The sequence below is a fragment of the Mustela erminea genome, chromosome 19 (assembly GCF_009829155.1).
Source record: "Mustela erminea isolate mMusErm1 chromosome 19, mMusErm1.Pri, whole genome shotgun sequence".
Taxonomy (NCBI): domain Eukaryota; kingdom Metazoa; phylum Chordata; class Mammalia; order Carnivora; family Mustelidae; genus Mustela; species Mustela erminea.
In genome coordinates, this window is record NC_045632.1 from 59,044,820 (window position 1) to 59,105,767 (window position 60,948).

The 60,948-nt window shown below is 62.7% G+C and overlaps 1 protein-coding gene across 2 annotated transcripts; it reads right to left on the reverse strand.

Annotated features, from left to right (window-relative positions):
• Nucleotides 1-17,862: 17,862 nt before the first annotated feature.
• On the reverse strand, nucleotides 17,863-56,220 carry SLC7A5 (solute carrier family 7 member 5). 2 transcript variants are annotated; one of them, XR_004281294.1, is made up of 12 exons: nucleotides 55,677-56,220; nucleotides 42,620-42,745; nucleotides 34,853-34,958; nucleotides 33,908-33,952; nucleotides 33,470-33,593; nucleotides 32,558-32,661; nucleotides 32,093-32,189; nucleotides 31,566-31,715; nucleotides 29,797-29,974; nucleotides 27,850-28,726; nucleotides 18,939-18,944; nucleotides 17,863-17,875 (listed from the first exon to the last, which is right to left on the reverse strand). XR_004281294.1 is itself a non-coding variant. In XM_032324965.1 (10 exons), exons 1-10 carry the CDS (start codon nucleotides 56,218-56,220, stop codon nucleotides 28,671-28,673), a joined length of 1,530 nt encoding a protein of 509 aa, XP_032180856.1. In that variant the 3' UTR covers nucleotides 27,837-28,670. The 2 variants fall into 2 exon arrangements, 1 of the variants encoding a protein (XP_032180856.1); XM_032324965.1 differs by lacking the exons at nucleotides 17,863-17,875; nucleotides 18,939-18,944 and having other exon boundaries at nucleotides 27,837-28,726.
• Nucleotides 56,221-60,948: the final 4,728 nt, after the last annotated feature.

A 60,948-nucleotide genomic window follows, 5' to 3' on the forward strand; every position in this document is an offset into this window, starting at 1 on the left:
CGGTGGCACTCACGCCAGTGGTCCTCAGTGCGCCCGGGGACCTCACCTGCAGGCCGCCGGGAGGGGTCCCCGCCGGGGACAGCCAGGAAAAGTGGCTTTTCCCAGTGTCCGAGTCGGACCTCCGCGATGAACCGTGTGTTGGAAGCCGCATCTCGGTTTCCCTTTGTGCTTTGAGAGGGGCTTGGGGCAGACTTCGCCCGCGTTTCCGGGGTTAATTGAGGGAGGAAGTAGAGGCTGCCGGTGGTGGATGGGGGAGGGGGTGCTTGGCCGCAGCCCTGGGCCCCGGGGAGAGTCAGGGGGAAAGGGCAGCAACCAGCTCCCAGGATGTTTGCCGTCCCTGCCGTCACCACCGCCCGGTGGCTATGCCAGCCCGTGGATTACTGTTTGCGCGACTGTTCTGAAGCCAAGCGGTGCAGAAAGGCTCCCGACAGGGGAGGAAAGCGCAGGCCGAGGGCTCCCGGAGGCTGTCGGCCTGGGGATCCTGACCATCCTCATTAGCGTCTCCGTCATCACGGAGCTCCCCTCTGCGGGGAGGAGGGAGCTCCCCGCGGCGGCCACACGCCCTTCTCCGCCCACCTCCGGGGGCTTTCTGGCGCCTTCCGCCCTCTGCTCGCCCCCGGCCCCCTCCCCTTGCCCCATCCCTCCGGCACTTCCACCTGCGGCTCCGCGCGCTTTTGTTGCTGCTGTCTGCGTTCGTTTTCCATCAGATGCACGTGTTTTCGTTTGCAGTCAGTTTAGACTTCCCGAAAAGTTGCCGGGACCTTCCGAGAGCCCTTGTGGGCTCACCTGCCCCGACCACAGCGACCACAGCGAGTGGGTCAGAAGGAGAAACACCCACTGGGGCCTGACTGTCCGCGCACCCCAGACCTCATCTGGATGCTGCTGGCCCATCCTCAAACGTCCTTGGTCTGGTCTCCTTGGCGACCCCACGCCGGAGACGGCACTGCGTTCAGGTTCAGCTCGCTCCTCCGAGAGCAGCCCCTCACCCGTCCCACCCCGCGTGGGTCCTGGGCCTGGGGGCTCCAACTGCCGATCTTGGGCGACAACGTCCCCGTGCGTGGGAATTCCCAGCATCCCTTGGGTGCCGTTGGGCTATGGGTGAAGGTGGCTGTGGGCATTCACTTGCCATTCTGCCTACCCTCTCCCCTACAAGAACTTTTCCTCCATCCTTTTAGGGAGCCACTGGCGTCCTTATCATGCCAGTTGCCCTGCTCTCAAGATTCGAAGTATCAGTCTTTCACTCCTTAGTATAAACCACAGGCTGCCAAGTGTCACCTCGCTGAGATGGGCAGATGCAGAGTCCTCTGGGGGTGAGACTCCCCTAGAATCCGGCGTAGAAGTAGGGATTAAAGCCTCTTTGAGACTCTCCTTACTTAGAGTCCCCTCTGTCCTTCTGTGACTATCCTTTTCTGCCCCCACAGGATGCCCAAAGTAACATTCCAAAGCACCTCCCTACAGAACTTTTGGCTAGCAGCTGCCTACCCACCGGATGCTTCCCCAGACCTCACAGTCAACGCACCGATGCAGGATGTCATCGCAGACTCCCTTCCAAGCCCCACATAGCGGCTGGCAGGAGGAGCTCTTCGCTCCAGAAGACAAAGGACAATCTCTTCTTCCCGGGTCAGGGCCCTCCTAAGGACCTGTATCCTGGCAACACCATGTCTTTGTCCAACTACCCCTAAATCATTGGGTTCAGCTCAAAACATCCAAAGGAACTCAGGGGTAAGATGCAGAAACCCGAATGTCTACCAGCCGTGCACCCAGGACTCCCAGCACTGGTTTCTGCCCCCAGGGGCCCCCGAGCACACGGGTACCAGAAGGTCCGTGATTGCGTTCACAAGGTCACTGTACTTCACCATAACAGCGCAATGGGGCCAAAACGTTTGGGGCTCCGAGCTGTGCCTGTCACCCGAGGAGACTGCTGTCCGAATCAGGGACAACAGTAGAGCCGATAGCCTGTGGGGCCATCTGTGGGCCGGGCAGAACTGTATACCCTATGTTGCATTGCCCTGCCGGCCCCAAGTCTAAAAAACGGGACATCCTCCTGACCCCCAGGGTCACAGGGTCGCTGGAGAGCCTGAGAGAGGTCTGAGAGCAGAGCCTGCGGTGAGTGACAAGGGGGCAGCGCTGCCCGGAGAGCCCGGTACAGGGAACCCACGACCAGTGTGAGCTCTCATGGCCCTGATGGGGCACCAGGGCGATGGGGCTGGCCTCCCCGTCCCTGTCCCTGGCCTAGGCTAGGCCGGTTCCCTGCTCCCCCGCTCCAACCCTGCAGAGACACAGTTAATTCTAGACTGAGCGCCTCCGGTCTCCCTCCCCCGACCCCCAGGCCCCGAGCAGGCTGGGCTTGCAGAAAACCCCTGCTTTATTTTGCAAATCAGGGGACTGAGCACAAAGAAAGGAAGCGCGGGTTTCGGAGGCTGCCGGGGCAGCGGGCAGCGAGGAAGCGGTGGGGAGGGTCCTGTACCCGCCTCCCAGCCCCCAGGCCGGACAGGCCGCGTGTGCTCAGGGGGCTGTGTCCCCTCCGCCCAGGAACATTCCCTGCCCGCACTCACGGTCCCCTCGGGCTCCCCCCACGGCTAACCCTCTCCAACCATTACCGCTCCCTGTTCTGCACCGGGAGAGCAGAACAAACGCGTTCTGGCCCCAGCAGTGGTGTGAGAAGTCCGCCACCCAGGGAGAGTAAACCCGTTCCCGGAGCACCGAGGGGGCTGGGCGACGGCGACGCGTCCCTGTAGGCTCTGACGGTAGCCCGTTACTGCTCCAAAAAAGTAAAGCAGCGGGTGGGCGGCGCGGTTTCTTTAAGGGCATGGCACCACGTGCAGGCAGGGCCCATGCAGGCCTCTGGGCCTGAGGGTCCCCCCACGCCCACCCCACAGTCTTCTGCTCAGGTCGCCAGGGCCACGCGCCACAGCAGGGACGGACCGGCTCTCCCAGGGCTGAAGGCAGGGAGGCTGAGGCCGAGCTGTGGGCGGGTCCTCTGGCGGGTCCCTCCTTGGCCTGCCCAGTCCCCGGGTCATTGCTCTGTGCCACCGTGAGATTTCAGGTTAAGGGATCAGCTAAGGACATGTTAACCAACCCCTCTTGGGGGGCCCTATCTCCGATGGAGGGGACTTGCGGAGGAGATGGGGCTTGGCTCTTCCACGTGTGAATTTTGCGGAGATACAATTCTTGCCTTCAGAGCCACGTGACTCTGTGCTCGAGCGCTCGCTCTCTCTCTCTCTCTCTCTCTCTCTCTCGGTGACGCAGGGCCCGGGACGCTCGGGGCCTTCCTGCTCTCTTCACGAATGCCATCACACCGTTCTCCAGGAGGCTGGAAGCCCAGCGAGCCGGCCCTCTCTGGAAGGCCTGGTCTACTGCTCACTTATGGGGGTACATTTCTTTGAGGACAGCGGGGACATAGTCTCGGTGCTTTGCTTAATTGGCCTGGTGCGCGAGATCATGGGTTCTCGTCATCCTCAGAGCGTGACTGATGAGCGCGCCCGTTTGCCTTTATGCCCTCACGAATGCTCGGATTCAGATGGATCCGGGGGGTGTCGGCGTCAGTGCAAGTCTTCACGTTAAGGGAGGACGGATCACCCCATCTTCAGCCAGCAGGAGCCCCCCCCAGGGCCGCCACCCCCCCTCCTGCGATCTCTGACGCCCCAGTTGCTGGTGTGTCAAGATGTTTCAGATTTGCCTGTGCCCAGACCTGGAACCCACAACTTCCCCGAGCCCTGCCTTTTTGGTTTATGGGGAGGGAGTGAGAGTGGGAGTGGGCCGCGAGCAAACACGGTACCTTGAGACCACGGTCCAGGCTGTCGAGGCACCCGGGGCGCGGGGGAAGGTCTCCCTTGACTTCCTGCCGATCCCATCTTCGTCCCTGGGGGTGGTGCGGCGCAGGGACTCTTGGGATGACAGAGCTGGACTCTCCCTGGCCACCCATCGGCTTTGTCCACACCCTGCATGAAGGGCTCCCAGAACAGCCAAGTCCACGCTGCCAACATCCGCGTGGTGTGTGTCCACGCTGTGTGGGGCACATGAAACCCCATCTAGCAGGCTTCCCCGGAGGCTCCTGCGAGCCTGCGTTCTTACACGGCACAAGCCCTGTCTGTGCTCTGCGTGGGAAGACCCATTCTGCTGGGTATAAAAATCTCGGGCTCTGGTTTCTAGTACCTTCCAGGCGGGACTCCCCTGTCCCGGCATCAGGGGCTGCTGTGGAAAAGTTGTGTGAGAATCTCAATTTCTGTCTCTTCTAAGCCAGTGATCTCTTTTTACCTAGAGGCCGCAAGGATTTTTTGTTTTTCTTCAAATACCAGTCATTTTGCTAAAATATGTCTTGGCATTGGTCATTCTGGGCTGGATTTCAGGCAACTTTCCTTGAATACGGGCCTCAGAATTTGTTCTGCTGTCTTGCGTTGGTGCCTTCCTCGAAGAGCCCTGTTATCTGTCTGTTGGAATTCTTTTGCCAATTTTCACAATTTCAAAGTTTCTTTGACATCCTTCGAATCGTGGTTTTTTTCTTCTTTTGACTTTTAAACTATTTCTCCTTTTCACCTCCTCATCCCCTGAAGGCATCACATCCTCGTGCTGCCTTCAACTCTTAAGCTTCTCTCTATCTCATCTACATTTATGAAATAATCCTTCTTTTGTTTTTCATTCCTTGCTGAGTGTCTCGCCTTACTTCTGAGTTGGTTTTTTTTTTTTAAGATTTTATTTATTTATTTGACAGAGAGAGATCACAAGCAGGCAGAGAGGCAGGCAGAGAGAGAGGAGGAAGCAGGCTCCTTGCTGAGCAGAGAGCCCGATGCGGGGCTCGATCCCAGGACCCTGAGACCATGACTTGAGCTGAAGGCAGAGGCTTTAACCCACTGAGCCACCCAGGCGCCCCGGATATTCCTTATTTTAAACAATTTATTTATTAATTCATTTAAAACAGCAATAATCATCATCCTATTACACGTTAACATAAACTACCTACTTTTCATGAAAAGCAACTACATTTCTTTTTTCTTTTTTTTTTTTTTTAAGATTTTATTTATTTAGGGGTGCCCGGGTGGCTCAGTGGGTTAGGCGGCTGCCTTTGGCGCAGGTCATGATCTCAGGGTCCTGGGATCAAGCCCCACATCAGGCTTTCTGTCAGCGGGGAGCCTGCTTCCCTCTCTCTCTGCCTGCCTCTCTGCCTACTTGTGATCTCTGTCTGTCAAATAAATAAATAAAATCTTAAAAAAAAAAAGATTTTATTTCTTTATTTGAGAAGGTGAGTGTGAGAGAGAGTACATGAGAGGGAGGAGGGTCAGAGGGAGAAACAGACTCCCACCAAGCAGGGAGCCTGACGTGGGGCTCAATCCCAGGACCCTGGGATCACGACCTGAGCTGAAGGCAGACACTCAACCGACAGCCACCCAGTTGCCCATATTTCTTTTTAATCAAAAGTGACCACATTCCGTGAAAGGGTGAGCATGACTTAGTGTCTGTTCAGAGGTCTCGGTGTCTGGCTTCGCAGACAACGGATGAACTCCTCATTCCTGCCTGTGCGTTTCGTTTGTTGGGCATAGCATGTCCCTGGCCTCTGGAAAACTCCACGGCACACTCATGAGAGTTCTTGGAAATTTTACTTTTCTTTTCAGTGGTACTATGTTTTACGTAGGGCTTTGGAATAGCCACAGACCAGGCCGCCATGGCCATCTCTTCAGAGTCCTCCGTAGGCTCCTTGATGAAGGAGGAGGTCGGACGGAGGGAAGCTCCGGCGTCCCCTCACCACGGCGACCTAACACGGCGGAGGCAGGCCGGCCACGCAAGCAGGCAGCAGGAAACAAACCGAAGGCACAAGGTTTGAGAAAGGGCAGGCTAAACTGTCCTATTCACACAGAGCACAGTATAAAAAAAAGCCCAAGGCATCTACCCATGATCTATTCAAATTAAGAGGTAAACTTAACTAGGTTGCTGGATACAAGATCAACATACAAAAACGGGTGGTTTTTTCTTTTCTTTTTTTTTTTTTTTTCCCAGACCAACCATGAATAAATATAAAATAAAAAATCTTTAGAAGTTACCATTGCTTAGAGCACCAGAAGCCACCGAATACCTAGGAGCAGAGGAGGCGGGAGATGGGTTCGACCTTGCACTGGAGACTGCAGGGCACCACTGAGGAGGGAACTTAGCAGACCCGCTACGGAGACGGAGGTCCGAGAGGCGAGGCGAGACTCGCCGCTGGAAAGGGTTCAACCTCCCCGCCGTGACCTACAGATTCAGCATCATTTCCTCAAAATCCCAGGGGCTCTCTGCGTACCCAGACGTGTGCGCTCACAAACCCAGAAGCCGAGGCTAACACGGAAACGGAAATGCCAAGGACCAAGAAGGACAAGGCAAAGTGCAAAGCAGAACGAGCTCTTGTTTGCCGTCTCCCTTTGAAAAAACAAATGACTAATGAGTCTTCGGACCACAGAGCCAGGTCGGGAGCTGCTGGTGCTCTCCCCTCGGGGAGGCGTTACGGAAATGGCCCACACGTCGGCATTTGGCAGTTCCCCTTCTTTCTGAACCGAGATGCTTGCACCCCCGGAAAGCTTTGGCCGGCTGTCAAAAAATGACAGGATGACTGAAAGGCCGGGACGAAAGTCAGTTTGGTTGGGAAGCAGCTCCCAGACGTGTTGGGTCGTGTTAGGGAACCCATTAATCTGGTGGAGTAGGAGCCCAGCAATTCTTGGGTCGCTCCGGCGGCTTCATTCCTTGGGAATTAACATACAGGATCCTGCAGGTTTCGACGGGATGTGCTCTGAGCGTCCGGGGCCCGGTCCCGGGGTTGGGACAAGGGCGTGCTGCTCTGCACACGCAAGGCTCGAGCTGCCGTGCCGGGTCCCTCCACCCCCAGGATGGTCAGCAGTTGGTCTGACTGTACGTCGCCCGATACAAACACCGGCTTCACAAGGTGCAGAAATTTGCCGGAAAATTGTTGTGGGTGGGGAGGCTCCTGAGGGCCCACGCCCCACCGCAGCCCCCATCCCGTGGCTGTGGTTGCAGAAGTTCTGTGTGACCCTGTGGACGCTCTGGACCCTTTCCCATAGAGTGGGCTGCTGCCCCCGCCTCGAGTGTTTGCTTTTGGCTCTTTGCTTTGGTCTTTGGGGGTCTCTGGGGTCTTCAGAGGGCTCCTCCCTGGGGGAGCAAATGGAAACGAACACACATCAGGCTCACCTTTTTTTTTTTTTTTCATCCGGAAAAGCCTCTTGCTCCATTGGCCTTCTTTCTACTTGGCGAGTGGACGCATCTTTCCAGCCCCGGGCGAAATCATGCAATGCTCTCATTCTCCGGAGATAATTGCGGATCTCTGTAATTAACACCGAGCAGAGGACCCCGCTGCGTGGGCCAGGCCGGCAAATGGGCCAAGATGCCGCTGCGCTTCTTGCCCCCCACCCCCCACCCCCGGGCTCGGCTGTGCCGGTCTCGGTCTCGGTGTGAGCACCTTCCTCGTTCCCTGAGGCTCTCCAGCCCAGAAGGAACAATCCATGCCCTCCTGCCAAGATTCAGGGCATCATTTATCTTGTGGTCCCACAGCTCAGCCAGGCGGAGGCTTCCTGCCAACGAATACTGTTCCCCGCGGCCGAAAGCCAAGGTCAGACTGGGATTTGGAAGTGGCGGGGGGCAGAAGCAGGGCTCCTGGATCACGGGTGGGGAAGGGCCCGCAGAGGAGCCCAGCTCCCTGATCCGCGGCCGCTTCCTCATAGTCGCGGGAAGTTCATCTGCTCAAGGGACACAATGAGGGCCCAGAGCCCAGGGACTCGGGCGTCTCTGCCACAACACTGTGCTCTCTGTTTCCCCCAGCCCAGGCCAAGAGCGCTTTGTGTGTCTGAATCCCTGGCCGGGAACTGGACGACGAGCCCGTGCCAAGAAACAGACGACAGGGCTGGCTTTAACTCCTTGGCGTCTCCTGAAACTCCTCTGCATTTAACAAATATCCTTGAGGTGCCCACCGTGCGCTAGGCCTGCTCAGGGGTCCCCGGACCCTCGGCCGGGGAACTCTGTTTCTGGAGGTGCCACAGACGGGAGAGAAGTGAACGGAATCCCAGATGGGTTTGGACAATGACAAGTGTGTGAATGAACTAAGCAGGACAGCGCGGTAAGCAGGAAAGCCTCCTGCATAGGAGAGCAGGAACACTCTGGAGGAGGGGCAGCGTGCTGAGGGTATTAGGGCTGCCGTGGGGTGGGGGAGGGAGGGTGTAGAGACAGCGCCCCCTCCTCTGGAGCACCAGGAGGCGTCTGGATTTTGTTCTAAGCACCGCAGGAGCTGCTGGTGGGTAGTAAGCAGGGCAGTGACTGGAAGAAACCCACCCTTTAGAGAAACAGCACTGTAGCCCCTGTGAGCTGAGGGACAGATGGTGAGGGCAGCAGGGTCACCCGGTCTGATTCCCAGGAGGACTCTGTGGTTATGTGACCCTATTGGGGCGACAGAGGAGACTTTGCAGCTACTTTCCTAGTAGCCTGATTTCATGATAAATCAAGACAGAAACCAATGGCAAGGAAAATGTAGAACATACAGGTGGGTGCCTTGCTTCAGTGTATTAGAGGTAGGAACCAACAGGGTGTGCAAGGGTCCTGGGGCCATGATAACAAACTGCCACAAAGTGTGTGTGGAGGGCAAGGGGGCAAAACACAGAAATCTATTGTCTCACAGCTCTGGGAGCCAATCGTCGAAAATCAAGGTGCTGGTGGGGCTGTGCTCCCTCCAAAGGCTCTGGGAGGCTCCTCTCAACCCTGTGGTGGCCGGCAGTCCCTGGTGTTCCTTGGCCTGTGCCAGCTTCATGCGGGGCTCTGCTTGCCTTCGCATGGGCTTCTCTCTGTGTCTTCACATGTCTTCAGACAAAGACAGCAGTGGAGGGGCACCTGGGGGGCTCAGGGGGTTAAACCTCTGCCTTCGGTTCAGGCCCTGATCCCAGGGTCCTGGGATCGAGTCCCACATCGGGCTCTCTGCTCAGCGGGGGGCCTGCTCCGCCCCCTCTCTGCCTGCCTCTCTGCCTCTTGCGATCTCTGTCTGTCAAATAAATAAATAAATAAATAAATAAATAAATCTTAAAAAAAAAAGACAGCCATGGTTGGCATTAGGGCCATGTTCATCCAGTGTGAAGCGGCGAGTTGAAAAGCGACCCCCCAGAAAGATATGTCTAAGTCCTAACGCCTGCGCCCTATGGATATGACCTTATTTGGAAATAAGATCTTTGCAGATGTGATTAGTTTACAAAAATCAATGTTGAATCTCCTTGAAGGAGACAGGAGAGGGACATCTGGGACATAGGGACACAAGGAGAGGTCACGGGAGAGCAGAGGCAGAGAGTGGAGGGGGTGACCACAGGCCTGGGGGGCCCGGAGCCACCAGACCCTAGAAGACATACAAGGTGTGTGAGGTATTTTATGGGTCAGCATGGCTGCGTCACAGGGCGCCCTGACAGGTGGTCGGACGTTATTCTGAGCGTTTCTGGGAAGCAAGTTTTGGGTGAGATTAATGTTAAAATCGGTAGACTGGGGCACCTGGGTGGCTCAGTGGGTTAAAGTCTCTGCCTTCGGCTCAGGTCATGATCCCAGGGTCCTGGGATCGAGTCCCGCATCGGGCTCTCTGCTCAGCGGGGAGTCTGCTTCCTCCTCTCTCTCTGCCTGCCTCTGCCTACTTGTGGTCTCTCTCTGTCAAATAAATAAATAAAATCTTAAAAAAAAAATCGGTAGACTGAGCAATGCAAACTGTGCTCTGTAATGATGGTGGGCCTCATCTAATCAGGTGAAAGCCTGAAGAGAACCGAAGGCCGACCCTCCGAGTGGCTCCCCAAGGCTCTGGCCTTGTCTGCTGCAAAGCCTCCACTACAATCTGCACACGGGAGGCAGCTCCTGAGCCGTGCCCTTGACACATGGGAAGGTGTGAGGTTCAGCCCCTCCCAACTGACCACGCAGATGTGGAAAGCCTAGAGATAGGACCTACGCTTCACTTTCCTTGGGGTCCCCTTCATGGGTCACCAAGCCCTGCCTATGGTGTGCTTCACTCAGCTGCCCAATAAGGCTGTGGGGGCTGGGGGAGCTCCCAGAAAGCACGAGTGGGGTTTTACTCATATGGGGAGTCCCTCCAGCTCCAAGTCTGAGGTCCTGCCTTGGGCTGCTGCCGTGGACTGAAAATGGCTGGACAGAGGCTTTGGGGCTCTTCGTATCCAGGGGTGTGGCCCACAACTCCGATGCTCTGCCAGCTCCGGGCCAGGCCTCGGGAGGCTGGCAGCTTCCCCTTCTGGTCTCTCGGAACCGTCATTCCCAGCGCCTAGAATTCCCACCGAAGAACCACGGAGAAACTGGCAGGCTGAGGGTCTCCCCACATCAGTCCCATGGGGAGGCCGCATGGGCAGAGACGTGCCTGACCGGCCTTCGCAGCTCCAGCTGTTCCAGCCCAGGGGCCAGACGTGGGGACCAAGAGTCCCCGACCGGAACTCTAGACCTAGCTGTCCTCTGACCCCAGCTGCCTGTGAGACCTCTTCAGGAACCGTCCAGTTGAATCCAACTCCCCAGAGCCATGGACCTCGTAATGAATTGTCTTAAGACACTAACTTTTGGCTGACTTGTTACCTGGCAACTGGTGGAGCAGGTGGTTTGGCGAGAATGGAAACCTTCCCCTCTTGGCGGGGGACACACTGTTCAAAAGTATTCCCTCTGGGTGGGCACAGTGGATGTCTTGGCTATTGGATGGGATTCTGTGCAAAGAAGCAGATGCCCCGTCTTCAAGCTAGAGGAGGCCTAGGCGAGTACACAGGGTGCACATGGAGCATGGGCCAGTGCCAGGTGCCTTTGTGCAGTGTACAAACTGTGCAACTGTACGTGGCAGCCCTGTGCAGAGTCCTCACTACCAACAGGAGGAGGTAGAAAGTGTCTGTTTCAGACGCGTGATCCACCACTGTTCCTCCTTACAGCAACCTTGTGTTCATCGCTCAGTCGCAGTGGTCCCCCTCCTCGAGCCGGCCAATTTTGGCTACTGGGGACCTCAGCCAAGCAGGGACCCGGAGGAATGCTCTGATACAAGCAGGTTCAGGTGCCAGGAGAGCTCAGATGAGGTGCCAGGTAGGTGCCAGCAAGGCTCTAGGATCGGGTCTTGACACCACCTCCCAGGTTCCTTCTCTAGTCGTAGCTTGTCTAGCCCGGAGCAACTTGACAAGAGTTCACCTGACAAGAGCTCCTTTGAAGTCTGCTGCTGGGGATGATCACAGGGCCCTGATCCGGAACAGAGCACCCACCCCCGCCCCTCTAATCCTTGGCTGGCTCTGCTGGAAGCGGATGGACCTCTCCCACCTCTTCCGCCGTGACCCCAGCCTGCCCGGAGCCACCTGCATCGTAATCCAGCCTGCTCTGCCCGGGCCTGAAAGCACCCATGCTGCCGCCCGGGGCCCCTCCAGGCCCTCCCTCTGCCGTGCCCCACCCACGTGTCCCCCGTCCTGCACCCCAAGGCTGCTCTGGATGGCCAGCTCCCCGCTCTGTTGCCCTCTGGCTGCCGGCTGGATTCGACCAACGGGGACGCTACTGCGGGAGCCCGGAGGCTGATGCTGGAGGGACAGGGAGGCCGGAGAAAGACATGTAGGGACCCTTCCTGCGGGGTGGGGCCGCAAGTCCCTGGGAGCACTACCAGGCAGCCCCTCCCACAGCCGCGGGAATCTCGGGGCGACCCTAACCTGGGCGGTCCCGGCTCCCGGCTTTGCCAGCGCCACAGCCTCCATCTTGGTGACTCGTTCCTCGGCACCCGGTTGGGGGCTGCCTGTCCCCCGAGACCCTGTTGGCGTGGAATGAAAGGGAAAACAAGCTGGCTTGAACAATACACGAGAAGGTTTCCATCCTTCCTCTGACTCAAAAATCCCCCAAAAGTAGGGACCTCAGAAAGGCACTGCCCCAGAGACAATTGTCCCCTTTACCCCATGTCTTCGGGGTCCGATGGGGGCAGCACGTGCTGCAGAAAAGGGGAACGCGTGCCTCACTCTCCCTCACCAGACTCCCACATGTCAGGGTCATCGTCTGGGCCCCATGTGGCCGTGCTGGTCTCTGACGCCTGCCCGACCCTGCACTGGGGACTTGGCAAGCGACCGGGCCTCTCCACACCCCAGTCCCCCCTGGAGGATAATAAGAAATTACCAACATAATGTCCCAGTCTGTGAGGAAGGCTCCATGACCCGGGTCTCGTAGGCTCCACTGCACCCTTTCCCAACCAGGCCACCACAGAGGCCCATCCCCAGGAGCCTGGAGTTAGCATGAGCCCGGCCACGTCGGTCTGGCCAGAACTGCCATGTTGACTCTCCGGTCCTCTGTTTAGCTGGAACCTCCCTCCCCGCCATGGTCATCTTCACCACTCGCAGCTCCTGACCCCAGGGCCCCTGCCATCCTGGAGCGCACAGCTCTCTCCCCCCGGGCGGAGCCCCATTGCCCTGGCCCTACGTCCTGTTCAAACCTGCCTCCGCCTCCCCCGCTATGACAAGGGTGATGCATGGCTCGGACCCCAAGCCTCCCACCAGAGCCGCGGCTTGGCACCTGCTGCTGCGACACCACCCTCTCCTCCGTGGACAAGCACCTCCAGATGCCCAAGCAAGAGCTTCTCCCCTCATCAGATGGCCTCCCGGCAGACCTCTGAAGGGACCAGGTGACACCTGCCACTTGGAGAGTCTGTCTTCACGTCTGACGAGGCTTCCCTGCTCCTGTGGACATGTTGGCGGGGGTCCTTCCCGGGAACCCAACCCAGCAGAGGGCACCAGAAGCGGGGGCAGGGGTTGGCCAGCCTCCAAAGAGCCCAGGGCCAAGAGGGTCAAGGGACTGGGAGAGGCCGGAGTGGCAGGCGGGGTCGGAGCTGGGACAGGAGGGACTCTCAGCTGGGCAGAGGACAGAAGGACTGTTTCTGCGGATTTGCTCCACTCAGGGCCCTGGGGCTGGCACTCACTCAGGGTCGAAGGTGCCTCCCAGGGGACACCTGGGGATGTTTGGTGACGTCTGTCAATATGGGGAGAAGTGCCCTGGCACCTGCTGGGTGGGCGCTCCAGGGAAGCTGCTCGGCAGCCTATGATGCAAGGGACAGCCCCACCACGGAGGACCTCCGGCCCCAAGTGTGGAGACTCCGAGAAGAAGGGCACGGCTGCCTGACTCCTGTGCGTCACTGTCGCCTCCTCCTGCAGGCGGGGACCACAGGGAGGCCATTTCCTGTGCTCCGGCCCCCAGGTCCCCACTCAGCGGAGAGCTAGGAGGCGGGTGCTGAGCATACAGCTCCCAGGCCACCCTCCCCGACACGCCGGCCCCTGTGGCAGCAGCTGGAGCGCCGCCCGCACCTCTCCCGACGGCTCTGGGGCCTCAGAGCCTCCCTTGGGTTCTGGGGCAGGAACCCTATTGCTGGGTCCCGCTGAAGACTGGCCGTGCTATTTCGGGCCTTCTCAGCTGGGGCCCCTCCCCCTCCTCCCGGGCCCGCCCCCCCGACCTGGGAGTGCACAGGCTCTGGCTGGGGAGGCCGTGCGTGGTGTTCCTTTTCCTTCCTGCCATCCGTGCCCACCGGGTCGGTCCCTCGTCGGCAGAGCCCCAGCACGGCCCCTCTGTCTCTAACTGTCGGCCACATGTTGGCAGCTGCCTCCCGCCTTCTGAGCTAGCGACTGGTCGACTTGTCTACTTGTTGACTTGTCGTTTGAGTTCCGCTCCCCCAAGTCGGAGCAGCCCTTCGGGGGAACAGGCCACTCCGGGGGCCTCTTGCATCAGCAACGCTTTTGCACGAGGTGTGTGGGGGACGACGCGGGCTGCTGGAGCCTCCACCCGGCTGCCGGCTCACGGACACACGGGAAGGAACATGCCCCGGGGGGGTTTCTTTCCCAACACAGCGCGCTGCCTTCTCTGCCCAGATGGGCAGTGCGTCACCAAAGGCTGCTGTTGTGGTCAGGCCAGATGCTCCTCGCCGCCGTTGCTCTGACACTTGCCGGCCCTCACCTGGGTCTGGGAGTCACACACCCCACCCCACCCCACCCCGCCCTGGAGGAAGCACAGGCAGGGCCCAGGGCAGGGGCAGCGGGAGTGAAGTGCGGCATCTGCACGTCCACAGGAGGCAGCAGGGTTCTGGAAAGGGTCACGGTGCTAGAGAGAGAATTCACAGAATTCACACACGGGGACCTGGCAGGGAGGGCAGAGGGGCTCCCCTGGGGCTGACCCTGGGGGGCTGGGGCCCTGAGCGGCATGGGGCCTTAGTTCCAAGCAGGGATGCTCCGCTGCCTCTGGGGACAGCTTGGGGAGGGGCACCCTCAGCGGGGCAGGGCCAGAGGCTGCTCATGCGCTTCAAGGCACGCACGGCCCCCAGCACGCACGGCCCCCAGCACGCACGGCCCCCAGCACGCACGGCCACAAAGCATGATCTGGCCCCACACGTCCACAGCCCCGGGATCGGAGAGAAAAGGAACAGGCTCTTCTGTGGCTTCTGTGTGCCCTTGGCACCGGGAGGGGTGCAGTGAGGCTCTGCTGTTCCAACCTGATCCCAGACCCACCTGGCAAAGTGTCCTGCACGGAGGCAGCTAATCTGTTCCGTCTCCGCCGCTTCTCTCCGGGCCTTTTGCTCCCACAGCCTCTGTGCTGCTCGCCCCGGGCATGGACAGACGCTCACTGGACCCTGCTCAAGCCAGGGTTTCCGTGGCCTGGTGGCCTTCTGCGAGCAGCTTTCCCTCGGGAAGGTGGTTAGACGGGCAAGAGTTGCCGTCTCAAAGGGTTCCAGGGGCCAGACCTAGAGGAGGGGGAGTGGAAGGGGCAGGGGGAGGCCGTGGTTCAGCGCCCAGGTCCTCCAAGAACCTGAGCCACTGCCGGGCTGCTCCAGGGGACCAGGAGCCCAACACTGCCGGACTGCTGAGTTTTCTTTTAAAGAGAGAAGTCAGAAATTTGTTGTCATTTTTAATGCGAAATCCCCCACTTCTAAATGCTAACTGGAAATACTGTGGGGTGGGGAACAGAGTTGGCGGGAGCACGGCAGCCCGAGCTGTCCCTGCCGCAGCCGCTGTGCCTTGTCAGAGGAGGGCCCCGCTCCTAGGGCAGGTGCACCCGCTCAAGAAACAGCACCTCACGGGCTCCGGTCCCACAGACTGTGACATCATAGTCCCCACCTGTCCAAGGACCCACACTCGAGGGGCTTGGGCAGAAGATAACACGGCGTGGGATGGGGGAGGGACAGGACCCAGGAACGAGTCCCTGCTCGGGAGTTCAGACCCCAACCCCAAACCAGAACCTCCCAACCGGCTTCCCCACGGCACCCTTCTGGGAACCCCTTCAACTGTGGCCCCGGGACTCTGCCCAAGCCTTGTGAGACCAGAATCCTGCAGGGGTGACCAGGAATTTGTTTTCCAAAAAACCTTTTTTTAAAAGATGTATTTATTGACCCAAAGGGTTGTGGGGAGGAGCCGAGGGAGAGGGAGACCCTGCAAGGCGCGTAGCCCCACGCGGGGCTCGAGCTCACAGCCCCGAGATCATGACCTGAGCAGAAAGCAAGAGTCAGACGCTCAACTGACGGAGCCCCCCAGGGGCCCCCCAAAACTCTGTAGTAACGCTTTCTATCACATGGGGTGTGAGGTCCCCACGGGCACGTGTTCCGTTCGCCCGGAGTCATCAAGTCTGGGCTCCGCCGAGAGTCATTTCCAAGGAAGAAGGAGAGGGAGACGGGACCGAGGCGCTGCGTGGTTGGAAGTAGGGCCCACGTGTCCACCTCCTGGCCCTGCAGGTGTCTCAGACCTCGGCCACCCCGTGGGCTCCCCATCACTGTCCTCTTACCGCTTTTCCTAAAATGGACTCACTTAATGGGAAAACCAGCCATAAACACAAGGAGAACCGCCACGTTAGGGGGTCGCGGGCCTGACTGTGCGCCGAAGGAAGGGACCGCGGGCCGCGGAGACTGAGGACACGGCCGGAGGGTCAGGAGGTGATGGAAACCGACTGGCGGGGAAGTGGGACTCACGGGGGTAGGAGGGTCTGGAAAGACCCCTCCGCGCCGGTCCACACACGGTCTGTGGACCCTGATGCACCTCAGGGGATCGCCTCCGAGGCCCCGATCCGTGTGTCAGGGACACCCTGCCCCCGCGGCCTGGCCGTGTGTGAGAGATGTCCCCTCCCTGACGCGGGGTCTCGAGGGAGCCGCCGGGGACCTGGCCCCACAAGCCAGACCATCAGTCAGACCACGGGGAACGCCGGAGACTCGGCGCAAGCCCTGAGGTGAGGAACCTTCGTGTTCAAACCGGCCCCCGAGTGCCCGTGGCGCACATGTCCACGCGGCGCCTCCGCGCAGTGGGTTGGGGCACAGCCGGGGGGCAGGAGGGGCGGGGAGCCCCGCTACCACCCGGCGCGTGGACCCGCTCAGACCACGTGTCGCTCAGTCATGGAAGCCGGTCGCAGAAGGCCGCTGAGGACGTGAGTCCAGGCGGAGGACGTGTCTGGAACAGGCGAGTCGGCGGAGACAGATGCTCCATCGCTGGGGGAGGGGAGGCCGCGACCATCCCGGCTCCGGGCTGGCGGGGCAGGAGGGACCCGCTCGGGCAGCGGGTAGAGTGGGGGGGCTCACGGGGGTGAGTCTCCTAAGTACCGCGGAGCCGGATGCTTTAAAATGCTGTGTCACTTCTATTTCAGTTAAAAGGAACCTTTAAAAATGTATACGTATATTTGTAAGAGAAACGGGGTTAGAAGGGACAGGGACGGCTCCGCGCGTGAGGCTGAGCCCAGGGCATGGGTCGTGAGGCCGAGACTCTGGGCAGCAGATGCCCGACCCCTTCCTCAGACAAGAACGGTGGGAGCCGGGGGAAGGAGGACATGGCGGTGCCCCCACCAGGGGAGGGGGAGTCCCCGACGCCCAGGGTTCTGTCGTGCAGAAAACCCTCCCGCCTCCCACCTGCCCCGGCCCCGAGTCGTGGGGGAGAGCCCCGGGCCCAGGCCGTCTTCGCCACCTCCCAGGCTCTGCTGTGTGCAGCGGCGGGTACGGAAGAGCCCCGGGCGGGAGTCAGCGCATCTCGGGCCAGAGGGGGAAGTGTCTGGAATCAGCCGCTGCCTACAGACTCATGGGCGCCTACAACACTCTCTGGTTTCGGTGGAGCCGCCGCTATCTGCTGCCTCCTGCGGATCACAGGCGCTCCCTTAATCCTCCCGCCGGACAGAAGCATTATCCCCGCTGGAAAGAGGCAGCCACGTGGAAAGGAGGAGAGGGCCGGGCCCCACGAGGTCAGCGGAGGCTGCCCCACACCCACGCGGGCTTGAAGGGCTCACGCCTGACAGCGCGCTCCCCAGCGAACAGTCGAGACCACCGACCCAGCGTCCTGAGGGGCCGTGGCCGTCCTGGGGATGCCTCGACCTCAGACCTGTCTTGCGGGACCCAGGCAAGGACGGGTCTGGGCGGAGTGCCGCGTGCGTGGTCCCTTGTTCCAGCAGGACCGGGTGTGGAGACCCACGGGGCCTCTACGCTTCCCCACAGAGAGCAAACAAAGCTTCTTCCGCGGTCCTTGTGACGGGCCTGACCGCGTAGGACAATCCTGGACGCAGCTCCTGGCAGGACGGTCTCTCTTGTGGTCGAGGCTGCCCTGCAGGGCCGGGTCATGTGGGGAAACCCTGTGTAACTTCCTCAGCCTCCCCGTCCAAGCAGAGTCCGCTCCTACCGGATTCACTGGCCGACGTTTTCAAGCAGGTCACCTTCACCCACCACTGTGCCGAGGGACAGGCCAGACATCCTGGGTCAGGATGAGTCCAAGTTCCTGTTCCACTAAAGGGAGCTGTTGACAAGCAGAACACACTGAATGTTCCTGCCGTCACCTCAAACCTGGCCTATCTGCCCATCTTCTCCGAGGGAGAGTTTCAACACTTCGTCGTGGCTTGAATCCAAGCTTGCGGCGTCGTCCGTGCCCGTCTCGGGGGGCTGACACTGCCCCTGAGTGTCCCTCTGCCCCATCTGGGGAGCCCCGGCGGGGGCCAGCTGAGGACTGACGGTGCCGCCCACGGAAGGCCGGCCACGGAGGGCCGTGGCGCAGGACACTGACAGCCCAGCGGTCACGTCCCGTTTCCCTGGCGCCTGAAGAGAAGAAGTGGCAGGGACCCAGCGCCCACCCTCCCAACCTTGACCAGCACCCACCCTCCCTGCCCTGCACGGTCCAGACACCTCCCAGAGCTCCCGGCCGCGACAACGTTTGCATCGGTTCCGTAACAAGCCATCCGGAGCCATCCGCCTCCCGCTCTTAGAGCCGCTGGGGGCCCCGCCCCTTCAGTCTCCCCTGGGGTGACACAGCCTCACCCCTCAGACCCAGCCAGGGGCGGCTCAGGCACGGCTCGTCTGTCCAGACTCCCCCACTCTCTCAGAGGCCCCAAGGAAGGGGAAAGTTTGGCAGAATAATTGGCCCAAGACAGCCGGGCCCTAGTCCCCGGGGCCTGGGGTAGGGCACAGAGCAAAGCGGACATTACGGGTGTGATTAAGGTCAGGACCCTGAGATGGGGAGACGGTCCTGGGGTGTCCACGTGGACCCAGTGTCCGCACAGGTCCTTCTAGGAGGGAAGCAGGACGTCACACAGGAGCCACGGGGCCAAGCCGCCCGCTCTGCGTTTGGAAGACCAGCCGCAAGGCAGGGAACGCCGGAGGCTTCTATAAGCTGGGAGGCAAAGAAACGGACCACACCCAGGGCTTCCAGAAGGAGCCCACCCTGCGTGAGCCCTGATGTTGTTAGTCCTGTCAGCCCCGTGTCAGATGTCCGGCCACCGGGACCGCAAGACAGGAAATTTCTGTCTAAGCCACGAGTTTTGGGCTCCCTTGTTACAGCAGCCCTGCAGCAGAGAGGTCGGGGTGCCGCTCTGTGGAGTGAGGTGTCCGGCCACCCTCTCCACTGTGGATGTGCCGCTGGAGCGTAGCGCACGCTCTGTTCCCTCCGAGCCCCCTCGGCACGCACAGCCGGCCGATCCGCAAGGTCGCAGCTGTGGAACCAGAGCCAGACCGGCACCTGCTGTCGGGAGCCCCCCGGGAGCTCCCCTGTCCTAGCCGCCCTCCGCACAGGGGTCGGGCAGAAGGGCAGCCCCCAGCTGCAACCCCAGAACGTGGCCTTATTTGGAAACGGGTCTTCACAGACGTGACTAAGATACACTGAGGTCCTTCTGGGGTTGGGTGGGCTGTAGATCCAACGACTGATGCCCCCCAAGGCCAGGGAGGTTTGAACAGAGGAGAGGCCTCGGGAAGACAGAGGCAGAGATGGAGGGACGCGGCCACCGCCTGGGGATGCCTGGAACCCCCGGGAGCTGGAAGAGGTGGGAAGGTCCCCTCCCTGGGGCCTTGTTGGGGAGCCCGGCCCTGCAGATGCTCCCGTCCCCAGGACAGCGAGGGGATAACTATCTGTTGCTGAAGCCCCTCCCTGGGCTGACGTGCTGTAGCGGCCCCAGGACCTTGACACCTGACGCCACTACCACCTGCCACCCAGACGCCCTGATTCTGCCCCAAGTTTCAGACTTCCAGGGAATAGGATAGTGCAGTGGGCAGCTCTCGCTGAAGGTTTCTCTCCCGGGTCGTGGGTTCGTGGCACTCCATGTGGCTGTGCTTAGCTACCGCCCATCAACCCTCACCAACGCTCATTGTCCCAGTGCGTGACCACAATGTCTCCTTTCTGGGATTCATGGTCTTGTGGGCAGTTCCCACTTTGGGCCGCTGGGACCGGAATGGCTGCAAACAGTCTCGCACACGCCCTGGGGTCCACGCACACCCAGAAACGGGACTGCTGATTCACAGGTGCGAGCCAACACTGCCTAAACATGTCTGGAGGCTTGAACTCATCTCCACGCCCTCCCAAAGCACGGTACGGAAACCAGGGCCGCTGCGCATACCTGACACCGCTCGTCCTCTTGGCCGAAAGCAAGGACAGAAAGCACAGTGGGACAGGGCAGGGGTCAGGAAACTCAGGGACCCAGGGGACATTCATCCGAATGGGGTTTTGTCACCGGCAGAGCTCTAAAAATACGTACAGAGCTGGGTTAAGGCTGTCCAGGTTGTTGGGCTGGAGCGCTTACACCTGCTGAGAAGTTACGACGCCGACCGTGGCCTGGGCCGCAGGCCGTGCAGGAGGGCTGTCGGGATGTCCACAGGAACGGGCTCTGTCCTCTGCGGGGTCCCAGGGATGGGCCTGAGCTCCTGTGTTGGGTGAGCGAGGCCGGGTTTCCTCTGGAGCCCAAGAGAGGAAGCAGGAGGCAGCAGGCCGTAACGGGGCAAGGAAGCCGGACGCCGGCTCTGGTGTCGGAGAGGCCAGGAGTCTCGGTGCCCTTGCTATGCCCGGGGTGGTATCCGGCTCCCCCTTTCATCCCACTTCCCTGGCTTTGTCCGGCTGCTCCTGCGCACAGAGCGTACCGGTGCTCTAGCGAAGCAGAGAACAGTACTGGGACGGACCGCACCGACTCCCCCTTCTCTCGCGATGGTCCTGGCCCGCGCGGCCCCTCGTGCGTGGGTTCCCAGGAGGCAGCCTCTGACGCAGGGACGTGAGGGGAGGGCTTGCTGGGGGTGGGGGCGCTCCGCTGGGCGGAGGAGGATGCAGCGCACACGGTCATGATAGGGTCCGCAGCCCCCCACCCCAGGAAGGGGAGACCCAGTCCCCACAGGACATCTGGGCCACGCCAGGCGGCGTCCACTCCAGCAGGCCGAGCCCAGCCAGGCACCAGCCCTGTCATCCCCACGCAGCTCCCGGACACACGGCGGCTTCCACAGCCGCGCTGAAGGCTCCTAGCACAGCATCCTGGGCCGGACTCTCGTGCTCGAAGCCACACGGGGAGCCCCGGCTTCAGGGTCCTGCGGCGTCCGGCAGCTCAGCCGGGCTCCACTGTCCCCCACATCCAGAGGGAGGGGTGCCCCTGCTGACCGCCCTCCGCACCCCTCCTGCCCCTCTGGGCCCTGCCCTGCGTGTGGATCGGCCTCTTGCTCCTGCCATGCTCAGACACGTGCCCGGGCAGGGAGGCTCCCCCGCGGCTGCTGCGTCTGTCCCTCGGAGTTCTCCCCACACCACGTGCTCTCGGCTCCTGAAGCAGGCCTGGGAAGTGGCCACCCTGTCAGGGGCCCTCAGAGTGTCCTAGAGGGGAAGGGGCAGGAAGGATGAATCAGAGACCACTTGTCTTATCCCTCACCACCTAACAGATCACGGCTGGGGAAACGGAGCCTCGGAGAGGGGGCCACGTGCTCAAAGCTGCGTAGCAGGACAGCGGTGGGCCAGGACCCTCACAGATCCCGGGAGGACTGCCTACCCCATTCTATAGCTTTCATCTAAGCGTCTCCAGGAATCTCCAGGATCCAACATGTTCTTACACGTGAGCAATGAAAAGAAGCCAGAAGCCAATTCCCAACAACCCAGGAAAGCTGGGGGGGAGGAGAGAAGGCTCTGTGTCTGGGGAGCAGCTGCAGTGAGCCTTGGAGGCGCACAGACGGGAAGAGAGCAGGACTCAGCAGGCAGGAGGCAGGGAAGGGCAGCTCAGTGTGGAAACGGTGCGTGCAAAGGCCCTGAGGTGCGTCCCAGGCTCAGAACAATGTAGCAATGAGAGAAGGCCATCATGGCCGGAATGCAGAGGGAGGGGGAGGTCGTCTGGCAACATTTAGATAAGTGGGCAGGTGGCCAATGTGCGAGGCCCTGGGAGCATTTGAGGATGCGGGTCTCCGTGTCAGAGGCAATAAAGTGCTTTATCCCGCACCTCTCAGGTTTGCTTCCGGCATCTTCCCGGTGTTCACGGAGGCAAGGGTAGAAGCGAGGAGCAAACAGGGCACAGGACAGAAACTGTGGCCTCCTCAGAGGATCCCACACCCCGCAGATGGACTGACAGTAACGCACCAGCCCCTCCAGGGCCGGCCGGCCGGCCTGAGAAGTCTAGCCGCTGGTCTTTCTGACTTTCGGGAACCAGGACTCGGGAAACCAGCGACCTGAACACCTCCGCCCTACCTAACCCTACCTCTCCGCCGATCTAGCAATTCCCGCCCCAGACCCGCCCCGCCCCCACAGAAAACCCCGGTCTGGCCCTAGAGGTCAGATGGCCTCCTTTCGTAAGAGCTCACACACTTGTCCTCCGTGAGTCCGGTCTGGACGTATCCTCCGGTGGTTGGTGTGGCCCCCCCTTCCCTTCCCAAGAGCATCCGCGGGGGGCAGCGTGGGGGGCGGCTCCCCTCCTTCCGGCCTTCCACAGGCGAGTCCACTTCCTAGCTCTTTCTCTCTGGACCCTGGGCGGCGCCCGTCAGAGCCCGCCGCTGACGCTATCACTGTCCCTAGTCGGTGGCCCCCGGTGTGCTCTGCCTCCTTCCGCAGAGCCCGTAAGGACCCCAGAATCCTGGGAAGAGAGCCGGGGAGAGGGCTGCGAACCTGCTTTCCATCCACACCTGAGGACCCCCGAGTGGCTCACATGTGCATCCCGCAGCTGTTCCGGAAGATGCCGTGAGCGGAAGCGGTGGGAGGTCACGCTGGGCGGAGAGGACTGAGTCCCAGCCGGGCTCACACGCTCACCAGACTGAGGGCCTCCCGCTGTCACACGCTCTCTGGCCGGCTGCCTCAGCGTCTGCATCCGTGAGACAGTCTGGGTGCAGCTCTCTGGCTTTCTGAGTTTGTGCTTCTGACCCATGGGAGCCCGGGGAGGCAGCCAGTTCCTGGAGCCATCTTTGTCCTCCGCCGACGGGTGTCAAGTCCGGATGAGTCAGGCCACCAGAAGCAAGTCCACTCAGGGCTGACAGCCGCTCGGGGAGAAGGCGGAGGTGTCGGCCTGGGGTGACCTCCCGGGACGGCAAGCTGGGGCCCACAGGTGTGAAGCCTGGAGGTCATCCCAGCCGGGGCTCCATGACCTTCTCCTGGGCTGTAGCAAGGTCCCCAAGAGGTCATGACCCTCCCCACCCTGCCAAGGAGGCCTCATCAGGTTGGAAGCAGAGGTGCAGCCTCGACGAGAGTGGGTTTGCGGGGGGAGGAGCCCAGCCTCGGAAAGCGGGTGACTCCCAGGAACTGCGAAGGGCTGAATCCTGGCCCCGTCCTCACAGGTGGGGGTGCGGATCCTGTGGTCTGCAGGCACATCAAGCAGGCACAGTGAGACCAAGGCAGAGCCCAGGCAGCCGCACGTCCAGGACACACTTTAAAGACTGTGTACAAAGGGCGCAACCCTTCACAGCCCAATGAATTTGCACCCCCCAGATCACAACACAGAACAGTGTCTATGTCCCAGAGAGCCTCTTGATTTGTAAAAGCTCATTGAAAAAGTATTGTTTTTGTGAATGGATGAATCGTCTGTGTGATTCAAGTCCCGCAAGGAGCAAAAGGGCGCAGGCGACAATCTTTTCCTGCCACACGCCCAGCCCCTCTGGTTCCCTACCTGGAGGTTCCCCGGGTTGGCTGATTCCCACAGACTCTCCCCGAGATCTTCCAACCTCGGGGAAATGCATTTGTATACTCTTTCCGCCTTTTCTTTCTTTTTAAGATTTTATTTCATTTATTTGAGAGAGAGAGGGGACACAGGCAGGGGGAGTGGGAAAGGGAGGAGCAGGCTCCCCGCCGAGCAGGGAGCCTGAGGTGTGGCTCCGTCCCGCTGGGATCATGACCTGAGCCGAAGGCAGATGCTCCGCTGGCTGAGCCAACCCGGCGTCCCTGTTTCCACCTTTTCAATCAAACTGGGGGCGCCCTGAGTCACCGTTCCCCGCGCCACCCGTCCCACGTGACGATGTGCTCTGTTCACAGGCTGTACCATTCACCACGTGAAGAGCCTGGTTCAGTGGTTCCCGGCACACTCACCGGGGTCGCACCGCCACCGCCACGGTCGAGGTGAGGACACACTTGTCCCCGCAGTCGGCTGCCCCAGCTGCATCGCCCTCCCCTGTGTGCTTGGAGCGGTCCCACGCCAGCTTCTGTGGATTCCCGGCGCTGCTCCCCTGCGGGGCGTGTGCTTCTCAGTTCAGCCCTGAACGCTCATGACGCGGGGGACTCCGCAGCCCCATGGGCCGGACACAGGTCCTCAAACTCCCTCTGTGTCTCGGCAGTGACGACCCCACCGATCCGGCGGGACAAAACTCCTTAACCAGACTGTGGTTGGGCCTCCTCTCAGACCTCTGGCCCTGGTCCTCCTCAGGACGAGCCAGCGGACGGCCTGCAGGTGTGGGACACCGGCTCTGCCCGGGCCCCACGCGGCCGCCCTCCAGAAGAGGAGCCCTGGCCTGTCCCCCGGGTGCCGGCAAGCTCGTGGTCCCAACGCCACAGCCCAGGCCTTCCAATTACAGTCTCTCCCTCCTCAGTCCGGACGTGGGTTTTATGTAACAAATCCCTCCCTGTGGGATGGCCGCCGCCCGCCAGGGACTGAGCGGAGCCCAGAAATCAGACAGCAGCCACTTCAACGGAAGGGGTCTGGACGCAATCCTACCTCCCACGGTGGATCCCTGAGAGCGAGGCTGAGCTGTCCACACAGACGGACCCGCAGCCTGGAGAGAGGTCGCCACGGTGAGAGGAACTGGACCGGGTGGCCGTCTGTCCAGGAACACCCTCCCACTGCCCCGGCTGCCCGGGGGCACTGAGCTGGGCCCTCCCGGAAGGCCAGGCAAGTGCTCCCGGATGACTGAAGTCAGCTGCCTGGTTGTTAACAGTCTGAGCAGCTCGTGAGGATGGGCAGTGGGCCCTGCTGACCTCGGGGTCGGCGATCGTCCACACGCCGCTTTCCCCACCTCAAGCCGGGGGCTGTCGAGGGGCTTCAGAAGGTGACCTCCCCGGGAGGGCCGGTGGGACCACACGTGGGCAGGGATGGACCTATGCCTTGACTCTGGGCCCCGAGCCCTCCTCTGGGGAGTGGGGAGAGCCTCCCGGGGGCCACGTGCCATGCTCCAGACACTGCAGAGGCTGCTGAGGGAGAGGGAGCTTCTGAAGCCTTCTGTGCCCTCTCTGACCTGGACGGGGGAATGGGTAGAGGCTCGTTCTGTGAGTGACCTGCTCAGCCGGGCGCCGCAGGCATGTGTGCTGCAAACTTCTGACTTTAATCACACGGCTGGGCTCCTGCTGGCGGAGAGAGAAGCTTCTGGGTCTTGCCTGAACTGGACCCCAGGTAGCGCAGAGGGCAGCACTCTGTGTTTGGCATGCGAGAATTCAAAGCCTTTGCTCTGCCGGGGGAAGGCGCCTGGGTCCCCAGCCACACCGCTGGTGCATGTGGGGCTGGTGCACGTGGGGGACGGTGCGCCTGCCTTCATGGGTGCCACGCCCACTCTGTCTCTGGAGGCTGTTCCTTAGGGGTGTTGTGGGGCGGGGCAAGGATTTGCGGGACTCTGGAGCCCACAGAAGGGTCCTGTATTTGGGGCACTCAGAAAGGGTCTTGTCTGGACGCACACACTCCCTCCCTGGGGTCCTGGGGACACCCCAAGGCTCCCGAGCTCTCACACCTGGCCCTGAGGTCACCCCATCTCCTCCAACTTGGCTCAGAATCCCCATTTCCCTCGTCGGACCCCTATTTCCACAGCCTGCGGAAACCCTACATCCATGGTGGTTCCGGCCAATTCCGCAGGCATGGGTAAACATCTCGCAGAGGCGGGTCTGACCCCCTCACCCCCTCGCTAGTCTCCATACAAGCACCTGGAGAGGATTTCCTAGGAATTGGGGGCCAGCGAGGAGGGGATACCTAGTAGCACCCCCCACCCCGCAGCCCTCTCCCCTGCTCCATCCGTTCCCCTCTGGTCTCCCTGCCCCTCAGAGGGAGAGCGGGGTCCATGGCGGTGGGTCGGCTGCGAACCATCCTTCAGCGGAAGGACAGCTGTCCCCGGGCTGGGGCCAGAGCCACAGGTTTCCCCCCTGCTCCCCTGGCAAGGGACGTAGGATTTCTGTGCGCTCCTGGACGCATCAGGAGCTGAGTTTAGCGGGGCTCCCTGGAGCAGATGGGGCGGGGGGTACAGTGCTTGCGTGTGTGTGTGTGTGTGTGTGGGTTATGCACTGTTGTGGGCACCTGGCCCCCCGGGGCAGGGTAGGCGGGTGTCTACAGGGTCAGCAGCTCTGGGCAGCCCTGCCAACACGGGGTCGGGAGGCCCTGGTGATCTCCGGTTGGATTGGGTCGCACTCCCCTCGCCGAGCCCGTCTGAGGAATGGGGCAGAATCCCTTCACTGGGCACCCAGACCTGCAGTCCCAAAGTTCTGGCGTGGCCACCTCACGAAGCCCTTTCGACCCTGGCAGACCCTTGCCTGCCTGTCCTCCAGGCCCTGTCCAACGCTGATGCTCAGAACGCAACGTGTGGTCCGTGGGTCCGTGGAGAGAACCGCGGCCCTCAGTCCTGCTCTGCTCCAGGGCTCGGCCTCCCTCCTGGCCCCAAGCTAGAGATTCCCCTGCCCTCCTGGTGCCGGAATGGCAGTAGCCACAGCCGCCTGCAGGCTGGAGGCCAGACTCTCCCGCATTTCGACTGCAACAGCCCCTCCGAACTCCGGCTCAGTGGCCTCCAGCCTCCTCCCTGGCCTTCACCGCCCATCCCAAGCCAGGGGGCTGCGGCCACTGCGGTCACATCTGCGAACGAACGAGGTGTGCCAACAGGTGCCCGATCGGCCACCCCCGTGGGGACAACACCAGGGTCATCCCCGCACCCAAGGTCTGGCGCCAAACAAAGGACACAGGAGACCATAAGCAGTACATAAGAGTCTGATCGTTTTTCTTTAAAAACCAACGAAAAACCCCACACACAAAATCCCCAGAACTCCCCACCAAGTGCAAAAGGTTAGCCACCGACGGGAAGAGAGACGTTAGCCACACACGCCGATCCGCAGCAGGCGTCCCAGCTGGGCTGACGTGGCTGCCAGGGCAGCGGGAACACCGTGCGGCAGGGGTGGTCCTCAGCCCCGCAGAGAGATACACGAGGTGCCACAGCATCCTTTAAGTTAGTGACACGTTAGGACAGGAGAAAACAGCAGGTCCACAAACACACACTTGCTGCTTACGGCAGGGTTTGCTTTACAAGGAAAAAAAAACAAAGCGGGACAGATGCGCGTGCCCGGGACGCTGTCAGCAGAGGGGACAGGAGGAGCGGAGTTTCTGCCTCGGCCCAAGGCCGCCGTGGAAGCATCGCCTGGCGTCTGAGGGCAGGCGGGCCTCCCGGGGCAGGGGCAACCATGCCCCGATTCCCCACACCCACCTGCAGGCCACCCCAGAAAGGCCCCCGTGGGCTCCCCGCACCCCGCCCAGAGCCAGCACTGTGCTCGGGCACAAAGCAGGACAGGTGGACAACAGGCCGACTTAGCCTCCCGGGCGGCTCAGGCTGCTCTGGGTCCTGGAGCCCAGACGGATGGCGGCAGGCTGACCACGCCAAGCTCACGCGGCCCTTGGGGGCTGACGCGACATCTCGGGCTACAGCCCGCACTGGCCCCAGCGGCCGCCCCTGGGAAAGCACCACGGGCACCACAAAGACAAAAGCCCAAGGAGGCAGGGCAGCCCCAGGAGCAGGTGCAGGGACAGGAGCCCCAGCTTCGCAGCAATGGAGTCTGGCCTGGGAAGGGCCATGCAGGGGGGAGTGGGGGGCTCCCGCGCCAGGAGCCCCAGCCAGCTGCAGGTGCCTTCCCGGGGCTGGTTCTTCAGGCCCTGGGAGGAGACTGTCTCGAGGGCCTATCCGGCTAGGGAGCCCATCAGCATTCCCCATCACGGCGTCTGCCGTTCCTGCCAGGCCGCTTCTAGATTTCCAGAGCGAGTCTTTGCCCGGAAAACCTCTCGTTCAGTCCCGGTACCGGACATGGAACAGCCCAGCGTCATCCCGCGTTGTGCCTCTGCTCACGTGGGCGTCCAGGGTGGGACGTACGGAGCCGGAAGACCAGGCTGTCCCGGTGACTGGGTCTAGCCCAGATGCTGGCCCTGCTCTGCCGTCCCAGGGGGTGCACATGGGTGGGAGCCCGGGATCGTCCGGGCACCCGTGACCTCTGCCCGGGGGCCCCCCGACCAGCAGCAGACACCAGGTGCAGGAACCTGCCGTCCGCTGAGCCGGGGCTGGGGTTACTCTCGGAAGGCAGCTGTTCTAGTGACCTTCTCTCTTCTCTTCCGGGGGTTGGGGAGGGATCCACCCTTGGATCTTTAAGGCAAAGAGACTAAGTCCCAAGATTAGTTTTTGCTAAAGTCACTACATCTACAAGAACAACAAAAGAAAGCCAAGTGTGCGGTCGGTCTGGGCTGCCATCTGTCTGCCAGTGCAACTCGGGAGGTCCGCACAGTGAGGCCGGAGTCTCGGTGGCTCTGCTCCTGGGCCTGGAGTGCTGGGGACTCAGGATCCCCCCTTCCTGGAAGCCTGTGCTGGGCCGGGCACCGCGCCCCACCACACGCCCGGGGCCCCCGCAGGCAAGTCAAGCTGCAGGGGGCAGAGGGCAAAACTCTCACGATTCCCCATTTCTTTAGAAAATAATCATCTTAGTGGTGTCAACCTGACCCCAAATTTAAGTTAAAAAAATAACACAGATAAACAAAGGCTGAAGGAGGAGCCCCAGCGGACGAACAGCCTGCGGTAGCTCGGGGCCCGGCCTCCTCTCGGCGCTACACTCGTGGAGGTGAAGACAGAAGTCCGCTCTCTGGGACTAAAGTCGCACCAGTCTGCACTGGGGCCCCGGCCCCCGACCCGGGGGGGGCGGGCGCGGGGCGCTCCGCTGAGCTGCCTGGATGACGGGACCGGAGTCGCTTGTCAAGGGGGTGGGATGTTCCAACACCATCTTCGAGTGTTTTCTTTCCGGCAGCTTCTTGGTCCTTCTGGCTTACGTCTCCTGGGGCACCACCTGCATGAGCTTCTGGCAGAGGACTGTCGTGGAAACTGCGAGGGGCGTGGGGGACACGTGAGTTAGCTCGGGGACACCATGGGCGCGGGCGGCAAGGGCTGCAGCTCGCCCCGTGCCCCGTGGCCACAGCTCCTACAGCGGCACGAGCAGCCAGAGACCCAGAGTTCCTTCCGGAACCTCCTGATGCGCGCAGAGCTGCCCGGGGCCCGTGGGTCTCCCCGCTGTGGGGCTCCAGCCCGCACGCCAGCCGGGTGAGAGGCACCTCAGCCTCAGCCCAGGTCCGAGCCCGGGGCTCCTGGGAGCCACAATGGGGTGGAGGGGGTGGGCATGGCCTCCTCGAGGTGATCGCCACTCGCAGGCTGGCCTGTACAGGGGCCCGGCCAACACCCGCTGCCCACGGCCTCTGCGATCACTCATTTCCGGATGGAGGAGCTCCTGCTTCAGGCCCCCGAAGTGGCGTGTTCTGGAAGATGACGGACAGGGAGCCAATGGGCTGGGCTGGAAGCAAAGCTTCACCAAATGACCAGCAAGCCGGTGCCGGACAGAATGCAGAACCTGGCACTGGGTGACAAGGGCGCAGGCCTGCGGACGCCCTGACTTTCCTGAAGCCCGCCACATTCGATGTGATTTCAGTCACAGGCCTGAGCTTGGCTGGTGAAGGGAGCCCAGGACGGCATCCCGGGGTCCAACACTGTCCTTCTCTGCCTTTCTAGGTCAGCTGGCTGTGCTTAAGCTGGCGACAGACGGTGGGATTTCAGGACTTGGCCAACGCAGCCTGGGCCTCGGGAATCCCTTGTTCTGAGATTAGCAGGTGCCGAGCTGAGCGTCTTATCCCTGAGACACGTGGGCAAGACGTCACCGCCAAACACGCCATAGCTCCCCAAAGCTCCGTGAACGCCTCACTGCTGGCCCCAAAGCCAGGGCCTCACACACCTGTCACCGCCCCTGGCTGACCCTGGGCCCTGGGCCCGTGGGAGCTCCTCTGCTCCCGGATGGGGGGGTGTTAGACCAGAGCTGCAGACGGCCCTGCTCTGGGGTCTGGGGTGGGGGGCTGGGGGAGCTGAGGCTGGCCCTGGGGCCCTGGAGTGTAGACAGAGATACTCACAGATGCCATGGAGAAGCCACTTGGGCTTGTTTTTCCACCAGACCCCAAAGAAGTAGACGGGCAGGCCGCTGAGGATTATGGTGAAGCCGATGCCACACTCCACGGGGGTCTTCCAGAAGGAGACCGCGATCAAGAAGAGGCAGGCCAGGATGAAGAACACTGGGAGGGCCAGGTTCACCTGGATGGGGACGGAGCAGGCACTGACGCCATCCGCTGCGCCCCCGCCTCCCACCCCACACCCCCCACTGCCTGTCGCCCCGAGGCCCGTCCACCCCGCCGAACGCACACCCTCGCCAGAGGCGTCTTTTCCCTTGGGACCCCCACCCCCGGGTACCCTCTGCATCCCCCGCTCCCAGCCACTCTGAGCCACTCCTGTGTCGCTGGGTCGTGGCCGAGCTCAGAGCAGCTCTGGCCTCTGGGGCCTGTTCTGCCTTAGCCTCCACGGGCTCCGACCCGCACGGTTCTGAGTCGGCAACGGGGGGCGCCACCCGGCCTCAGCGCGGGGCCACGCAGGAGCTGCTCCGAGCACAGAGCGCAGACACAGCCAGGTCGGGCCCTTGAGGCTTCCCAAGGTCAGGGAAGGTCAGCCTCCTGGTTCCATCACAGGGTGGAGGCCTGGCTCAGCCCCTGACCCGCGGTCACCCAAGGGAGGGGCCCGGCACTTCTGGGAAGACCGAGGCCGCCGGCGAATCCCATAGCAGTACCCGCCTCCTCAGAGAGCCCTTTGTGGGCAGGTGGGCTGTGGTCTGTGCCCCACCGGCGGGCGGCCCACACACAGCGTTCAAGGCCACAGAGCTGCGGCCACGCCCACAGCTGGCAGCCGCTCCGGGACTCCCACCCTGCGTCTGCTCCCCGGGCCTCTGGCAGGCTGTCTACTCATCAGCGTCTATACACTGGAAGAAACTCTAGAGCATGAGGGACAAGCAAGGGTCCCACTCGGCCCACGGGTCATGCCGCCCTGGCCGCCTGGCCCCAGGGGGGCAGCGCCCCCCACCACAAGCGAGGGCCGAGCTGATCCCGGGCACTGAGGTTGCCTGTGTCCCCCCAGAAGAGCCCGTCCCAGGCCCCGCTAGGCTCTCTGCCAGAGAGGAGGCTCATGGACAGGTGCCCACTGCGAGGACCGCGCACCAGCACGAGCTGGACGAGGGACAGGAGCTGCCGGCTGGCGGCTGCCCAATGGCCACGACGAGAGGGTTGGGGCCATGGCTGACGTGCTCACGGGGCCTTCATGGCTGCCCTCCTGGGAGAGACAGGGTCACCCTTGAGCAGACAAGGGCAAGCACCCTGCTTCCTCCTGGGATGGCCACGGCCAGGGCAGGCGCCTCCACCCACACCCCAGCTGGTCTCCCCCCGCCGCGCTGGGGTCCGTCTTCCCAGGCTGGTCGGGGCCTCACCTGCCCCTGCCCTGTGGTGCTCGGCACCCCCCACATGCCAGGTGGGGGTCTCACTTATCACTCTGCCCTCCCTGGGACAGTAGCTCTAGGGCACGTGCGGTCTGATTTGTTCAGTGGCGAACCACTGCACCAGGAAGCGCGCGGCCGGCCCCAGGGTTCCCGGTTACGGCCACGACGTGAACTAGCTCCCTGTCTAGCTCGGAAGCACGTGCACAGAGATCTGACGCGGGCCTCGCGGGATGTTCCGGAGAGAGTGCCCTCACCCCTGGTTGGTGGAGGGAAGGCGGGGGACGGCGACCTGCCCGGCCACGGGCCACTAGGCACAGAGCCACCAGAGCCACGTGGCTGTGGAGCCCCGGCCGGCGGGCCGCTCACCTTGATGGGCCGCTCCAGCTCAGGCTTCCGGTAGCGGAGCCACAGCATCCCGGCGATGGCCAGGGCCACGCAGAGCCAGTTGAAGAAGCTGAAGAAGTTGATGACGGAGAAAATGTCTCTGGAGAAGGCGTACAGCAGCGTCATGACGCACTGCGAGCAGAGCAAGGCCGGGCTGGGACACGAGCACACGCGGAGCGCGCGGGCCGCCCGCGGACACCCCCTCCCCAGCCACGGTCACCCCCTCCCCACGGACACCGCGCGGGACTCCCGGGAGCAGCCCGCGCACAGCTGGCTCCGACACCCCCGCCCACACGCTTCCACACCGTTCCCACGCCTTCCGGTTCACAACTGCTATGTGTAATTTTTGGAACTAAAAACTCAAAAAGAAAAATGTACGAAGCGTGACATGAGGAAGCACTCGTGCTCATTATTCGTGTCTCCGCGTCGGCCAGCGTGCAGCCTGCGGACAGCACGCGAAGCCGGACAGATGGGCGGAGGACAGGGCGCGGACGGCGCGGCCCGCTTACCGTGAAGACGAGGGACGGCATGGGCGTCAGGAGCTGGGGGTGGATCATGGAAAGGACGGAGGGCAGGTGGCCCTCCCTGGCCCCCACGAAGAACAGCCTGTGGATGTAGGAGCGGGCGCTCAGCCCCTTCCCCACACCCTCCCCCGGGCAGGGCAGGGAGTGGAGAGGGCCCAGGCCCAAGCACCAGGCTCCCTGCGGGGCTTCCCGGCATCCTCCAGGGCTCAGCTGGCCAGGGCTTCGAAATGAATGCAAGGAGAAGTCCAGAAGGACACGGTTGGGTCCCCTCTAGCTGGGGGCCGCGGGAAGAGGGGGTTCGTGGCTCCCTTCTGTACCCCTCCAACGTGCCAGGACGAGACTCGGAGCGCACGTCAGAAGGTGGTGTGCGGTGGCCTCCCCTGCGCCCCAGGGCCCGGGGGACGCGGCGGGTCCGGGTTGGGGGACGCGGCAGCCCGGGCGGGGGCTCACCGAGAGGACGTGAAGAGGGACCCGTTGACGGAGCCGAAGCAGGACAGGCCCACGAAGACCGGGATGATCCAGGACATGACGCCCAGGTGGTAGGTCCCGAAGTCCTAGGCAGAGGGGGAGCGTGAGCCCCTCAGCCCCAGGGCCCGAGCCCAGCGCCCCCAGCTCTCCGCCCGGACAACAGGCCACGCGCGGCCGTCCTCACAGCCAGGCCCGGCACGCTTCTGCCTGTACAGCTTCCCACGGGCTCATCGTGAGAGGTCTGCACTCGAGTGGCCTCCTGGGGTCTGGACCTTGGGGACAGCCCCAGGGACAGGACCTGGGTCAGCACGGGGCGCTGCGCCTCAGTCCTCATCCGTACACTCAGCTACCTGTCCCTCCCGCAGGACACCGGGGGTCCCTGAGCACGGTGTCCCCACATCAGCACATCCGCTCAGGGAAAGGAGCGCAGCTGTCTCTGGCTGGGCCCCCAGCGCCGTCCCGCTGCCCAAGAGCAGAACTGGGTGTTTATTCAGAAGAAGGGGTTGTGTGTTGCCACAGCTTAGTCCACCGGGTCTGGGGGCCACCTCTGCTGGGCCCGGGAATGCCACATCCAATAAGCCCAGGGTCCACGGCGCCCCTGCAGGAGGCTCAGGCTCCCAGCAGCTCTGCTCTGTGCTCAGGGCTGCAGGCGTTGCTCACGGGGGACTCACCCCTCCCCCACGCCCAGGTGTCGCTCACGGGGGACTCCCGTGCGCTGGCCCACACCTCGCCTGGGGGAGGCCAGGCCCTGGCATGTGGCAGACCCCCAAGTCTCAGGGGGACCCAGGGTTAAGGGCCAGCACCCACTCCTTCCGGGGGTTGGCAAAGCGCCACTCAACCCTCCCGAGGAGGGAGTAGTTCACAGGGGCCTGGTCTGCTCGGATGGCATCTTACCACGGCCACGGCCTCCGACGTCAGCATCTGCTCTGTGGACAGCGTGGTGAAGTAGGCCAGGTTCGTCAGCACGTACACCAGGGTGACAATGGGGAGGGAGATGATGATGGCCAAGGGCAGGTTCCTGCACGGAAGGGGAGGCGGACATCATCCAAGGGCAGCCTGGCACAGGCCGGACCGGGTCCCGAACCTCACTGCACGGGGAAGGGGCTGGAAACTGGCAGGCGGGCGGCGGTGTGAACCTGGGCCAGGGATTGAGCCGCTCCAGCGCTGGGCCCGTGGGGGAGCCCGGTTCCAGGTCACACGGCCACCGTGAGGACGGCACCCCGCCCTGCAACCCTCCTGCCCCTCCAAGGCCGGCCCGGGGCTGGCTCTGAGACATGACCAGGCTCCCTCCCCTGTCACGTTACAGTAACAGAAGTCTGCGCGTGCTTGTACCTGTAGGGATTGATCATCTCCTCCGTGACAAAATTCAAGTAATTCCTAGAATTGAGAGCAGAATTTCACCACACGTCCCTCACACAACGCTTAGGGAAAACAACACCGACCCCAAGGAAGCCACTCCAGGCTGTTCCGGGCCCGTGGAGTGGGGATCCCCAACCCATGGGCGGGGCCCCCCTGGTGAGCCGCAGGGGCCCCGGGTCCCGAGGGACGTCAGCACTGCCCACCCCCAGGGCCTGTCCACCAGTGCAGTCTGTTTCCCCGCCCCGGGCAGCCAGCACCGTCTCTGAGGCAGGGGCACAGCCCGGCCCGAGGCGGGGGGAGGGGGGACACCCCGTGCACCTCGCCCCACACAGACCCGCTGCGTGCGCAGCTCTTCCCGTCCACTCCGTGCACGCATGGGCAGGCTCAGGGGCCACCCGAAGAGCAGCCCCCCATGGGCTTCCGTGTCTGCAGGGAAAGTGCTGCCCCATTGAGCTGGTTCCAAGGCCTCCCTGGCTGCTACCTGACCCTTTCCAGCACCTTCTGTGCCTGCCCACCCACCGCCGCCACTCATGTGGCTCAGGACAGCCTGCCCCGAGAGTAGAGGCCACGGCTGGGGACCCAAGGGGACAGAAGGCGTTGGCCAGAGCTGCAGGCAGGTACCTCGCTCCTGGTGGGGAGCGGTCAAGACGACCAAGCCCAGCGCCTGGTGCCCGAGTGCTCCACACGGGTCAGCAGAGGCCGCCAACAGGAAGCAGGCTCGCTATGAGCAGTGCCCAGGGCTGCGCGGACGCATGTTGGTGCCTCTCCGGGGCGCGCAGGGCCAGCAGCAGCTCCACAGCCTTGGCTGCATTCCCCAGAACTGCCCGTGGGCGGCCAAGAAACCTGATTTCTGGACACCTGGGGGCCCACCCAGCCCGTGTGTCCCAAGCCCAGAGACCCTGACATTCTAGAACCTACCATCCCCCGTAGGCAAAGAGGCCGCTGTACAACGCCAGCACGATGTTCCCCACGTCCAGCTTGGTGCCCTCAAACGAGAACTTGGGATCCAGATTGGACACGTCACCTGGCAAAGGCCCGACAGACAGAAAGGAATGCCGGGTTAGAGAGCACTGCAAGGAGGTCACACCGCAACTTCTGGAACGTTCCTGGAGCAAAATTCAGTCACAAACAGAAACACTGGGTGAAGGATTTCCATGGCAGCAAATTGGATGCACCTGCTGAACAGCCTCGCCAGTGCTCCCACGCTCACGCTCGGGCCAGGAGCAAGCAGGCACAGGGGACCCGGGGGACGGGCCTCCAAGACGCCCCTTGAGCGGGAGGCAGTGCTGCAGACCCTCGATCACTCTAAGCCCAGCGGACTATGCGCTGAGGGGCGGGACGCCCACGAGCGGAGGCACATGTGCGCCCACCTGCGGTTCACTGGGGCAGAAGGGGGGCTGGTCAGCCCAGGTCATCTTGGAGGACACCCCCACAGAGCCCGTGACACAAGCCCCAGGTCAGGGACACCTGGGCTGCAGTCTTGGCGCCCACTTCGTGCTGGGAGAATCTCAGGCTGCTGACCCTAGAGCCAGGTTCCTCGCGGTGGGACAGTGTTCACAGCGGGACCTGGTGGCAAGCATCAGCAACAAACTTCTCACGGGTGACTCCGATGTGTCCCTGGAACCTGCCCACTCCAGAGATGGTGACGGTACAACGTGATGGGGCTCTGAGGGCCGGCCCCTCCCGGACAGCCGTCCCTGGGGGCATCACGGCCTTGGTGTCCGCCCAGACAGACGACAGCAGGGCCCGGCGGGGCTCCGTCCACCTCTCTGCAGACCGTTTCCACCGGGAGTGGCCCAGGGGGTCCTGATGTGCAGTCACACCACCCCAGTGTCTGCCCCCGTCCTCCTGTGGCTTCTCTGCTGGGTCTCCCCTCTATCTTACTGGGACGCATGTCACTGGATTTAGGGCCCATCCCAAACCAGGATGGTCCCGTCTCACACTTCCCCCTCAAATACAACCGTGACGACCCTTTCTCCACAGGGGTTTGGGTCCACCACCCACAGTGGCACACACGAAGGGGAATGGGGGTCTTGGGGGGGGACCCTGGCTATCAGGCTCTTTCTGACGCTCAGCCTAGTATGCTCTGGCCCAGAACCACCTGCCCCGTAACGAGGGACCAGCCTGCCCGTGAGCCCCATGCTTCTCCAGTGCTCCCAGCGCCCGGCTCTGGGGACACAGGACATGGCCAGTCACTCCGCCCACCCAGCCGAGGCCACCTGCAAGGCACACACAGCTGGGGGCGGGACTGCACGCTAGGTCGGGTGTGGACAGCTCGTTCGTTCGGGGACGTTTCTCACAGAGTCCTTATGGCTCTGCCTGCGAAGGCCTGTGTTGCTGCCAGCTAAGAAGCCATTGGCCCAGGCACCACGGGGTGAGCCAGGGATGCGGCCCCAGCCCAAAGCCAGGATCTGCGGACCGCCCGGGAGCCCAAAGTCTCCCCCACCCCCACCAGGGGCCTCAGTCACCCCAGGAACAGGTCACAAGGACAGCAGGGGAGGGGGCTTGTGGAGGGGACTGAGGAAGGGAGCTGCTGTCACACCCTGTCACCCCACTGGGAGAAGCACTTCAGGTCAGCTCCCTCTCCTCTGTGTTCGGGACTCCGCCCACGCCCGCCCTTGCCATCCTGGGGTCCTGCTGGGGCTGGAGCCTGAACAGCAAGGGGTCTTCGGGGAGGCCTGGCAAGCTGGCAGGAGGGCCCACCTGCCCGTCTCCACCGGCTCCAGCCGGAGGCGGGTGAGGCGGCCACTCCGCCGTGTCGGGATGTGTGTTAGCAGCTGCGCACGGCCGCAGCAGGGGTGAGCGAGGGTGCGGCGTGGAAGAGACATGGGGACCCCGTGTGGTCTCAGCACCCTCCCCACCACTGCCAGCTGCAGCGGGCACGTGTGGCAGTGTCTGGAGACGCGGGCTGGTCAGGGCCGGTGCGGGCTGTCTGGTGGGGGAGCAGGCAGCGCCGGTCAGCAGGCTCGGACGCGAGCAGGGCTCCCCCAGACGGCAGCGACACAGGGCGACTGTGCCCACGAGATGGGTGACCAATGCTTGCCCGCGGGCACCGCTCACACTGCTAGCGCAGACGCGCGGACTGTGCCAGGCCCCCAGACCGGGGGGGGGGGGGGGGGATGTCCTCAGACACAGACGAACAATGATGGTCCTCCAGGGCCACCATGTGCCAAGCTACCCGATCCCCCTTGCAGACCAGGGTAATGGGGGTGGGAAGGCTCAAGGCCCCAGGGAGCAGCTGTCTGGGAAAGCCCAAAGCTCCGTGTCCCACAGACACAGCCACAGGAAGCAGCTGCTCTGTGCACGTGGGGGCAGACGTGGTCCTTCCTCGCACCGGGGGAATGTGCCCTCCAACTGCTGTGCTGGGAGGACCAGGGCTACCCACAGTGCCTGCGTCCCCTGAGACCTGGCCTCTGTGAGGGGGGAAGGTCTGGTCAGACGCTCACCGCGGCTTCTCCAGGGCACCGGGAGCCTGTCTATGCCACAATCTGGAGATGGGCAGTTGGGGGCAGCGGCAGAGAATCCCAGAACCTCAGGATGGCCCCACCCCTTAGCCATGCTTTCCCACAGGGACAGCAGCCCTGGGGCACCCCTCCTGGGATGGGGACACTGTGAGAAAGCCAGCCCCAAACCGGGAAACTTCCACCATGCCGTAAGCTTCTGCTTCTTTTCCCACTTGATCCCTCCGGGGTTCTGTGGGGCGGTCACTGATGTCACGAGATGTGAACAGGGTCCCCCAAGAACTGTTAACCTGGCATGTCCGAACGTGACCTGGTTTGAAGACGGACTGAAGATGAGGACCAGAGGAGATCACGGATGAGGGCAGGCCCTGAAGCCTCACCAGTGTCCTTTGAAGACACAGAGACACAGGAATGGGCCACAGGGATGAGACTGAGACGGCAGAGTGCCACAGCCGCCAGAAGCTGGAACAGACAAGGAGGGACCCCCCCCTCCCCAAACAAATTTCAGAGAGAGTACGGCCTTGTGTTTGGACTTCCGTTCCCCAGAACCACGAGGGGACAACAGGACGCTGTCTGCAGACAGACCGATGGGCCTCACTGTCTGGGTCAGATGCCCTGGTCTCCACTCCATGCCTCACGGGCGTGGCTGGGACAAGCTGTGGCCTTGGGTGCCGCCTTTGCCATCACCGGCCAAGTAAATGGTGTTCGGCCTCAGGCTTCTGTTCTGTAAGACGGGCTGCCCCGCATGGGGCCGCGGGGCCTTGGCGCAGTCCCGCCTGGCGAGTGGCCTGTGTGTGACTGGTGCCCTTCGGGCTTGGGCAGAAAGCACCGTGATGGGTCTCTGACTCCAGCCAGAGCCCAGCACGCAGGAGGGGAGGCTTTCTGCAGCCAGCTCTCGGGCTCCTCTCTCCCATGTCCCCACCCCGGAGGGACGTGTCTCGCATGCGGTGCTGTCCTGTGTCTGACTGGTGTCTGGAAACAGTGCTGCGGCAAGAATCCGGGTTTGGGAGGCTGGTTGGTGCTTCTTCACCTGGCCAGCGTCTGTCCCTGGGACCCTCTTTAGACCCTCAGAGGGATGGGCTCCTTGGCCTCAAGATCTGCTCCGAACCTCAAATCCCAGTTGTAAAGGGGCCTCTCCCCACTGAGCATGCTGCGACAGACCTCTGAGAAACCAGTGTGCCCAGCATAGGCCTCCAGGGCTGCCACGGCCCAGGGCACGGGCGGGCAGAGGGCTGAGGCCGGAGAGCCCCGACTTGGCTTTCAGGCTGGAGGGCACGAGCAAAGCACGTGATGGCCAGTCTGTCCCGATTCCGGACGCTGACTCAGTTCAGATGCGCGAGGGCCCAGGGGAAAGGCCTCCAGTAAAAGTGACCAAAGAATGGGGCGCTGGGGGGGCTCAGTGGGTTGAGTATCAGACTCGTGATTTCGGCTCAGATCCTGATCTCAGGGTCGTGGCACAGGGCCAGACAACAGGCACTACGCTTGGGGGAATCTGCTGGGAAGTCGCCCTCTGCCCCTCTCCCACACACATTTCCTCTCTCAAACAAATCCAAAAAAATTATCAAGAATGATCACAAGGGAGAACTACCAAGCCAGTCCCGATGGCCCCTTCACCACAAGTCATCCCTCCGTAGCCCTGTGACCTGATGCTCCGGACACTGCCCAGGGCCCTGCCCGACCCCTCCCTGGTCCTGGGACCCAGCTGCCCCGAGCAGAGAACAGAACCCCAGCCTTGCATGGTCCCCTGCTGCTGGGCCATTTCCCTGTTGAAATGGGCCCTGAAGTCTCTGTCGGGGGAGGCCGGGCCCAGGAGCACAAAGAGAAGCAACGGCCCACTCGGTGCTGCTCGGCCCACTCGGTGCTGCAAGGGCCCTTCCTGCCCCGCCGTCTCCCACACCACCCCGCTCAAGGTGCCGCTATCATGCTGGGACAGTGCCTGGGCGGGCGAGATAATCAAGGCCGGGTTTGGGAGCCTCCGCCCGCCGTGCAGACCACACCCGTGTCCCCCAGCGTTTGGGGGCCAACGTCCCGGCAGCCGGGTGAACCTGAGCGAGCTGCTGCAGGGCTCGGGCATAGGGGGCAGGACTGCTTGGTGCACGGAGACTCTGCCTGCCACGACCTCCCTCAGCAGAGGACATCCTGCTCGGACGCGGCGTGGGAGGCGGACAGAGCTCCGCAGGCCCGGTTTATCTGTAGGAGGGGCGGTCCGCACTGAAACCTCTCTCCCACCGATGCCGCAGCCCGAGCAGAACCACAAGGTCCCTTTGTGCGTCCTCTGGGAGGGACCTGGGCAGAGGGACGCGCCTTCAGCACCCGACTCCCACCTCTGGTCTGAGAAACGCCTCCTTGGCTTTGGGAACGGCCCGACCTCGGGGCATGGTCTCTGTGGGGTGACACACGGAAGGAATCCACAGACCAAAAGGACAAAGGCAGGTGGAGGCAGCGGGCCAGTAGGGCCCTCCAAGTGCCCTCCGCCCACCCCGCCTGCCTGCTTGTCGGACGCCTGCCCTGCTTCGTACGGGAGCCCCTGGGTCTGAAATGCTGACCTGAGCTCTGTCTCGCCTCCTGAAAATTCTGGGAGCGAATCCAGACACCTCGCATGGCGCCAGGCCCGCATGCCCGACACCGCGGGCGGCCTCCCACCCCTGCCCTCCCACCCCAGCCGCAGGGCGGCTGAGCCGCTCCCACACCAAGATCCCAGCCTGGGGCCATGCAGAGTGGCCCCTTTGTCCCCTAGCTCTGCGCCTTCATCCAGCACTCCCCACCCCGCCCTCAGTCCCGGTTGGGCTGGCGCCTCATCTGCCTGTCCGTAATTCTCCTGTTTCTGCACTGTCTGGTGTCCCCAGCCCAGAGCTGAGCCCCGGCCAGCAGGGCCAAGTCCTTGTCAGGGCTCTGCACCGAGTCACACTCGGGGCCTCAGATTTCCAGTGAAGGGCAGCAGGAAAAACAAGGGCAGACAGCTCATGGGTCTTGAGGGAATGAGACCAGCTGAGGCCTGGGGTTGACCACAGGCCAGCTGGACTCAGACCCCCTCTGCAGCTCTCGGGCCCCGGGGTGCTCGGTGGGCTGGGGCAGAACACTGGCACTCAGAGCCCAGGGAAGCAGGGCATGTGGGGTCTGTGCTGTGACGCTACCCAGCCGGGGACAGTCAAGCAGTCCAGCCGAGCCCCTGTCCCAGGGATCCGGGCCCTCCCGCCAGCCATCAGCAAGAGGACCCAGGGAGACGGGCAGGATGCCCGAGGGAAGAAGAGTCAGACCACAGACTCCGTTGGAGAAGGGGGTCCACTTTACAACCATGTGTCCCCCAGAAGGGAAGGCATTCATCTGGGAACACACAGAGCTCTTGGAGAAAACCAGGAGGCAGAATTCTGCAGACGCCGCACTGTATCCGGAGTTCAGAAAGGAACTGCTTAAGGGCCCCGGGTGGGGGGAGGGGTGTTTTCAACGGCATCAACATCATAAACACATTAGGTATTCCAGCCGAACAAAAGCTCTTTGCTTTTCGGACTGAATCGTGTTTTTACAAAAGTCAGGTCAGCCCCTCCACATTCCTCATCTGTCTGTGGCTAATCAGACCCGCCAAGCGAATCCCCTCCGGAGCAGATCTATCGAATGTCTCCCGGCCGCAGAGTCTGGCCCGCGGGGTCCTGCCCAGCCTGACTGTCTCACGATGCTGCACAGGGAAGCGCCGGCCAGGTCCTCAGAACTCAATGAATAAGGAAGAAGATACAGTCCTATCTGCAAGATGCTGGACCCTGGAGTCCTGGGGTGTGGTGGGAGCCCCGGAGCAGCAGCGGCCCCAACTGGGGGCCAATCCCACCCCCCAGCGTTGCCTGGTCGGCGCCCCTGAGGCCGGGAGGGTACTAAGGACCTCCTGGGAGCCTGTCCCCCGAAGCAGTGACCCACCTGCCCCAGAAAGGGGTCTGGAAATCAGGTAGTGATCGTAGCTCGGGGGTGCTGGGTTCTCGAGAGGGGCAGGGGCCACGTGAGAAGCCCTCACACCCCGGCCGTGTCCGCTAAAAATGGTCTGCCTCAATTACCCGACCCTCCCTGCTGTGTTACTAGGCCAACGCAGACCAGCGCGTGGGCTTCTCTCTGGCCCCAGAGATGGCCCACGGGCACCCAATTCTCCCGAATCGCGAACCTTCCCCCTGCATGGGCCATGGTCTGTGGACGCTGGGTTCCTGTAAAGTGGGGTGCCCTGCGTGGCCGCTCCAGGAAGGGAGCAGGGGCGCCGAGAACGACAAGAACGGGTTTCTGGGTATCACGGGCAGGAGCCTGGGGGACACGGCAGACACGGGGCCGTTCCGGGGTTTCTACTCGCTCGACTCCTAGCTAACCTGCACGTGAGGAGTGGGGGAAGACGCCCACAGAGGCCCAAGAAGCCTGCGCACGAGGGGCAGCCCTGGGCCGGCCCGCGACCATGGGCGGCACAGACCCAGCCCTAGCCCCGGCTCTCGCACTGACCCCGAGACTCGGTGAAGCAGGCGACCAGCACCCCGCTAAGCCGGAGGCACGGGCGCTGCCTTCCCGCACCCCAGGGCTTGGAGAGCGCTCGGACGCGGAGCGAGGCCACCACAGAGGCTGTGGGGCACCGGCCGGGCCTCCGTGGCTCCTCTGTGTGCACATGGCTGTGCGTCCCCGTGGTGACCCTCTCTGAAGGACCACCCTGCGGGAGCGCTGGTCTGCGAGACCAGCCGGAGACCACCCCCACCGGGGAAACCGCGTACTTCCCTCCCCAGCACGGAGAGGACACGCTGCCACCAAGCACCAAGGCGTGGGTGACCTAGAGGGTCAGAGAGTGGTAGCCCGCAGCGGGAAGGGTCAGCAGGCATGGTGCTGGGGCTGGCGGAGGTCCTCCATCCTCCCTGGCAGACAGCCCCCCCACTGGACACGCACGTGGGACGTGGCCCCGTGTGTGACTCTGTGACTGCTCCACCCTCCTCGCCCTCCGGGTGCCAGGCGCAGCCCTGAGGTCCCTCTGCAAATGGCCATGTCCCCATCCTACAGCCGCCCTCGCAGGTGGGTAGGAGTGGGGTTCGGAGGGGCCAGGGCAGGTCTGTTTCTCCCCATCACTCAGGATTTAACTCGCTGTCCAGTCTCCGTAAGGACGTCAGGGCCTGTCGCTGGACAGCGTGACCGGCTCTAGTGAAACCGTGTGTGCCAAGTGCCCAACCTTCCGGGCAGGGGCACTCGGGACCGGCGACCCCGGGCTTGCACTCACCCTTCCCGATCTGGATGAAGCCGAGCAGAATGATCAAGGCCAGCGCCAGGAGCTTGGCCGCGGCGAAGGCGTCCTGGACCCGGGTGGCGGCCTTCACGCTGTAGCAGTTCACGGCCGTGAGCAGCACTGTGGACAGAGCGCAGCAGTGAGGGACACGGGACAGGGCCTCAGGGACACCGGCTCCCCCAGGGAGGGGGGCCCAGTGCCTCCGGCAGTTCCCAGCTTCCAGGCCTGGTTCTGCTCTGGGTTCTCTGGGCTCAAGGCCAGAGGCTGAGCACAGAGCTTCTCGACTGCCCAAACAGCTACAATCCCACTCACCCTTGGGTTATCGCAAAGATTTTCTTTATTTGAGAGAGAGAAAAAGAGGGAGGGAGCGAGCGAGCAGCAGGGGAGCGGCAGCAGGAGAGGGCTTCCCACGGCCTGACCCTGACGCGGGACTCCAGCCTGCGACCCTGGGATCACGACTTGAGCCCAGGGCAGACGCTTTACCGACTCAGCCCCCCAGGAACCCCTGTGCCACAGGGCACTTTTGATGAATGAATCAACCCCTGCCAGCCTCTGCCCACAGCCCCGCCCCGCCCCACCCCTGCTGCACCTGTGGCACACCTGGGGCCCCCTTCGGAGCGCAGGTTACAGACACAAACACACCTTCCTACAGGCTCCTCCCACCATTTCAGCCCGACTCAGGTGCCCACACAGTCCACCTCGCTTACCCAAGGTGGGAAACCCTTTCTGCAGACAGAACCTTCTGGAATCCCACAGAGGAAACAGGTAAGTGAGGTACAGTTAGCATAAACCCATATGACAAGCCACGTGCTGGGACCACGGGGGGCCATTCCGACCCATGAAATGGGGGCTGAAGGCGAGGCCAGGCCCAAGAAGGGGTCAGCAAGAGGCAATACACGGGTGGACCCAGCTGGGGGTTTTACCCGCATGTGCTGAGAACCGGAAATCACACCCAGCACAGTGGGCTGCCCGACCGGGACGGGAGAGGTGGTGGGACTGGGGTCGGGGGGCACAGGTGGGCAGCTAAGCCCGGCTCTACCGACACGCCCAGATGTGCACAAGCAGGCCCTGCCTGGCTCCCGGGAGACCCCAGGCCCTGACCCGAAGCGGAGGCATCCGTGAGGTGAGACGGCGGGTGTGCGGGAGACGCAGGAAGGGTGCACGGAGCTCGGGAGCTGGCGTCACGGCCACGTCCGGTGGAGCCAAACTGCCTTAAGACCAAGGCAACAAATCCCCAACACTCAGGCCTTCCGGCGCGTTAGCGGTGGCTGGTGCACTCGGCCACTCCGCCGCGGGACAACGCCCGGGGTGCGCGGGGTGGAGGGGGAGCTCGCCAGGCTGCGTCCTCCCGAAGCCGCTCGAGGTGACCTGCCGGGGAGCTTTCACACCAGACACCCGCAAGGGCGTGGAGCGGGGCCCTTCTTTCCTGGAGGCTGGTCCTCTGACTTTAACCCACAGGACCTGGACCTTGGAAGGGCCCCTCCACGAGCCCCCCACACCCACAGCTTCTCCAAGGGCTGCAGTTTAAGGTAAGACGCGCCGGAAAGGTCTGCACATCTTTTCTCTTCCCAACACAGAACCCGCCCGGGACTGGCGGACCCCAGGGGGCTTCCTCCCCAACTACAGTGAATCAGTGAAATTTCAGTTAGAGCAGTTAAGGCCCAAAGAAATAAATCTGCCCTAATGACTGGGTAAGACCCAACAGCTCCTGTAGAAGAAAAACAGGAACTGTCCCAGGGTGCTTCACCCTGCCACCTGCTTTTTGTTCCAGGAAATTAACTGACGCCTTAATAGCGCCCCTCCCCCCAGCCACATTCCTCACTGCCCGGGGCTCCAGCTGATGCAACGGACGCAATACGGTGCTTCTCACTGACATTCAGCAGAGTCCAGCCCCGGCCGCTGCCGTTCCAGAGCTGACACATTCAGAAGTGTCCTGAGCTGGGCAGGGCAGCAAAGAGCAGTGGTGTTCGGGCCCGGCGTGGACCCTGGAGGGCCCCGGGTTCCCGGGCCGTGGTCTGCACCTGCCCCTCCCAGGCCCTATAGTAAAAGGAGCTGCCGCAGGGAGGTGGGGCTCCAGACTCAATGTCCACACCACAGGGGTGAATGAGGAGCTGAGCCTGGCCAGGAAAGGCTCAAGTGTGCATGGGGCAGACAGCCCAGGGGACCTTCATGAGTAGCCCCAGGAGTGTTCGGTCCAGGCCCTCAGAACCAGCAGGGAGATGGCAGTCCTGTATCAGCCACGTCAGCATTGCCATTCTCCACACAGAAGAGGAAACAGAGGCTCAGAGTGGCCCCCTGCCCCCAACATGGTAGGGGCAGACCCAGGACTGAGACTCAGGTCTCTGTGGTCCATCTGGCAGCCCCACGGTCATCACAGTGGAGGGCAGGGGGAGCAGCAGCGGGACTCCCGTGTCCTCAGCTTCCAGGGGAGCGCTCAGCCCTGTGCTCATGGATTCATCTGGCCACACGGCTGGGGTCCGGGATGGAAGCGCCGGGGAGGGCAAGCCCAGGCTGGGGCCGTTCCTTCCTGCCACCGGATCCCCGGAGCCTCGGCAAAGCGAGAGAGTGGGGCCGGGGTTTTCTGAGACAGCGTCACATTTCCTTATGGGGTGAGGGTGCCAGTATTGGCGCAGAGGCCCCTGGCCCCCCTCGCCAGGCACAGGTGGCAGAGCACTCTGCACAGATGGAAATGCACTTCCGGCAGGAGGCGGCTGAGGGCCCCATTGCATCACTCCGCCATTCCCGCCCCAGGGAGGCGGGGGTGGGGGGGCAGCAGCGCCGGGAGGCGGTGCTCCGGGAAGGCTGGACACCCTGCCCCATGCGGCTCACGGCAGGCGGGTCTCCTGGCAGCGGCACGTGGACACAGCTCTGGACGGCCCTGCACGCCGCCCCTGCTCTTCTGGGGTCTGCCCACCCCTTTCCCCATTTCACAGGGGACAATTCCGGCTCCAGGACATAAAGCAGGCTTGCCCGAAGCTCCCGGCTCACGGTCAGTCCTACCGCGGTGCCCACTACTGCTGTGCTGGTCTCGGTGGTCACCGCGGCAGGACAGAGGCCCAGGGTCCCTCCCCCTGCACGCCACTGCCCCTCCATCAGGAATGCGCGGTGCACGCCCTGCCCGTGCCCACACCTGACCTTTCCCTAGCCGGCCTGGCAGGCGCGGAGAGCCTCTCTCCACACACACACACACAGCTCTAGGTCACATTGAAAGCACCAGGTCACGGACAGGCAAGGCAAGGCAGGCTGCAGGCGGGAGGCGAAGGGACCTGCTCACAGAACAACGCTACCTCGCAACATCCACTTCTTCTATAGAAAGAAAAACCGAGTATTTGATGAAACTTTAAAGTTCCCTGACTTTCGCTGACAAATAAACGAACGTTTTAGTATTCTCCACGGCGTTCCTCTCTTAAAAAGTTTCAAAACGAGATACAATCTTAAGTAAACATGTGCATTCCTCAGGGACCCAGGCCGCTGGCTGTGCATCTCCGCTGCCCCACCTGAGGACCCGACACCTGCAGAAGGGGGGGAGGCTGCTGCCGGGTGTCTGGTGGGGACGCTGGGACCCTGGGTGTAAGGGGAGGACGTGCCAAGGGTCAGCGGTGTGGCCACTGTCCTCACGGACGCGCAGCCCTCCAGGGCCTGTGTCCCACAAGTGGGCAGCGGGAAGGCGGCCACAGGGCCCGGCCCCAGCAGGCCGGCCGACAGGGGCAGAGGTGCCGTTGGGAAGGCTCCCCACACGGGCACCTCCAGATAAGCGGGGCTGTGCTCGCGCATGCTCTTAGCCGGGCCTGGGGAGATAAGGCAGCTCTGGGCAGCTGAGGACGGCCGGGAGCAGGCTGGGCCTGGCGGCCGTGCTGCAAACTGCACTGAGCCCTTGTCTTTCACGTGTGTGTCTGTCCCGTCCTCGTCCTGCTGTGACACAAGCCACCTCGCTGGCCAGCAGGAGCACCAGCTCCACCTCAGCCAAGGAGCCAGGGTCGCGGGGGGGCTCCTCCTGCACCTCAACGGTGGGTAGCGTTGCCCAGGGAGGAAAGGATGACCCCAGAGCCGCACGGGACACCTGGTCACAGGGAGATGCTGGTGCGAGCTCCAGGCTTGCGGAGTAGGCAACGTCTGTTGAGATTCCTGCCTGCAGACCCGGGGGTGCACATCCCCAGAGGGCCACTCGGGCCCTGGGCTCTGGTACCCCCAACCTGTTCTTCCCAGGGTCCCCTCAGGGAGGACTCCGGGTGTCCGACCCAGAGTCGGGGGTCGGGTCGGGGGTCCCTGACCCCGAGTGTGGGGTGTCCTGCCACTGGTGGTGCTACATGTGACCTGGGACACCCTGCATGCTCCCTGCTTCCCCGTCCCTGGTGGAGCCTCCAAGCTGCGGACGTCACAAAGGCACGGGGTGGGGGTCACAGAAGGTGCCCGGGGCGGGGACGCATATACTCTCCACCAGCCCGCAGGTCGCCAGCCTCCTCTTGGCCTCTGCCTCTGGGAAGACCGTTACCTGGCCAGGACTCAGAGGCTCCCTCCCCCAGCCTGGCCCCACCTCCCACCTGACCTCTCACCTCTGGACGCCGCCCCAGGGACCCCGATCACCCGCCAGAGCCCCGACTCCTGGACAGCAGCCTCGTGTTAAATGTACTCATGGGGCTGTTTCATCCAAGAGGGACGGCTGACATGCAGGGGGCCTGTTTTCATTTAAAAACACCAAAACCAAACAAAAATTTTCAAGATAAAAATAAAAGTAAAAAGAAAAAAAATACACCAAATGAGACACAAAAAAGCGACACCAACTGAGGGTAAAACGCTGAGCGCTGCAGCGGGCCCAGTGCCCCAGGCTGTGCTTCCTCGGGACCGTGTGGACCCCGGCACCAGAGTCAGAGGACCGTGGTTAACGAGGGTGGTGCGTGAGCACCCGCGCTGCACTGCGGGGTTCGCCGCCCTCTGAGCACCTGCAGGCAGGCCTAACCCTCCCCCTCCACTGGCTTGATGTCAAGCACACCAGGGGAAGGTCATGAGAAAGCCAGAGAGAACCATATCCCAACCCCCCGCCCCCTCCCCCAAGCACTCGCAGGGGCCCAGCGCTTCACGGGGGCTCAGGAGAGTGGGGGTCGTTTACCAGCACCTGGCCCCTGCCCCTCACAGGTGCACATGTCCTCTGGGCGAGCCCCCCCCAACAGGCCACCTGGGGGCCGTGATCACCTCCTCCTTCAGGTCCCGCCTTGACTCTGTCCCTGTCCTCAGGGCAGACAGCATCTCCCCCTCCCCGGACACCTGACGCCCTTGGCCCCTGAGGGCCTCCTGGGATAGTGGGGGGGCAGGCACCCCCGAGCTTCTGATTGGCCGGTCTGAGAGTCCGCATGCCTAACTCTGCCCTGGGACGCCAGAGCTGCAGGCCCAGAGATCCCCACAAAGATCCCCCTTGAAGAACCGATTTTGAGGGCGATTTTGAGAAAAGGAATGCGTATGACCCCAAACCACCTGACAGGCCTACCTCAGCTCTGGAACGTGCTAGAACACAGAGCCAGCTGAGGTCGAGAGCCCTGCTCCAGACCCACCCAGGGCAGGGAGCTGTTCCCACAGGGCCCGAGGCTCCCTCCGCCAAGAGGCCGCTGGCTGCGGGGGAGAGGCGGACGCGGCCCCTCCACAGAGGCGGGGACACTGGCTCTCACGCCGCCCCCCACGTCGTGTCGACTCCCGGCTTCTCCGTGGAGAGAAACTGCTAACACGCCAGCGTCCCGTTTTCAAATTCCCCAAGACCCGCCCTGGAACGTGCATCTCCACATTTCCTCCCATTTTTACTCTGACCAAGGAGTTCACCAGGCCCTGGGGCGCGGGTGCCAGCTTGCATCAGCAATGGGGCTGGCGAGCTCACGCCAAAAACACACCCGCGAGGGGCAGGCTTAGTCAGCTCGGAAAGCTGCCAACCCCCCGAGACCTGGGGCGAGCAGGGACCCCCGACAGACAGCGGCGTCTCACTTTATCGGCTTTCCTGAGGCACAATTCTTGGAGGACAGGGAGGTCCCCGGGGGCCCCTGCCGCAAGAACAGCCAGGACAGCCAGGAGGGTAGTCCCCCCACTTGGCTCTGAAGCGATGCCCGAGTGCTGACATGCTTCGGGGGAGGGTGGGAAGAACAGGCGAACTCGCTGTCCAGCCCCCACCAGCCGGTCGCTGCCGACCCTGAAGAGCAGCTCAGGACAGACCAGGCTGTTGTGCGGGAAACTCAGTGCTCTGGGGTCCCCCTGGGGGCCTGGAAACCCCCAGCCATGCACCCTGCACCTCTAGTCATTCTAGTGCAGAAGAAAACGGAGGGAAACGCGCGGTGGTCACAGCCTAGAGGGCAGGGAAGCATCTAGCCTCATCCGATAGCTGGGTGAATGGAGCGCAGAGAGGTGGTCGGGCTCGCTGGAAGTCACACGGCCCAGTGCGGGGTGCGGAGCGCGGAGAGGAGGCTCGGGTCTCCCCAGTCCCCGCCTGTGTTCTGGAGCCCTGGCCGGGACTCAATCCTGCTCCCCAGCCCACACGGCGCTCTGACCTTATAGCTCTGGGGAGCCTGGGCACCAGTCCTCCCAACCAGGTGATTCGGCTGCCTACCGAGGGGGGGCAAATCCCCCAGGGACCCACCCGCCACGTGCACACACGTGATGCCTGTGTACCAAGCGCCCTCCGAAGGGTAGGGGCCGGGTGGGTCGGGGGACGCCGGCCCGGGGCCGAAGCAGGCTGTCCCTCCAGCGTCTGCCGCTCTCTGGACCGAAGGTTCCTCGTGCAGGCTGCGCTGGCATTGCAGGGACCGTGCCCAGGAGAGGGGCAGCCAAGAGCGTCCTGGGTGGGTGCCCCCACGGCATGCCCCCCATTACAAGACAGGGCCTGACCGGAGCTAGACAACGTGTTCAAACACGTCTCCCTCCTCCCAGGTAAGGCGGCCGCAGGACAGGGCCCGGTGTGTACCCCCCCAGGCCTGACATCCCAGCATGGGCTGTTCAGGCAGGCCACACGCTGCTGAACCACAGCGAGGCTTCCCAAGCCCTCTCCCTTGGTGTTCTGGCAACAGCTCCCTGCCAGGGGCCCCCTTCCCTGACGACCAGGCCGGACACAGGTCCTCAAACTCCCTGTCTTGGCAGTGATGACCTCACCCATCCACCGGGACGAGAGCCTCCTTAACCAGACTGCGGCTGGGCCTCCCTTCCTCCCCAGACCCCTGACCCTGGTCCCCCACAGGGCGAGCCAGCAGGTGGCCTCCGGGGGTTGAGGGGGGACACCTGCTCTGCCCGGGCCCCATCCAGCTGTCCTCCCCCCACACCCATCCCAGGTCCTTGGGTCCTTTCCCTTAGCTCCAGGGGGTCCAAGATAATCGCAGGAGACACCCCCTATCCCAGGGCTGTGACACGAGGGTGCCCAGATTAGGGGCAGCTCCAGCCAAGCCCCGTCTCTACCCACGGCTACACCTCAGAGGGCCACAGCTCCTGGGCCCCCAGCCGGTCCACTGTTCCCCCTACCAGGCACAAGTGCCCTGTCCCGTTCGACGTCCTGACAGCTCCTCTGTCCCTCGTCACTGCAGGGAGGAGATAACCCCCTCTGACGCGCGCCCCGCGCCCCACTGCTCTGCTCTGAGACACAGGTTCTGAGAAGCTAAGCACCCAGCCCCAGGTCACACAGCCCAAGGGACTCACTGTAGTGTGGGCACAGGGACAGGGCCTAGAGCCCCACCCAGACCTTCTGCCGCAGCCCAGGTAACTCAGGCAGGAGATGAGCATGTCTGTGCCTGGCGCCGAACCCGGGGCCAGACCTGGCCGCTCACACGGACACGGACAAAGCATGAGGCTGGCCACAAGGTGACGGTGGACTTCAGGCCTGTTTCCCTGCAGTGGCCTCAGAGCTGGACTGGCCACGTTGTGAGCTCACAGACAAGCACGGACAATCTGCAGGGTCTCAGTATGGACAGATGCCACCCGGCAGCCAAGGTCAGAGGGACTCAGAGCAGGATCACGTTGCAGGAACCGAGCTCCAAGGGCCCAGAAGGGAGGGTGGGGCCCGTGCCTCAGGCGGTGGGAGGGGTGGGCGTGGCCCCCAAAATTCTCCCGTAGGGAGGGAGGGAGGTCCGCCCTCCAGGCGTCTGGAGGGAAAGGCACCTCCCACACTGTGAGCCTCCCTAGGCTCACCGGTGCTTGGAGGCCAGCTGGGCGGGCGCGGGACAAAGCCCAGTGTTGGGGACAAGTGTGCCCTGGGCAGCACCCAGCCAGCAATGCAGAGAGGGCCCAGGGAGGTCGCACCCCCCCCAGCAGCCCCTGGGTCCCAGTACCTGCTGTGGGTCACAGAAGGCAAATGGGGACTGGCGATCCGGGTGGGCATAGGAAGGGGCGCGTGGGGGGGGGGGAGCAGCTGTGGGCCTCCCCTGCCCTAGAAGCTCCTGTGCAAGAGAAAGATCTGGATGCAAACGAGAAGGAAAGATAAAAGGCACCCTGGCCAGCTGTGTAGGGCGGCGGGAGGTGGGGTGGGGTCAGGCACCCCGGTCAGGGTACAAGCACACCCCAGAGACTCCATGGGACAAACCTCAGGTCCCCATGTCTCCTTACCCTGGCTGACCGGATGCCTGGACCTGGCGACCAACACCACCCCAGGGCCCTGGCATCTGCCGCTCCCGCCCAAGACGTGGCCATGTGTCCCCACACACCATGACAAAAGGCGGTTCGGCATGCACAGTGGGCTCCCAGCCCACCGCTGCCTCAGTTTCCCTGGCCATACGAGAAGGATGGCAACCCTTGTTTCAAAGGCTGGGGCAGGAACATGTGACGGGAGGCGGCCAGGAGACGCCAGATCCATTTCTGCCACCCTTGGGGGGGCAGGGCTGTGAGAACCCCGTGATTACGCACACTTACGAGTTAATACGCCTGGAACCCATTTCTGGGCAGAGTCTGCGCATTCCATCGGATTATCGAAGGGGTCCGTGACCCAGTGAGAGAAGGGTTACAAATGCCCACCCAGCATCTCGCGCTTCCTCGAAGTCACGCGCTCTTGTGAAGGACCCCACGGGGCTGAGCTCCAGTCCCGTGACCCAGCGTGACTTGCTCCAGTGGCCTGAGCACGTTCGTGTCTGGCTGGGAAAGTGAGATTTCTGTGCTGATGACTGGGCCGTCGCCTGCACTTAGCTCACGGCTTGTGACTCTTGGGTCGCGAGCAACGTGCAAACTCACTGACTGGGCAGAGATGGGCCCAGCCCTGGCAGTAGGCAGGCGTTCAGATGCCCGAGACCAGGCCGTATAGTGGCAGACACACTGTGTGGGTACCCCGCAGCCCCCGGAGTGGGCACCGCCTGGACCTGATGGAGGACATCCGGTCAACCAGGAGACTGGGGGGTAGGGCCTGGGCTCCTCTCCCACTCTGATCATCACCCCAACTGACTGACCCTCACGTCGCTGGCCCCAACCCACGGCCAGCCAAACCCATCCCCGATCCATGCCCCTCACCTGTCCCCAAGGCAGGAAGGGACTCCTTGTGGGCCAGGCACGTCACAGCTCAGACCCCAGCCAGAGAGGGAGACCTTGGCATTGACCCACCGCTCGTCCTGCCTCCTCTCCGTTCTCTGGCCCTCCCGCTCTTTGCTAGACTAGAAAACAGTAAGCTCGAGGGCAGCTCCAGACACGAAAGGGGAGCAGCAGACAGAGGGCGGTGCTGGGAACAAAGGCAGCCCCGCGTGCCGCGCTCGATCGGCACGCCGTGGCCGAGAGTTCCCACTTCACCCTGCAGAGCTATGACCCATTCCCATGTCACGGATGTGGAAACTCTGCTGCGGCCCCAGCAGATTTCCTGAAGCCGACCACGTCTATTCCCACGCAGAGCTCAGGCTCTCCCTGACACCAGCTGGAAACCATCTTGGCTCACAGGTCCCCTGGGGAACACTCACCCCTGCCCCACATGGATCTGCCCAATCCAGGGGCACGGTGGGGTAGGGGACCCTTGGCAACCCCCATCTGTCTCCCACAAGAAGCCAGATGGAGGTGCCTTCCAGACCCTAGCCTGAAAGGGACCCAGAGCCACCAGCAGACCATGAGCTCTACAAGCACCTGGCGGGCCCAAGTCACGGCTGTCGCAGTGGGCCCAGTCGCGCCCACACCCAATGGTGGGGGAGAGGGCAGAGGAGGGTAGGCGCCCAGCAGTCTGCAGCCACTGGCCTGACACCTGCGTCTGGAGTAGGAGTGACCTCCACACAGTAGCTGAGGCTGGTGAGAATCTAAACTCCAGTCTGAGCCGCTTCTGCCCGAAATTAAAAGCCCCCATCTCTCCGGTCCAAGCAAATGCTACCAAGTTTTTGTTTAGGGAGAAGGTAAGCCTGGTCTCATGCCAGATCCCACATGGCCATCAAGACTGACAGAGCAGGGGCGCCTGGGGGGGCTCAGGTCATGATCTCAGTCAGGGTCCTGGGATCGAGCTCTCTGCTTGGCGGGGAGCCGGCTTCCTCCTCTCTCTCTGCCTCTCTGCCTCCTGTGATCACTCTGTGTCAAATAAATAAACAAAATCTTAAAAAAAAGAGAAAGGAAAGACTGACAGAGTGAGTCTCTCTCACCGCTCCATGCACTGGGCAACACCAGAGCCCCACTAGACGAGGGACCCGTGGTGGTCGTGGCGAGAAGACCTACAAGGAAAGGGCTTTATGCCCGCGCATGCTACCAGCGGAACCGCACCAAGCCCCGAAGCCAACCTGTTTCACAGCAGCACTTCTTAGGAAGCCAAAACTGTGGTGGGTTGTGTCCAGGGCACTGAAAAGACCAACCAGCAAACCTGAGAACTTTGCTCGAGTGCCTGCAACACAGCACCAAAGGGGCAGGCCACCGGGCCCTCCCTCGGCGCACCACGGAGCCTGGGCCCGCACTGCTGCGGGCGCGGTGGTGGGGGGGGTGTTGAGGCAGAGAGCGGAGCAGAGTGCCCCTCCTCTCCTCAGGGAGAACTTCCAGAACCCAGCCGTTGTGGGATACTTGGAGGACACTCAGAAACTCTCTGTGGCTTTTCGCTGCCTCCTAAGAGGCCCCTACAAGGGCCTCCCTGGACACCCATAACCTTCCTCCCTGCTCAACTTTGAGCCGTCCATGCCAGGCAGCTCCAAGTTCTGCGAGGCTTGGACCAGCCTCTCTTTCCAGACGGTGAGGCTCTAGACGGGCACTCATCCTGGCAGACAGGGAGCCCCTTTCTGTGACGGAAAGTCCTCTCTCCGCCAGAGATAGCCACCCACACCTACACACACTGGACACACTCCCAAGGCGGTTCAGGGAAGAGGAGCCCCAAAGACTGATGAGGACATGGAAACCTCAGCCGCACTCACAGCCCCCAGGGGCAGGGGCGCCGTCCAGGACTCCTGGCCAGGCCCAGCAGTGCCACAGTGACATGGTGGGGGGCGGCACTGAACTCACCGCAGTCCCTCTGCCGTCTACTTAAACCTGAAAGTTTAAGCAGGGACTTTCTTTTAAAGACAGAGAGGACAGGCCCTTAGAGACATTATCTGTTTCACCACAGACTGGACCCACAAGCGCTAGATCATATTGGAACGCGATTATTATAATCGTATCAAAAAAAGTCATCCTGCTTTTAGAGGGCCTTTCCCTTTCCAGACCAGTGTGTCATCCCATAAAACCCGCATCTCAAAGTCCCACCAGAAACCACAGGTCTTCCTGTCCTAGAGCAGATGCACCTCTTAGACTGGGACAAATGTTTTTGTGTTTTTTTTAAAGCCGAGATCCACATCCTGAGTCGGCCCCCCAAAAGGCAAATAACGTTCCTTCTCCCGCATGGCTGCTCTGTTCAGGGTCTCTCTCCGGAAAGCGCACGATGTCAGGCAGCCAAGGGGAACCGCACTGGGTTTTGCCTTCTGGACTCAGCACTTCGTGAAGTGGGCCTGCCCGCAGGACAGTGTGGTTCCGGCCGGACACTCGGCCCACACACTGCAGAATCCCCACGGCACCAGCAGCCACTGCCCATCAGAAGCTACTGTTAGAAGTAGGTCCCGTGGCCGCGGTCCTGTGGCCAGGACCCCAACCCTGAACGTAGCCTGCGGGCTCTGGACCTCTGGGCACTTAAGAACATCCAGGAAACCCTCGCTTCGGTGGCAGCTCTGAAAGCAGGAGGCTTCCATCCGGCGAGGCTCCACAGAAGCCCGCCAAGGGGAGGCAGGCATAAAAGGCGCCAACAGCCAAGAAAGAGAAGAAAACCACACGATGTTTGGTACAAATGATTTTTTCCTGAAATCCCGCAAGACAAGGGTTTTTGCAGAGCACTCCTGGCCCCCGGGGACCGCATCCTCCGACACACCCAGACCAAGCCCAAGGCGAGGAACACGAGCAGGGCTGTCTTTGAGCACGACCGCGGAGCCCCAGGCCCACCCTGCACCCCCGGTCCCACACGAAGTGGACGCGCAGCCCGGACCCGCGCTGGCTCCTTTGAGACCGCTGCGTCCACGAGCGTCGGCTTGGGACGCGCCGGCCGCTGCCGACTCGGGACCGGCCGGTTTCCGGAGCAGGAATGAATGAGCGTCTCCCTCGATCCGCAGCGTCCGCCGGGCGGTCGGCCCCGGGGAGCGCGGACGGGCCACGCGCGGACGCTCGCACGAGGCAGGGGAAGGGCGTCGCGAGGGGACGAGGTGAGGAAGCGGAACGCGCCCCCCCACCCTCACCCCCGCCCCCGCCGCGGCTGGGCCAGGGGCCCCGCTGACTCACCGCCGCACCCCGCGCGGACGCGTCCACCGACGGACGCGACCCACGTGGCTGCGCGGGCCCCGCCGCCCCCGGCCGCCCCCCGCCCCCGCGGACCCCGCCGCCCCCCGCCCCCGCTGACCCGCCGCCCCCCGCCCCCCGCTGACTCGCCGCCCCCCCGCCCCGCTGACTCGCCGCCCCCCGCCCCGCTGACTCGCCGCCCCCCGCCCCCGCTGACTCGCCGCCCCCCGCCCGCGCTGACCCGCCGCCCCCCGCCCCCGCTGACCCGCCGCCCCCCGCCCCCGCTGACCCGCCGCCCCCCGCCCCCGCTGACTCCCCGCCCGCGCTGACCCGCCGCCCCGCCGCCCCCCGCGGCCGTACTCACGCACGCAGAGGCAGGCCACGAGCTTGGCGGCCTCCTCGGGCACCGGGCAGGTGGGGAAGAGCGGCTTGAGCAGGTAGGTGGCGAAGACGAGCGCCACGATGTACTGCGAGGACGGCCGGATGATGAGCAGCTCGATCCAGAGCTTGAGGAAGGCGGGCAGCGAGCCGTACACCTCGAGCATGTAGGCGTAGTCGCCGCCCGACTTGGTGATGGTGGTGCCCAGCTCGGCGTAGCACAGCGCGCCCACGATGGAGAAGACCCCGCACACGGCCCACACCACCAGCGCCAGCCCCGGCGAGCCCGCCTCCTTGAGCACGCCGGTGGGCGTCACGAAGATGCCCGAGCCGATGATGGTGCCCACGATGATGGCCACGCCGTTGAAGAGCGTGATGCTCCGCTGCAGGGTCACGCCCTCCGCGCCCTCCGCGCCCTCCGCGCCCTCCGCGCGCCGCGTCGCCAGCATCCGCTCCCGCGCCTGCCGCTCCTCCTCCTCGGCCGCCGCGGCCGCCGCGGACGCGCGCCGCTTCGGGCCGGCGCCTGCCATGCCGCCGAGCCTCCGGCCGGGCCGACCACGAGGCGCGCGCCGCCGCCCGCGAGGACCCGCTCCCAGCGCGGCTGCCGGCCGCTGCGTCAGGGCGCAGGCCCGCCGGCGCTTTTATAGGCCGGCTCAGGCCCCGCCCCCGCCCCGCCCGCGCCGGCCCCGCCCCCCGCCGGCGCGCGCCGCTTCCAGGCCGCAAGCCCCGCCCCCGCGGCGCCGGCGCGCACCTGCTCGTGCGGCGGCGGGGCCCCGCGACCCGGGCTGGGAGCCGGGGCGCCTGCGGCTCGGACGGGGCGCGGCCGTGCGGGGGCGCTCAGGCCCGGGGGTCGCGCGGGGCCGAGGTGCTGTCCCCGCCCCTCTCGCCTCCCCCCCGACCCGGTCTGCTCCTGCTGCGGACCGGGGCAGTAGTACGAGGACGTTCAGGACCGGCCCTCGGGGGGAAGCTGGGGGACTGGGGTACTGCGTCACGGGCCGAGGTCCTTTCTGGGCCAGTCGCCGTGTTCCCCTAATGGGACTCTCCCTGCCAGAGAGCAGCGTTCGGGGCACAGCTCTGGAGGTAGGGAGCTAGAGATCTGCGTAAGCTCACGGAGACAGACCGACGGGGGCCCTGCCCCCGAGTCCAGCAGGCTGTAGGGTGCAGGCCCTTTGATCTTTAGTTTACCAAGATGAAAGTGGGTGCAAGGGCTCCCAGTCACCAGTCACCCTGGGCCTGGAAGCCGGAAAGGATCCAGGGCTCTCGCTCAGGACGCTGACACGGGCACAGGGAAAGAGCAGAGTCCCGCCCTGGGGCATCACTCTGGGCCTTCCACACCGGGCCCCCCAGCGGGCCCCCAGCCGCAGCTGAATGTTAGCAGTGTTGGAACCAAATGAAATCCTGGCAGCCAAAAGGTCACCGCACAACTGCTAACGGGCAAGATGTTGTCTGACGTGGCCTACGGGAAACAGAAAACAATATCGCTGTTCTTGTCCTTCAGCCGTCCTTCCAGGGCGGGAGGGCCCGGCTGCCCACAGCCCAGCAGACTTCCCCAGCCCATGGGAGCCCCCGGGCGCTGAGCGGTGGCCTCTTGTGCACACTGTGACCAGAGCTGTCTTGTAGCTGAGAAACAGGCTGGGCCGGGTTCTGTAACTTGTCTGACAGGTGAGTGGGCTGGGGCTGTCCTGCTGAGGACCCCGAGCCCCTCTGCCACCCTTCCCTCTAGACGGGGGAGTCCTCAGGGGACTTCACCTTCTGTCCCAGGCCCCCATGGTGGCAAAGGCGACCGTCTTGGGATGGGTGACAGTTTCTCAAGGAAGGCAAACACGTGGCAGTGCTGGAAGGCAAGGCCTCAAGCATCTCACCTGTGTTCACACGGCAGACACCTGCAAGGGTGTGTCCTCGGGGTCAGCACTGCCCTGAACTCCGGGCACCTGACCTGGAGGGTGTCCTCCAACAACAGCCGATCGATAACCGCACGTGGAGCTGTAAAGCGGCAGCGGTGATAAGCCGACCGGCGCTGCCGGGACCTGGAATGTTGGTGCGGAGGAAACAGACCAGTCTAGTGCAGCTTTCTGGGCGTGAGAATTAATGGGGGAGGCACAGGGGGCTTGGGTGCGGGGCTCCGGAAAGGATGCAGGAGACCTTCATGAGCCGCGTGCCAGCACCCCGGGACCCCAGGGGCCCACTGCTACGATTGGTTTCCGTATGATAATGTCCTCGATGTGTCTCAGAGCTCCCCGTGGCTTCTTGAATGGTCTGAAAACCTCTGACCCCTGAAATCAGACTCTAAAATCTTAGCCAAGAGTGCCATCTACCGGCAGTGTCCTTAAGGACCCGTTTCTCCCACACGTTACTCAACAGCCGTCTGTTCAGGGCTAACCCGCGCTAGTTGCTCATTTATTAAAAGCTGTGCCCTTTCTTCTCCCGAGCGCTGGAGGGGAGGATCTCTCGAACATATTTCTACAGAGGAAAGTTCTCGGGAGTTTCCACCAGTAGCTTCAAGCCTTGTGCACTCTCCCTGGTCATCCCGCTTCTGGGAATTTCTCTTCGGAAGTAAGGACCGAGCTGTGTTTTGGCTCCGTGGCCGTTTGTTATGGCTTTGGAACCTGATGGCCAGTATTGGAAAGAAACCAAACAGCGGACAGACCTGCTTTGGTAAATGCGGCCGTGTCCGCCGGTGGCACACTGTGGAACCCTCGGACATCAGGGTGTGAAAGAATCTTCCCCTGGCATAATCTAGCCTTGATGTGTGGAAGATGAGGACGGGATGTAACATTCCAAAGCCGCATGGGGCGGAGTCCTGGCGTGCTCTGGCTGAGCTGGGTCTCCCCTTCTGTTTTTCCGAGAGTTGGGAGACCTGCCGTTTTGGAGGAAGAGCTGTTGCTCTTTCTCAGGTAGGGAGTGTAACCAGGCCTCGAGGCCAGTGCCTCTTCTGGGGAGGAACATTTCCCAGGGCCTCTTGGAACAGGGAGGACTGGCTTCCAAGAAGCGGAACCGCCCTGGAGGGAAGCGGACACCGAGCTTCTGGGACAGCAGAGCTACACCTGTTGTGAGTCTTGGAAATTATGACTCCCTTTTAGGCAGCAGCCTCTCTCTCTCTCCTGTTTGGGATCCCAGAGGCCCTGGGGCCAATCTGGGGAGAAGAGAGCCTATCGCAAGCCCCCACCCCGCCCCAGCTGCTGGGAGATGGGCCAGACATTGGGCTAATGTCGTAGCCACTAGGCATCCGCGCCTTCTTTCCGAGCGCCGCCCTGTCATCTCCAGAGTGGCCCTGAGGTTCAGATTCCTGGTGGCAAGTTGCGGGGTGCAGGAAATGGGAAGTGGGGAGGGGAAGGGGCAGGGGCAAAAGGAGCCAGAAGACTCAAACTGGGAGGTGTTGGTGCTGGTGATGGCGTGGTCGACGGGGACCTGAGTTCACAAGACCAGTAACTATGTGAGGTGATGGGTAGACTCGATGTGGGGTCGCCTGCAGCATATACAAATGTCAAATCATCAGGAGGCACCTATCTCCATAAACTTGGGGGGACGCGAAAGGGAGATTTCATGGCAGCAGCGCCTTCCTTGGGCTTCCACGCGGCCCCTGAACTCACTGCTGAGTCCTCCATCCGCGGAGCCACCACCTCAAGGAATGGGGCAAATCCGGCCGCTCTTTGGGCCTGGGTTTCCCGGGCTCTAAGTGGGGATCATAGTTCCCACTACAGCACAGTGTCGTCACAGAAGAACTTCATCAGTAGTGATCACCAGCAGGGGTGATCGTGTCTATAAATGGCAAATCTGAGGGCTTAAACCCCGATTTGGTGACAGCAGCTATCTCCCGGTATGCGCGCGAGCGTGCATGTTACCTACATTTTCTTCTATTTCCCTGTTGTTTCTAAACTTTCCACGGCGAGCGTACCCTTCTTCCAGGTTCTCAATCTCTCTCTCTCTTTTTGAAAGATTTCTTTATTTATTTGACAGACAGAGATCACAAGTAGGCAGAGGCAGTCAGCAGAGAGAGGGGGAAGCAGGCTCCCTGCTGAGCAGAGCGCGATGCTGGGCTCGATCCCAGAACCCCGAGGTCTTGACCTGAGCTGAAGGCAGAGGCTTTAACACACACCTGAGCCACAGGGGCCCCCGTTCTCAATCTCTTCAAAGTCCTCCCATCACGGAGGGTTGAAAGGAAACTCTCCAGGGCGCACACAGGAGCGACGTCTGAGTTCTGGCTCCTTTCCCACACCGAGCCTGGCTTGGGACTCCTTCCTGGGGAAGCTAGGAGTCTAGGGGAGGTCGCCCTCCTGCTCCCCTAGCTTTGCCTCTGACTGTCCTTTGCCAACACACTCTGATTTTTCGGTGTTGGGGAAGAGAAGCGTGGCCCCTTCGCCCAGGGAGAGTTGGATGGCCTCATGATGCTTCGGTCACCAGACGTGCGTGCTGTGTCTTTCACAGATATTCCCAGCATAGTCGTCAGCCAGCATCCTTCACCCAAAGCAAGCCACCTCCTGTCCCCGAAGGTAAAGAAAACTTGCAGACCACACACGTAGGGTGATTTTCTGCCTCCAGGACAGACCCCTGGCTCCAAGAGACAGGAGGTTTATTTGTCTCCAGGGTTTAAAAGGCTTCCTGACTACTCTGGGGTACTCCTGGGTGCCCCCGCTTCGAGCTGCCCCAGACAACACTTGGTTCAATGCTCGTAGCCCGGCCAGTGGCCTGGCTTGGAAAGGAACCTCCAGCAGGTGTGTCCCACCTTCTGCACGGGTAAAACAAGGGCACTAGTAGGGTTTTTGGGGGGCAGAACTGAGACAAGCCACACACAGCAGGTCACGGAAAGCCAGGACGCAGCACGGCAGCCACCCGCCCCCACGGGGTAACCTGCATTAGGGCATAGCACTGGAGGGGTAGGGGAGGACGTGACCCTCTGTTGGCTTGGCCCTGTGATTTTGCCTGCTGCACCGCCAAGGCCCTGCACCTTTACAGGCCCATGAGATCCTCACTCTCCTTTAGAACTCCTTCTTTTTCCCGGGAAAGAGCTGACCCGAAAATCCCTCGCTGATGTGGAAGCGTGCCCCCCCCCCCACGTCATCTGGCTGCTGCTGCCTGCCTCTTCTCGGTTTTATGAGAAATCTGTGTCCTTTTCATAAAGAAAGCATCCTTTCTCCTAGAAATGTGTGTGTGTTTTTACAAAGATTTTATTTATTTATTTGACAAACATCACAAGTATGCAGAGAGGCAGGCAGAGAGGGGAGGAAGCAGGCTCCCCGCAGAGCAGAGAGCCCGATGCG

What these genes read in the sequence shown, in the direction of transcription:
- SLC7A5 (XM_032324965.1), bottom strand. Translation starts at nt 56,220, where the DNA reads ATGGCAGGCGCCGGCCCGAAGCGGCGCGCGTCCGCGGCGGCCGCGGCG. An exon ending in TCCCTCTTCACGTCCTCTCG is followed by an intron (nt 32,190 to 32,557) that starts GTGAGCCCCCGC and finishes CTACATCCACAG; the next exon opens with GCTGTTCTTCGTGGGGGCCA. An exon ending in TGCCGTCCCTCGTCTTCACG is followed by an intron (nt 31,716 to 32,092) that starts GTAAGCGGGCCG and finishes CTCTGCTCGCAG; the next exon opens with TGCGTCATGACGCTGCTGTA.